This window comes from Urtica dioica, chromosome 1 (genome assembly GCF_054948205.1).
Source record: "Urtica dioica subsp. dioica isolate 48M chromosome 1, U.dioica_male_clone48M_v1_H2, whole genome shotgun sequence".
NCBI lineage: Eukaryota > Viridiplantae > Streptophyta > Magnoliopsida > Rosales > Urticaceae > Urtica > Urtica dioica.
This window is the reverse complement of record NC_142756.1, coordinates 12,896,402-12,966,937: the sequence shown is the minus strand read 5'-3', so window position 1 is coordinate 12,966,937 and position 70,536 is coordinate 12,896,402. Positions and strand designations below refer to the sequence as shown.

Here is a 70,536-nt window from a genome sequence, read left to right as displayed (position 1 = left end):
AAATGTAAAAATTGACATTAATTTGCATACTTTTTCATAATGCCATGTTTTTTTTTGTGACCTTTATGCATTTTGCTCATGTTCAAATTCCATATTTATTGTTATGTCCAGTGACGGATTTACATGGGGTCCAGAGGGTCACGTGACCCCTCGATTTTTTTTTTTACATTTTTAGCTTTTTTTTTAAAAAATTACCCTAAAAATTTACAAATTAGACCCACTTAAGATTTTTTTTTCAAATTAGCCCCCTCTGATTTTGTTTTGTCAAATTTGTCCCCCTTGGTAACCTTTTCTAGATCCGTCACTGGACTTACGTCGTCATTTTCACACATCCCTAGAACAAAAACAACATGGCCAACGGATCCTCCTGCTAAAAGTCCAAGAACTTAAAACCGGAAGATCATTCCGTCGAAATACCAAGACCAAATCATCCTCCCGCCAAAGGACATAAAATCGAAAGATCCCTCTGCCAAAATATCAAGACCAAATGAACCTCTCGCTAAAAGGTCTTTTCGCCAAAATGTCAAAACCAAATGATCATCTCGCTAAAGGATCTAAAATTGGAAGAATATACTGCCAAAATGTTAAGACTAAAAGATGCTCCCGCCAAAATACCTAAAACCCGAAGATCTTTTAGGGAAAATGCCAAAGCCAAAGAATCCTCCCGCCAAAACTTGAAGAACCAGAAAGTCGTTCCATCAAAATGTCAAAACCAATGGATCATCTTGCCAAAGGTCCTAAATCCTGAAGATTCTTCCGCCAAAAGCCTCGAGACTAGGAGACTCTTTCGCCAACAATCTCAAAACCAAATGATCATCCCGCCAAAGGTCGAAGAATCAGAAGGTCCTTCCGCTAAAATCTCAAGACCAAAAGATCCCTCTAAATGTGTGAAAAAACTATTAGCGACGAGTAAATCGTCGCTAAATGTCTGGTTATGAACTGAAAAGGTAAGTTCATTTAGCTACGAAATTTGGAGGATTTAGCAACGATTTAATCGTCGGTAAATGTCTTTAAATCCCAGGTCGCGTATCAGTTTCCCCATTTGCTTCCCTGACCTAAAAATCTCATTTTCTCCAATCTCACCCAAAAACCCGATTCTCCTCCGACGAACCTCCGTCCTCCGCCGTCCCGAAGCTCCGGTAAGTCGCTCTCTCCTCATGTCTCTCTCTCCTCACATCTCTCTCTCCTCACGTCTCTCTCTCCTCAGATTTGTCTCTCCGAAGCTTGTTGCCGTCCACCGCCGTCCTCCGCCATTCCGCCGCCGACGCCGAAGTCCATCTCGTCCTCCCCGGTCCGCCTCTTCCTCCGCCTGCACGGCTCTTCCTCGATCTGCACCGCCGGTAAGTTTTTATATATATATATATATATATATATATATATAAGTTATATTTTATATATTTTCATAATTTAGTATATAAGGATATAAGTATTTATGTAATTACTTATAATTATATAGGATATAAGTATTTACATAATTAGTTATATATATAATTATTTAGGATATAAGTATTTAGGATATAATTTAGTATTTAGGATTTAATTATGATATAATTTAGGATAATTTAGGATGTTTGATAATTTAAAATTGTAAATTAGGATTATAGATTAATTATGTATATAAGTATAGTAGATTAGAGATTAATAAATTAGGAAATGTAATTTTGTTAATTATGTGAAATTAATTAATTGGTTATGGATTGAAATTGAAATTCGATTTAATTTTTGTTAGAAATGAATAAAAATGTGACATTAATTAATTGGTTATTGATTTAAAAATGAATAAAAATGTTAAATTAATTAGTTGTTTATAGATTTAAAAAAGAATAAAAATGTGAAATTAATTAGTTGGTTATGGATTATGTATTTTAATAATCGAACCACTGAGGTTCGATTTGTCGTTAGTTTTATGATGTTTCTATGCAGGTTTTAAAGTTAAAGGCTTGATGCCGGGGTGTTAAGTTTATAGGGGAGGTTCTGCCGAAATTTCGGTAGGATTGTTTGATTTGAATTTCAGATGGCTACGGCTACAGGAGCTGGAGGCAGCGGAGGCGGGGATGACTACTTATCCCGTCTCCCGAATTATTGCGAGTCGGCGCCCGTACGCGATGGCGTCGAAGAAGAAGATGAAGATATTGAACCGGCCGTGCGTGGGCCGACGCTCGGGATTCGATCTGAGCGTGCACGGCGCCCCGGGGTGAATGAAGTTGTTATTTATAACGAGGAGTTTCAGTCGTTCTTGCAGCCAGAGCGAGAGATGAATCCGGATCTCGCGACGTTCGCGAACACGCTCGGGTTGGTCGTCCGAGACAAGATCTCGCCTACGGTCCCAAGGTGGACGAATGCGAACGTAGGGCCGGCGAAGGAGGCCGAGATCCGAGCAGCGATTCGAGACAAGTACGACATTCGAGTCGATGGTGACACAACAGGAAAGAAGAAGGCGATTGTCGATGCGGCAATCATTCAAGACGCGAAGACTCGTCTTCGTGATTGGAAGCATACCTTGCGGTCATGGTTTGACATCGACTGCAAGAGCAGCGTACAGGTGGCGCGGTCGATGAAACCGAGGACCGTTAAGCTCGACACCAAATGGGAGACGCTGATACAACGATATACGAGCGATGAGTTTAAGGTAATCAAATCATTTACGTTAAATAGGTTTTTACCCTTTTATTATACGATTTGTTATTTACGTGCACGTTTACTTATATTACAGGCAATACAAGCGAAGAACAAGGCGAATCGCGCGAAGAAGAAGATGAAGACTCGACAGGGTAAGTTTTATGTTTATATGATACTTCAAATCGTTAAAACTATCTAACACTTGAAATTTTGTTTACATGCAGAAGAGCGCCGAGACAAGCGCTTTCGAGAGCTTGTTTGCGAACTACAAGCGCCAACATCAGTCCGACAAGTTCGAATGGCTGACTCCTGAAGCCTCTGCACGTTACGTAAGTTTACATTTATTTTGTCTTATTTTTCGATTAATATATACTAACTAGTTAATTATATCAGGATCGACTGGTCGATAGGTTCAACACGTTGCGAGCGGAGGCTAAGCAACAAGGAGCGGACGTTGATATTTCCGTCCTAGAGAAGCAAGCGATCCGCGATATTATGGGTTCGCGGAGTGATCACTTGACCGGTGTCGGACGTTTGGTGCCACATGGAGCACGGATGGCGGCTGACATCGCCGAAGTCTACGGTAGTTCGGAGCCTGGGATGTCGCATCCAGGATATATCTCCCAGGAGGTGTTCACGTCGACCATCGCCTCGTTCGCCGAGGCAATACAGAGTCAGGTGCCCGGCCTCAACCTCAGCTCGTTTATGCCTCAATTTCCACATAGTTCGCATCAGGCTCCGTCGACCCACAGCCAGCAGACTCCGACGGCCGGTGTCCAGACTCCGACGGCCGGTGTCCAGACTCCGACGTCTGGCGTCCACACTCCGACGGGCGGCCAGCAGAGGACTCCCGATGGTAGCCAGCAGACGACGCCCGGCGGTCCGAGTCAGTCGGCTGATGAGCAAATTGTAATCCCACCGCACCAGAAGAGCGTTTCACGTCGAGGCGGGGGAAAACGAGCGGCGGGACGACGAAGCAAAGGTCGCGACTAGTGTTTTATTACATATTTTGTATATGGTAGATTTTTATTTACATATTTGACGATAATCGAAATCGTAACCGTATTTTATATATAAGTTCATTTCGATAATATAATTTGATTTTTCATTTTAGAATTTCATAAACAGAAAACAAAATAAAAAAATAAATAATTAACGACGATAAAAATTAATAATTTCAAAAATCGAAAAAAATTAATTATTAGCGACGACAAAGTCGTCCCTAATTATTAAAAAAATTAATTATTAGCGACGACTTTATCGTCGCTAATTAGCGCACGAAATTAGTCCGCGCAAATTAGCGACGATAAAGTCGTCGCTAAATAATTAAAAAAAACTCATCGTTTAAACATTTATGGACGAAAAAATCGTCGCTAATATCGTCGGTAAAGATTTAGCGACGATTATTTCGTCGCTAAATATATTTAGGCACAGACATTTAGCAACGATAAAAATCGTCGCTAAAATCGTCGCTAAATATATTTAGCGACGAATATCGGGTTATTAGCAACGAAAAAAATCGTCGGTAATAGTGAGATTTGTTGTAGTGCAACCAATACTTGAATACGTTTTCGCTTTTCTCCGAAAGAGTAAAAAAATTGAAGTACATCATTGCACTATGAATCTTGTGCAAACTCACATGAATTTTTTCATATTAATAAAAGAACATAAGTTTAGTTGATATTTATGTAGTGTATGCACTATTTGTTTTGACTAACAAATATAAATGTATATTTTGTAGTGGTGATTGTGAAGTTTTCATGTTGAAAACGTTAAAGATGCATGCTCATTCCCAAGATAGACTCAATGACACCAACATTTCAAAACTTCACAAACATTATGTCGTTCATATACTAATAATTCAGGTCCGGAATTATTCAACAAGCAGATTGACTAATTCTTAGAAATTATTGTGGAACAATATTTATATTGTGGGGATTTTATAAATTAGATAATAATATTAAACATATTTAATAAGAATCCCATATTGATCAGTAGAACTTAGGGAACAACCACACTTAAAAAGAACAATCGGAATATGCACATAGAACAACTCATAATTGTTCCATTAATTTTCATGACTTCGACATTATATGAATGAATGAATTCATTTAATTTTATCAAAGCTCAATTTGATTAATGACCGTTTATAGAGAATGATTAAACAACTAATTAAAATTTATTTCACTAGATCAATTTGAAGTAATTTACAAGTATTTACATGATTATATAATTCAAGAGTTTGTTTAAAAACGTAGCATTTTGTCAAAATAATTCTGTTTTTATTTTATTTTATTTTCAAATTGACCACTCTAATACTTTTTTTTTCTTTTCTTTTTTCTAATGTTTTTACGATAATTTGATAATCATTAAAATACACTGATGCTCCTCGTATTTTAGTCATATTTTGCCACAACCCCCAATAATATTGGTAAATTGTTATGATGGTACTATGAGTCTCCAATATTTCAACCCGTGTATGTTACCAAATTTGTTTATGAAAAATAACATGACTAAGTATATAAAGGACTTGAAAAAGTATTAGCACATAAATTGTATAATATTGTTAAAATTTGTAATAACATATCATTTGTGCGAACATTCTAATAATTTGTACAATATCAAAATCATTATGCAACGTTTCCCAATTAGACCCTCTTATAGAGATAAATAGCACATCAAATTTATAATCAACCAACTCACATGAAACATCATAATCAAAGTTTCAATTGTTGTTTTCGCTGGCGTTTCGAGTCACATGATTTATAGAAAATTGACATGTCGATGAAAGATTGCACAAAAAAATTGTTGAAAAAGAAAATTGATTTTCCGTTTTCAATGGTACATCGACATGCCGATGGAAAACCGCACAAAAAAAATATTGCATAGTAAACTTTAAACATAGTTTTAAATATAGTCCAAACTCCAATTCCAAACACAACAAATCATGCATTAAACATAGATGTTCTACACTTAAAGTCAAATTATAAAATGTCTAAAATACGGAAATGACAAGTTTAAACATTCATCAAATATTGATGTTCAATGCATAAAGTCAATAGATAATGTTTAAAATAAGGACATGCATCAATATAAATTTGAATGACGGGTCGGTTGGATAAACTCGGTTGTTGTTCTTAAAGCTCGCAGTATCGGCATCATGTCAACTACCCGAGGTATGATTGAGAATAGTCTTGGACAAGTCTGTCCTAGTTAGCTTGATCATATCTCACGGAAGCATTGATGAGGGGACATCCTGGTACACATCCTATGATGTGTTCGACACGATATCAATATACAAGAACACCAAAACTTCGATTCGTACCTCTTTGCATTTGAACAACCTGTTGTACTCCTATTGGATTATGATAATGGTAAGAAGGACAGTTATACAAATGGCGACTCGTAGTTTATGATGACATGAATGACATCAAATCAAATTGAGACATCAGATAGTCAATATTGTATTCGCTACAAGAAGATATGCACGTACTACTCATTCTTCTTTGTGCTCCACCATATATTATGACCCAGTCTCAAAGTCAAAGAAATCTTTGGACATGTGATACATTTATAAATTATTTTGCGTAATAATCATGTATGTATATGTATATATATTGCTTGAAACGATGAACATGTTATATACTAACATGTCATATCAATGACGTTGTGACTCGTGATCAGGATCTTGTATGGTTATAACTTTATTTCATAGTCCACAGATCGAAAGTGATTCTCCGTTTTCGGGTTGGCTACCGCTAATACCAGCAACAACATCACCACTACCACAAACCTGACCACCATCTTCTTCACCAATAACAACGTCGTCACTTAGTACTTACTCTATATCATTGTCTTCGCTTTGAGCATGTGATATAACTCGTAGATCGATGTTTTGATTATCATTATTAAGGTGGGCTGATTGGATCCATTGATTGAGTTTATCATCGTCTACATAAAATTTCTATCAATGTCTACGGGTGTTGGACTTGAGGAGGTGAATCCTCCGTCCATTCATCGACTGATTTTCTCTTGGTCGACTTCGATAGTTGTCGTCAGTGTTTGTATGAATTTTTCTTCGAAAGGAAGATGATTCAGTGTTATATCTCGATAATGGTTAGGCATCACCTTATTCGGTCGGTCAAATCATTTTATTTTAAGAAAAAAAAAATTATTTGACCGATCAAATCAATTTAGTCTTTTGGGACTTTAATATCCTGTAATTTGCTTATCTATTATTAGTTTGAATCAAGGTTTTAAATCCCGGGGGAATCGGACCGGTTCCCGGTCCGGTTCCCCCTTTTTTGAGCTCCCCGGCACCGGAACCACCAAAACCGGAAGTTTCAGGTGATTCCGGGGGAACCGGACCGGGATCCGGGAAGAAACCCGGTTCCCACTTCCCGGTCTGGTCCAGTTAAAAAAAACAAAACTGGGTATAAATACCCGGTTTACCTTAAAAAAAAGCAGTTGGGACGGAAAGAAGGAGACCAAAACTCGCCGCGACCCAGACCAAATTTTCCAACTTCCCGACCGGATCCCGCCGCCTCGACCAGTTCCCGACGCGCCGAAGGCCAAATCTGCCCAGATCCCGCCGGTAATCCCTTTCCCGGTCCACTTCCCGAACAAATTTTATTTTTTGATGATTTTGAGTTTAAATCTTGAAATTTCTTGATAATTTTTTGAAGATTAAGTATAAATTGATAGTTGTGAGCATTGATGTAGTGTTGGTTTAATTTTGTGTTGATGTTTGTAATTTTTTTGGATTTAATCCGAATTATTTGGTAATTTTGTGATTAGTTAGTGATGATTAAGGTTATGATGAACTTGTTTATTGATTTATGAAGAAATTTTGTGACTTGTTTTTAATTTTAGAGTTTTTGTTCATGATTCTAATTTTTTTTTTATTTAATCCGAATTATTTGGTAATTTTTTGATTAGTTAGTGATAATTAAGGTTATGATGAACTTGTTTATTGATTTATGAAGAAATTTTGTGATTTTTTTTTAATTTTAGAGTTTGTGTTGATGTTTGTAATTTTTTTGTATTTAATCCTAATTATTTAGTAATTTTGTGATTATGATTTATTGTGCTGGTGCAACGGTGTTCTTAAAGTCCGTTGATGCGTCAAAGCATACGAAAATAGGGGACTACATCTACGGAATATTGAGATCAGTGCTCAAAGAAATCGGAAAACATAATGTTGTCCAAGTTGTGACCGACAACGGTTCGAACTAAGGTTATGATGAACTTGTTTATTGATTTATGAAGAAATTTTGTGATTTTTTTTTTAATTTTAGAGTTTGTGTTGATGTTTGTAATTTTTTGTATTTAATCCGAATTATTTTAGTAATTTTGTGATTATGATTTATTGTGTTGGTGCAACGGTGTTCTTAAAGTCCGTTGATGCGTCAAAGCATACGAAAATAGGGGACTACATCTACGGAATATTGAGATCAGTGCTCAAAGAAATCGGAAAACATAATGTCGTCCAAGTTGTGACCGACAACGGTTCGAACTACAGGAGTGTCGGGTTGAAATTACAACGCAAGTACCATGTATACTGGACACCTTGCGCCGCACATTGTCTAGATCTGATGTTTGAAGATATTGGGAAGAGAGATAGTGCTGAACGAGGACGTCCAACCTCAACGCGGATCCGGAGACAGTTCGGATTCAGATGGCGGAGGTTAAAGCCGTAGATCAAGCGGAGCAGATGGAGGTGAAGGTGACGGTGGATTAAGGGGAGGTGGTGGAGGTTCATATCGGGCTGGAGGTTCCTTTACTGCTGGAGGCACTTCATTTGGTGATGTCGGCGGTGCTCAACTCGGATACGCACCATCGCAAGAAGATTTCGATTGTCTTCATCACCCTGCCTTTTTTGATTCAGGATACGGGCGCGGAATTCAGGGCGGAGGTATGAATGATGCCATGTCATTTACGTCTAGCAATGACGTTGATGACTTGTCCTACAACTTCGGATCGGTATCAATTGGTCCTCAAGGCACAGAGTCATCTTATGATGACGGATCTTCCAGTTACAACAACCAGGACTCCTATGCATCAACTTACGCTCCCGAAACGGTGCAACCAGTTCCAGGTTATCCCCTCCACTCCATGTTTGTTGCTTCATCTCAGTATGAGTACGACTATCACTTGGACAGGTACTTTCGTGCATGTGCTCATTATATGACTTGGTATGATTACTGTATGATCGCTGCATACGGTCGCTTTGAGTAGTCATTTGTATCCCTCCTATGTTGAATTTGTTGAACAATAGTATTTGGTGGATTGTGTTGAACTTTATCATTTTGGTTATTAAACTTACTTTTTGTTGTGTTTGTAATTTGGTATTGTGTTGAAACATTCTACACTATTTTTAATTTTATGAATTTTATCCTACGTACTTTGTATGTTTTTTTGTATATTTTTTTTTTCTGAATTCCCCTCGGTAAATACGGTATTTGACGGTATTCCTCTACGGTAACGGTAAGTTCAACGGTACCGGTTTCCTTTTTTTTCTCGCTTCCCCCGGTATTCCTTTACGGTACAGGGGGTTACCAGTAAATTCGAAAGCTCGGAACGGTAACGGTAACGGTATTTCGATCATTGGCTTTGAATGAATTTTTTTACATAAAAGAATAATAATAAAATTGATCTCACCCAAGACTGACTGACACGTGTGAATGCAGAATCCAAAAAAATCAGTAACAAGCTTCCTACAGGCCACTCCAAAAACTACCACAATATCCAATCCCTTATCCACGTAATAAGCTAAACGATTCCACGTGGAGAATCCCAGTTGGACAGCGAGATCATAGCCTAATCTCAAAACCAGGCCTAAGTCGAATGTCCACCACGGGTTCAAGCCCAGTCCTGGGCCCACATTCTGTGACTCTTGCCTATTCTACGTTGTTGCCACTAGCCAATGCCATTCATAACTGTGGCCTAACATTTGGTTCATCAAAAAATCAAAAGAGAATCAAGAGGGCAAGAAAAGAAAAAAAAAACAACTAGGGTGAGAAAAATGGCAACACAAGCCTTGTTGTCCTCGTCGTCTTTGACATCTTCGGTCGAGGCCGCGAGGCAAATTCTCGGGAGCCGACCGGTCAACTCCACTAGGAGATCGACTTCCTTCGTGGTCAAAGCCGCTGCCACTCCGCCAGTCAAGGTTCGATTTCCGTCGAGCCGTGTTTCGGTTCAAATTAATTTGATTTATAAATTTTTTATTTTTTGTTTGTAACTATCAAAATTTTGGATAATTTAACAGTTTACTATAAATTATAAGTAGTTTAAACTTCAATGTTATTTTATGAAGTAGTAGAACGATATTACAGATTAAACACAAACTTGAGTAGATTATATTTACACTTGTGATATTAATTTCCTTTGTTTGGTTTCAGCAAGGAGCGGACAGGCCTTTGTGGTTTGCATCCAAACAGAGTCTTTCTTACTTGGATGGCAGGTAATAATTCATCCACGCCATGCAATTTATTTATTTTTTTTTTTTTTTGGAGGAAGTATTATCAAAACAATAATATGTATTAATGTGATAATAGTAATTACTATATCTTAAATAGAGTACTTTTCAAATTTCTAAGACCTCCTGCTTTAATTAGACGACTAATTTTATTTGAACATTTTATATACGGATTCTATTTCTAAAAAAAAAGAATATTTTTTCCGTGTGTTTTTTATTTAATTTATTTTGGGAATATTTATCAGCCTCCCCGGAGACTACGGATTCGACCCGTTGGGGCTATCGGACCCCGAGGGCACGGGCGGGTTCATCGAGCCCAAGTGGCTGGCGTACGGCGAGATCATCAACGGGCGGTACGCCATGCTCGGGGCCTTCGGCGCCATCGCGCCGGAAATCTTGGGAAAGCTGGGGCTGGTCCCGCCGGAGACGGCCCTCCCGTGGTTCCAGACGGGAGTGATCCCCCCGGCCGGGACCTACGACTATTGGGCCGACTCGTACACGCTATTCGTGCTCGAAATGGCCCTAATGGGCTTCGCCGAGCACAGGAGGTTCCAAGATTGGTACAACCCCGGGTCCATGGGAAAACAGTACTTCTTGGGCTTAGAGAAATTCCTCGGCGGGTCCGGCGAGCCCGCTTACCCGGGCGGGCCTTTGTTCAACCCACTAGGGTTTGGCAAGGATGAGAAGTCTCTCAAGGAGTTGAAGCTCAAGGAGGTGAAGAATGGGAGGTTGGCCATGTTGGCCATATTGGGCTACTTTGTACAAGGCCTTGTCACCGGAGTTGGGCCTTTCCAGAACCTTTTGGACCATTTGGCCGACCCGGTCAACAACAATATTTTGACCAGCCTCAAATTCCACTAAAAAGCAGCCCAAAGAAGAAAAAAAATTAATTATCATTGTATAATATTTTAGTGGTGTGCTATTTGTCTTTGGGATTTCTTTCTTCCTCTCTCATTGTTACATTATCTGAGAACCTTTCTTGTTATTATCTCTTTTTTTTTTCTTTCTGTAACTCCATAAATGACATGTTAAAAAAAAACTCATGAATACAAACATGGTATGGTAGTGCTACTCCGAAGTCTAGATGTATATTAAATATGGATGTCTCAATTTCAAATACTACACCAGATTCAAAAGAAAATATGTATAAAATGACTCAACTTCAAAAATATGTGCACTTTACAAAAATACCATAATGATATTTTAACTTCTCTATATCATATCATTCCTCTATCCTATTTCTGAGCTTAAAAAATGATACATTAATTTAGAGAATTTCATTTTTTGGACTTAAAAACTAACAAAATATCTTGAACGGATCCCTTTTATTTAAAATATTTTAAAGTGGACTTTTGCCCTATTTTCGGACAGAAAACACCCCTCTATACAATTTTATATATATAAAAAAAATTCAACACTTTTTTGTTATCTATCCAACTATCTATTTTAACACTTTTGAAAACCTCCAATAATTTTCGATGATTTCCGATGATCTCCGATGACTTCAACAAACATGCGCAAAACTCATTTAAATTTTTTTTTTATTTCAGATTATATCATTGAAGAAAATAATGAATTTTATTGCTAACAATCGCAAATCGTCATTATCCATCACAAAACATCGTTAAACATCGCTAATAGTCGCGATATTAAAAATTTGAAAAAAAGGATAACGACTACAAAAAGAGCTGATGTACTCTTTTTCAATTTTATAAAAGAGTCGATGTTGCTCTTTTTCATTTTTTTTGGCCATAATTTGCGATAGATAGCGACGATTTGCGATGATTAGCGACGAAATTCATCATTTTCTTCAATGAAATATTTAAAAAAAAAAAAGTTTTGCACGTGTTTGTCGAAAATCACCGGAGATCGTCGAAAATCATCGGAAATAATAATCGAGATCTTTAAATGTGTTAAAATAGAGAGTTGGAGAGATAGAAAAGTGGAAAAATTGTGTAGAGGGGTATTTTTATCCAAATAATGGGTCAAAAGTCCAATTTGCGATATTTTGATCCAAGATATTTTGCTAGTTTTTAGGTCTAGAAAATTAAATTTCTCTTAATTTCTCTAATATCTTTCATCTTATTTTTTAAAACCCACAATAACTTAAATCTAGTTTTTTTTTTTCCTTTCTAAATTTATCAACTTCTTCATTATTTTTCTGGTAAATTTGATCGTGAAGATCTCTTTTGTAATTGTAATAGGTAAGTTGTATTGTTGTCGCTGTTTTTCGGACAACTATTTAGGAGCCCAAAGTGGTTAGACCCAAGGCCAGACCAAGTGGTCTCACTTCGGCTCGAGCGTGTCGGGCTTGGTATCCCAAGCCGTCCCTTAGCTGTTGGTGGTGTTGATCTCGTCCAGGCACCTGAAAAGCAAGCAGAAAGAGGTGTGAACTACAAAGGGGAAACAGGGGGGGTGCCCCTGTTTACCTCTCCGACGCTCAACATTAGTGGGATTGAGGTGGAGTATAGAGGTTTTAGGGGTGTTAGAGGCCGAGACTTGAGAGAAACGAGCGAAGTACGAGTTCGACAGCGTTTCAGTACTCAAGAATGGATTACCTGGACTAGGGGAGCGGCCCCTGTATTTATAGGCAGCCAAGGGGTGGTTTGAAGACCCCTTGGCCGAGTGAGCAAGTTTGGGTCGGCCATTGGCCGGCTGAAGGGTTGGGTCGGCCAATGGCCGAGTGAAGAGTCTTGGCCGGATGAAGGTTCACTCGGCCATTGGCCGAGTGAACTGCTGGAAGGTTCACTCGGCCATTGGCCGAGTGAAATGCAAGGCCGACTGAAGGGTTCACTCGGCCATTGGCCGAGTGAACTGCTGGAAGGTTCACTCGGCCATTGGCCGAGTGAACTGCATGGCCGGCTGAAGGGTTCACTCGGCCATTGGCCGAGTGAACTGCTGGAAGGTTCACTCGGCCATTGGCTGAGTGAACTGCATGGCCGGCTGAAGGGTTCACTCGGCCATTGGCCGAGTGAACTGCTGGAAGGTTCACTCGGCCAATGGCCGAGTGAACTGCTTGGGCGGCTGGAAGGTTCACTCGGCCATTGGCCGAGTGAACTGCCTTGGTGGCTGGAGGGTTCACTCGGCCATTGGCCGAGTGAACTGCCCAATGGCCGAGTGAGCCATTGACCCGGCAAATGGCCGAGTGAGCCATTGACTCGGCCCATGGTTGGGCAAGGCATTTGACTTGGCCATTGGTTTGGGCCGGCCCTTGGTTGAGTCAGGGTTTTGCCGCCCAAGACCTCGTACTAGCCACGTGTGTCGAAGAGATGCATTTGTTCTCGTCGGCCCTAGACAGGCCGACAACATTAGCCCCCCGAGTTTCCGGTTGAGCGTAGGTCGAGTGGAAACTCAAAATCTAGGCTTTTATGCGGATGCGGGATGAATGCTCTCGGATTTGCGTCACGAGGAACGGCCTTTGCTCGTCGCGAGGGACGGCCTTTGTGCGCCACGAGGGACGGCTTTTGAGCGTCGCGAGGGACGTCTTTGTTGCACGTGGCTTATTTTCTCGACTTACCGACGAAGGCGTAATCGATTTGCACGTCTTTGTTGTGCGCGGCTTATTTTCTCCACCTACCAGTGAAGGCGTGATCGATTAGCACGACTTGGGCCACGGGGGGCCTCGGTGTCACGTTTACGTGACCGGGTTTTCCGCGGACGCTGGCTAGACCAGATATGCCCTGGCGGACGCAAGCCATTGAAACCCATTTGTAACTCGCTGCCTTTCGGCTCACGAGCTGGGCGGCGAGCGCGATGCCACATTTGTGTGGCGAGGTTTCCCGTGGACGCTGGCTAGACCAGATACGCCCAGCGGATGCAAGCCTTGAACCCATTTGTAACTCGTTGCCTATCGGCCCACGAGCTGAGCGGCGAGCGCGATGCCACAGTTGTGTGGCAAGGTTTCCCGTGGACGCTGGCTAGACCAGGTACGCCCAGCGGACGCAAACCTTGAACCCATTTGTAACTCGTTGCATATCGGCTCACGAGCTGGGCGGCGAGCGCGATGCCACATTTGGGTGGCGAGGTTTCCCGTGGACGCTGGCTAGACCAGATACGCCCAGCGGACGCAAACCTTGAACCCATTTGTAACTCATCGCCTACCGGCTCACGAGCTGGGCGGCGAGCGCGATGCCACATTTGTGTGGCGAGGTTTCCCGTGGACGCTGGCTAGACCAGGTACGCCCAGCGGACGCAAACCTTGAACCCATTTGTAACTCGTCGCCTATCGGCTCACGAGCTGGGCGGCGAGCGCGATGCCACATTTGTGTGGCGAGGTTTCCCGTGGACGCTGGCTAGACCAGATACGCCCAGCGGACGCAAGCCTTGAACCCATTTGTAACTCGTTGCCTATCGGCCCACGAGCTGGGCGGCGAGCGCGGACTCAAGATTCAACTCGAGGACTCATGTAGAGCCTGCACGAGGAGTAGTTAGTTGACTTGTGGACTTGAGACTCAACTCGAGGGCTCTCGTAGAGCCTGCACGAGGAGTGGTTAGTTGGCTTGTGGACTCGGGACTCAACTCGAGGGCTCTCGTAGAGCCTGCACGAGGATGTTGTCAATGGTGCCCACAAGAAGAGTAGTAGTGTCTATTTATGTACATTTGATGTCATATAGTCTTACGAAGACTCTTGCTTGTAATTGCCTATTCATTCATAAATAAAGTTGAAACGTTCATTCATTCTTTCTTTGTTTGAAGCTTTATGATAAAACCTTAGTCTTTTAGTCCATAAACAAACTTAACAACTTACGAAGAGACAAATGTAGATTTGCATGAACAAACTCTTCGTAGTTTGCTTAAAACGATATATTCGCAATCTTAGGGTCAAAGGACTATTGACCTCAGTAAGATTGTTAGAAGAATCTATGATGTCTGGTTATGAGGCATTGAGAGTTGGGGACTCTATAGTTCTTCTAGGTATCTTCCGAAGGTACTGAATTGACCAGTGCACTTCTAGAGACAAGATAAGAACAAACCATTTAACCTCTTATGTCTCGAAGTCACTATGTATGAATTGCATCATGCTTACCTTAATCCTGAAATGAGACATGTCATTTCACACCTTAGTATTCTCATTTGAGAAAGTCAGAGTTCGGACTCACTATGTGATTCCGAATAGGGCCTATTGGTGAAGTACTAAGTTGTGAGTATGTCATGAGTAACTTTGTGAAGTTCTCATAGATATGGAATTCATGTACAAGATTGCTGAAATGCAATGTATGTCACCTCATGCTTTGTTCCTTGGAGTGTGAATAAATGAACTGGCCAGTGTCAAAATTGAGTCCTGACTCTTTTGGATGAAACAATGTGACTTGTTAGCTCCTCGTCATATACATTGTTTCTAACTTATTCACAAGCGACAAAGGAGTTGAGGAAATAACAGCTAGAAGGGTAAAATGGTAATTTAGTAAATCCCGACTAGCTGATGACATTCATGAAGGGTAAACATAGATAATATTCAGTGGATCTGCTCATCATAATTAGGTTGAATTCTTGAGTAGAAAATAAATTCATTTGAACCGAGAGATTTTCAGTGTCAACTCTTTAGTGGAGTCAGTTGGCATTAAGCTAAACTTGGAAAAGGTTTGTGAACTTTTGAGTCCAAGTGTTTAGCTCAAGCTTTGTTCATTTGGGTCCATGAGGTCACTGTCACGAATCACATCGATAGGAATAGTTAAACTGGAAGCTAAGTCAAAACAAGAACGAAAATTGTCAAAAGGGTATTTTTGTCTTTTGAGACATAGGATGAAATGGATGTCAATAAATTTTTTGACAAGTTCATTTGATGACCTAATGTCACTCGGCCATGACTTGATCATTTTGCCTTGTGAATTAATTTCATTTCATAAGAATTTTATTGAAAATTCTTAATGGGCCTTTCTCATGTTGTTATGAACAAATGAAGAAGCTTCTAGAAGCTCCTTCTAGAGACATGTTGGGCGCCCATAATACCCAAAGAAAGAGAGTTCCTTTTGTGCATTAATGTATGAAGATACTTGCCAAAAGAAAAAGAGGAAACAAATTTCCTATGCATGGCATAAAGGAATTTCGGTCATAAGGGTCAAGAGAGAAGCAAATAAAAGAGGAAACAAATCCAAGGACTTGCTTGGCAAGTCTTGGCCGTGTGCTTCATTAAAGAAAAAGGGAAATTGGCTCATGAATATGTGATATTCTATAGAAGAGGAAACTACCTTATTGAAGGTAAGACCTCTCCTATAAATAGGAGCCTCATTCTTCTCATTTTTCTCATTCCAAGTTTTAGAGATTGAGAGCTTCTCTCTCTAGCTTGGCCGCCCCTCTCCTCTCTCTCTCTATTCAATTTCGATTTTTGTTTTGGCACCTAGGTCCTCATTTGACCTAGAGTTTAGCTCTGCGACTTCAAGACTCGTTCTTAAGTCGTAGTGTTTAAAAGTGCCCACTCACTGATTCCTTTATTTCGAGTGATTTAGTGATAGAAACTTTCGTGGTTGCTCGAGGTGCCGAGGAAAGAAAGAGAGCCGTGCTGCGAGGGGAGACGAGCGTTGCAGACTTTCCAAAAGCTTCTTCAAGGTTCAAGCTTCAAGAAAGGTTAGTAAACATCTTAGCTTATAATAGTTTTTAATTACATGTACTTGCTCTTTTGTCTAGGTTAGTAAAAACCGTTTTTACTTATAAAAGAAATTTTTTAAAATTCCGTCGCTTACCGAAGCGTTAATTATTTTCTTAAGCCCTAGATCGATTCCAACAAATGGTATCAGAGCTATGGTCAAAGAGATGCATGTACATGTTTTTAAAATTATGAGCTTGAAAATCGTTTTCGAAAGTTTACTAATTTTGTGACAAGTTAGAATTGTAATCTTAAGTTTTTTTTTAATTTATTGCTCTTGCCTTTAAATTAAAAAGCATGTTGATTTTCTATGAGTTTGGGATGTTTTTAAAACACGTTAGAATCAGTTCTAAAAGTTTTTAATTTTTTATATTGAAAAACGTGTTTTAAAGGTTTGAGAAATTTCGAGTAAAATTTTGTGACTAGTTTTGTTATCTTGCTAGTTTCTTTTTTTTTACTTGAATCGTTTTATGCTTGTTGTTATTTCTTTTCTGCCTTGTTATTACCTTGCTAATAAAACACAAATAAAAGCTTTAACAACCTTCATAAAACGTTCCGTTACACTCGATTCTTTTTCGCACCTAAAAAGGACCAAGCTTTAATTATTTCTTTTTCTTCGAGCTGGAGTAAACCCGCATTAAAAGTGGCATAACTCTCTGCTCAGAATTCTAAATTTAATGATTCTTGAATCAAATTAAAGCTCTGTCTGTCCTCTGTCCAATGCCACCGGTTTCGGCTCAAAAGGACATCGGAGCCGCCAGATATGGCGATTTTACTCCGAGGTGCGCGGCTGTCTGAAACTCTAGTTTTTTTAGAAATCCGGATTTTCAAATCCCACTACCATGAGTTATAGAACTCTAATGAGAAAATTTTCTTGAGCAAAAATGTTTTTCATATGATTACAAACATGATGTGTAAGATTAAAATGTTTTGTTTTTTGAAAGTTTAATTGAAATTGAATTTTTACAAAACTAGTTTGAATTTTGAAAAACCGTTTTCACTTTCAAACTTGAAAATATTTTGTCATCCAAATCAAATAAGTTTTCAAAATGTTTTCAAAACTATATCTATATGACATATGTTCAAAATCTATATGCTCTTGAAAATTTGAGTGGGAGGTCTCCTTGTAGACAAGCCAAAAAATAAAAGATGTGTAATCTCAAACTTTCAAGTGTTCGAGTGAGTTGAAGTTCACACTTCCCTCATGCACTTTCCCGAAATAGAAAATAGGAAAAGATCGAGTATGTACCTTGTGCCTTTATGGACTAATACTGCTCTGAACATGTCGATCTAGGATTCCCTTCTAGTTGTCCGCTCTGTCGCTCTCTAACTAGGAAATTTGTTTCCGAACTTATAAGAGTCGATGAACCAACTCCAAAAACTAAGTGGGAGGGTTATACTTGTTGTTTGTAACCCACGATCCCCAACACTAATGAAAAGTGCAAGTGTCGCCGGACTAAGAGTCACCCTCGTGGCCCTCTCTTAAATGAGAGTACTCAAGGGCGCTTTGCTCTGATCATTGCTCAATGAGCTACGTCCGAGAGTGAGACGATGATGGCAAGGCCTCCCCTTGGGGGATTGTTTTTCAAAGTTGATCTTTTGGACTAAGTGGTTGGTTGCACACTTAGGCTCAATCCCTAGTAATCCTCCCTCGAGGCCCTGCGAAAGGATGTGAGTGATCAAACCAATTTACAAGGTGGCTAGTCAAAATAGATGTATTGACATCTTGGCTTAGCATTAATGATGTGTCATTTACTTATAAAAGGAGATTTTTTGCGGCCTTCTCTTGAGGGAGTAAATTATCGTTTGGTTTATAACACCTTTGGATTTTATATAAGTTTTAATAAAACTTAAATCCTAAACCAAAGACTAATCATAAACTTGTTTCAACTTATATAGGCAATATGTCTCTCAACCATCTCTCAATCTTTCTTTCCTCGATCAAACTCGAAAACGAAAACTACGTAGATTCGAAACGTAACCTCGACATAATACCTACCGTTAACAAGCACAAATGGGTACTCATCACCCCGTGTCCTCCTCTGACGAATGATGATTCAACTCAAGAGGACAATGACGCCTTAGCGGCCTGGCTTCGATCCGATGAGATTGTGAGGTGCTATATCTTGGCATCTATGAACAATGTTCTGAAAGAGCAACATCGTGACATCGAAACTGCGGCTGACATGCTCTACAATCTCCTTGAGATGTTTGGAGGGCAAAGGCGTCAAGCAAGGCAACAAGCAGTCCGACGGTTTATGAACTGTCACATGAGGGCTAGGACTCCTATTAGAAACTTTATGATACTGATCATTAGTTATCTGAATAAAGTGGAAATCCTAGGGTCTGAGATTGATGGGAAGAATGTCATAGATATGATCTTAGAAACTCTTCCCGCATCTCTTGATACCTCCAAGATGAACTACTCCATTAACAAGCTAGAGTACACTGTTACCAAGCTTATGGAGGAACTTCACACTGCTGTAGGTCTCACTAAGAGAAAGAGGAATCAAATAGAGGCACATGCTACTGAGCAAAAGGCCTCCGCCTCTGGAACTAAGAAGAGACTTTACAAGGCCGATAAAAAGAACTGTCCTGCCTATCTCAAAGCAAAGGAACATAATATTGTACTAGTTACTGAAGCATGCTTAGTAGCTGATAATGTATCAACGTGGATTCTTGACTCCGCTGATACTAACCATATTTGTTGTTCCTTGAATGGTTTCAAGAAAACCAAAAGCTTAGAGGAAGGCGAGTTCTGTTTCAAATGGGGTGATGGGAGCCTGGTGTCCGCGAAGGCTGTGGGATCCGTGACGCTGTCTTTTGAAGACCGCACTTTAAACTTGAATAATGTTTATTTTGTTCCTACCTTTGGGAAGAACTTAATATCCGTTGCTCGTCTTCGTGAGCAAGATTATTGTTTAAAGTTCATTAAGAATGGAATTCGTATTTCGTTTCCTGATAATTCTTTTGTCACTGATGCATGTATGAAGAATGCTCTATTTTACATCTATCCCACTCAACCTTCTCTTTTAGACACCGAAATAGATAACGATCTAATTAGGGAGCCAAATAGGATCAAAATTTCTGAATCCTCTGATCTAACAAAATCAACATACCTCTGGCACTTGAGACTTGGTCATATCAGTCTAGATAGGATTAAGAGACTTGTGAGGGACGGTCCACTCCAAAGCCTCTGCAATAGGTTCACTACCTACTTGTGAATCCTGCATAGAAGGAAAAATGACTAAGCGACCTTTCTCCGATAAGGGTCGAAGAGCCACTGAGTTGCTGGAACTAGTACATTCTGATGTATGTGGTCCACTCAACCAACAGGCACGTGGAGGATACGAATACTTCGTTACCTTCACTGATGATTACTCAAGATATGGGTTTGTCTATTTGCTCAAGCACAAATCCGAGACCTTTAACGTATTTAAGGTCTTTAGGGCTTTAGTGGAAAAGCAAACTGGCAAAGTGATCAAAACCCTTCGATCTGATCGAGGTGGTGAGTATATGTCTGGAGAGTTCGATGACTTTCTTAAAGAAGAAGGTATCGCTTTTCAGTTTACCGCACCTGGCACACCTCAACAAAACGGAGTGTCAGAGAGAAGAAACCGAACTCTTATGGAGATGGTTAGATCAATGATGAGTTACTCATCACTCCCTCTTTCCTTTTGGGGATATGCCCTCGAAACAACCGCTTATATTCTGAACCAAGTTCCGTCCAAGACGGTTCCTGGTACTCCTTATGAACGATGGACTGGCCGTAAAGTGAATCTTGGCCGCATCATAATTTGGGGTTGCCGTGCACATGTGCTAAGGCAAAACACTAGCAAGTTGGCTAGTAGATCAGAATTGTGCTTGTTTGTGGGATATCCAAAGGAAACCAAAGGTTTCATTTTCTATAGTCCCGAGGACGATAAGACTTTCGTTAGCACGAATGCTCGTTTCCTTGAGGAGGACTTTATGAAGGATGCGAAACCTAGAAGCAAAATTGTGCTTGAAGAAAAGTTGGGTGAGGAAGCTTCTACCTAATATGTAAGAACTGTTCTTACCCCAACTGAAACACAACCTAACTCATCAGAATCTCGTCAAGTAGTACTTCGACGTAGTGGGAGGGCTACTCAAAAGCCTGACAGGTACATGTCTTATGGAGACTCTCTTGTAGCCGTCTCTGACATGGATGATCATGTTTCCTATAGCCAAGCGATGGCTTGTTCTGAATCAAACCTTTGGCTTGACGCCATGAAAGTTGAAATGCACTCGATGTACGTCAACAATGTCTGGAAACTTGTAGACCTTCCTGAAGGGATTAAACTCGTAGGGTGTAAGTGGATATACAAGAAGAAAATGGGTCCTGATGGGAACGTCGAGACGTTCAAAGCACGACTTGTGGCGAAGGGTTATACCCAACAAGAAGGGATTGACTATGAAGAAACCTTCTCGCCAGTCGCGATGCTTAAATCCATTCGCATACTCCTATCCATAGCTGCAGCTCTCGACTATGAGATCTGGCAAATGGATGTCAAGACAGCCTTTCTGAATGGCAATCTTGACGAGCGCATTTACATGGCTCAACCAGACGGTTTCGTGGAAGAAGGTCAAGAGACCAAGGTTTGTGAGTTGCTTAAGTCCATTTATGGATTAAAGCAAACATCTAGGTCATGGAATATTAGATTCGATGAAACTGTAAAGAGCTTTGGCTTTGAACAGTCAATAGATGTGCCTTGTGTTTACAAGTTAATACACGAAGGCAAAGTTGTGTTTCTGGTACTATATGTCGATGATATACTACTCATGGGTAATGGCGTGGGTAAGTTATCTGAGGTTAAGGTCTGGCTCGCAAAGCAATTCGATATGAAGGATCTAGGAGAAGCCGCGTACATTCTGGGGATCCAAATCTTTCGAGATAGGAAAAACCGGACCCTGTCGCTCTCTCAAGCATCTTATATTGATAAGGTAATGGATCGCTTCTCAATGCAAGACTCCAAGTGTTGTCAATGGTGCCCACAAGAAGAGTAGTAGTGTCTATTTATGTACATTTGATGTCATATAATCTTACGAAGACTCTTGCTTGTAATTGCTTATTCATTAATAATAAAGTTGAAACGTTCATTCATTCTTTCTTTGTTTGAAGCTTTATGATAAAACCTTAGTCTTTTAGTCCATAAACAAACTTAACAACTTACGAAGAGACAAATGTAGATTTGCATGAACAAACTCTTCGTAGTTTGCTTAAAACGATATATTCGCAATCTTAGGGACAAAGGACTATTGACCTCAGTACGATTGTTAGAAGAATCTATGATGTCTGGTTATGAGGCATTGAGAGTTGGAGACTCTATAGTTCTTCTAGGTATCTTCCGTAGGTACTGAATTGACCAGTGCACTTCTAGAGACAAGATAAGAACAAACCATTTAACCTCTTATGTCTCGAAGTCACTATGTATGAATTGCATCATGCTTACCTTAATCCTGAAATGAGACATGCCATTTCACACCTTAGTATTCTCATTTGAGAGAGTCAGAGTTCGGACTCACTATGTGATTCCGAACAGGGCCTATTGGTGAAGTACTAAGTTGTGAGAATGTCATGAGTAACTTTGTGAAGTTCTCATAGATATGGAATTCATGTACAAGATTGCTGAAATGCAATGTATGTCACCTCATGCTTTGTTCCTTGGAGTGTGAATAAATGAACTGGCCAGTGTCCAAATTGAGTCCCGACTCTTTTGGATGAAACAATGTGACTTGTTAGCTCCTCGTCAATACATTGTTTCTAACTTATTCACAAGCGACAAAGGAGTTGAGGAAATAACAGCTAGAAGGGTAAAATGATAATTTAGTAAATCCCGACTAGCTGATGACATTCATGAAGGGTAGCATAGATAATATTCAGTGGATCCGCTCATTATAATTAGATGAATTCTTGAGTAGAAAATAAATTCATTTGAACCGAGAGATTTTCAGTGTCAGCTCTTTAGTGGAGTCAGTTGGCATTAAGCTGAACTTGGAAAAGGTTTGTGAACTTTTGAGTCCAAGTGTTTAGCTCAAGCTTTGTTCATTTGGGTCCATGAGGTCACTGTCACGAATCACATCGATAGGAATAGTTAAACTGGAAGCTACGTCAAAACAAGAACGAAAATTGTCAAAATGGTATTTTTGTCTTTTGAGACATAGGATGAAATGAATGTCAATAAATTTTTTGACATGGTCATTTGATGACAAGTAACACTCGGCCATAATAAGATTAATTGGGCCTTGTGGATTAATTTCATTTCATAAGAATTTTATTGAAAATTCTTAATGGGCTTTTTTCATGTTGTCATTAACAAAATGGAAAAGCTTCTAGAAGCCCCTTCTAGAAGGTGATAGGCGCCCATAATACCCATAGGAAGAGAGAATATTTTGTGCATAAATGTATCAAGATACTTGCCAAAAGAAAAAGAGGAAACAAATTTCCCCTAAGAGGAAACATGGTGGGCGCCCAAATATGGTCAAGAGAGAAGCAAACAAAAGAGGAAACAAATCCAAGGACTTACTTGTTTTGTCTTGGACGTGCACCTCTTTGAAGGAAAAGGGAAATTGGCTCATGAATATGTGATATTCTATAGAAGAGGAAACTACCTTATTGAAGGTGAGACCTCTCCTATAAATAGGAGCCTCATTCCACACTTTTCATTCATCCAAAGTATTAGAGATTGAGAGCTTCTCTCTCTAGACTTGGCCGCCCCTCTCCTCTCTCTCTCTATTCAATTCGATTTTTGTTTTGGCACCTAGGTCCTCATTTGACCTAGTGTTTAGCTCTGCGACTTCAAGACTCGTTCTTAAGTCGTAGTGTTTAAAAGTGTCCACTCACTGATTCCTTTATTTCGAGTGATTTAGTGATAGAAACTTTCGTGGTTGCTCGAGGTGCCGAGGAAAGAAAGAGAGACGTGCTGCGAGGGGAGACGAGCGTTGCAAAATTTCCAAAAGCTTCTTCAAAGTTCAAGCTTCAAGAAAGGTTAGTAAACTTCTTAGTTCATATTAGTTTTTAATTACATGTACTTGCACTTTGTCTAGGTTAGTAAAAAACTGTTTTTTACTTGTAAAAGAAAATTTTTAAAATTCCGCCGCTTCCCGAAGCGTTAATTATTTTCTTAAACCCTAGATCGATTCCAACAAATGGTATCAGAGCTATGGTCAAAGAGATGCATGTATATGTTTTTAAAATTATGAGCTTGAAAATTGTTTTCGAAAGTTTACTAATTTTGTGACAAGTTAGAATTGTAATCTTAGATTTTTTTTTAATTTATTGCTCATGCCTTTAAATTAAAAACCATGTTGTTTTTCTATGATTTTGGGATGTTTTTAAAACACATTAGAATCAGTTCTAAAAGTTTTTAATTTTTTATATTGAAAAACGTGTTTTAAAGGTTTGAGAAATTTCGAGTAAAATTTTGTGACTAGTTTTGTTATCTTGCTAGTTTCTTTTTTTTTACTTGAATCGTTTTATGCTTGTTGTTATTTCTTTTATGCCTTGTTATTACCTTGCTAATAAAACACAAATAAAAGCTTTAACAACCTTCATAAAACGTTCCGTTACACTCGATTCTTTTTCGCACCTAAAAAGGACCAAGCTTTAATTATTTCTTTTTCTTCGAGCTGGAGTAAACCCATATTTAAAGTGGCATAACTCTCTTCTCAGAAATCTAAATTTAATTATTCTTGAATCAAATTAAAGCTCTCTTTGTCCTCTGTCCAATGCCACCGGTTTCGGCTCAAAAGGACATCGGAGCCGCCAGATATGGCGATTTTACTCCGAGGTGCGCGGCTGTCTGAAACTCTAGTTTTTTTAGAAATCCGGATTTTCAAATCCCACTACCATGAGTTATAGAACTCTAATGAGAAACTTTTCTTGAGCAAAAATGTTTTTCATATGATTACAAACATGATGTGTAAGATTAAAATGTTTTGTTTTTTGAAAGTTTAATTGAAATTGAATTTTTACAAAACTAGTTTGAATTTTGAAAAACCGTTTTCACTTTCAAACTTGAAAATATTTTGTCATCCAAATCAAATAAGTTTTCAAAATGTTTTCAAAACTATATCTATATGACATATGTTCAAAATCTATATGCTCTTGAAAATTTGAGTGGGAGGTCTCCTTGTAGACAAGCCGAAAAATAAAAGATGTGTAATCTCAAACTTTCAAGTGTTCGAGTGAGTTGAAGTTCACACTTCCCTCATGCACTTTCCCGAAATAGAAAATAGGAAAAGATCGAGTATGTACCTTGTGCCTTTATGGACTAATACTACTCTGAACATGTCGATCTAGGATTCCCTTCTAGTTGTCCGCTCTGTCGCTCTCTAACTAGGAAATTTGTTTCCGAACTTATAAGAGTCGATGAACCAACTCCAAAAACTAAGTGGGAGGGTTATACTTGTTGTTTGTAACCCACGATCCCCAACACTAATGAAAAGTGCAAGTGTCGCCGGACTAAGAGTCACCCTCGTGGCCCTCTCTTAAATGAGAGTACTCAAGGGCGCTTTGCTCTGATCATTGCTCAATGAGCTACGTCCGAGAGTGAGACGATGATGGCAAGGCCTCCCCTTGGGGGATTGTTTTTCAAAGTTGATCTTTTGGACTAAGTGGTTGGTTGCACACTTAGGCTCAATCCCTAGTAATCCTCCCTCGAGGCCCTGCGAAAGGATGTGAGTGATCAAACCAATTTACAAGGTGGCTAGTCAAAATAGATGTATTGACATCTTGGCTTAGCATTAATGATGTGTCATTTACTTATAAAAGGAGATTTTTTGCGGCCTTCTCTTGAGGGAGTAAATTATCGTTTGGTTTATAACACCTTTGGATTTTATATAAGTTTTAATAAAACTTAAATCCTAAACCAAAGACTAATCATAAACTTGTTTCAACTTATATAGGCAATATGTCTCTCAACCATCTCTCAATCTTTCTTTCCTCGATCAAACTCGAAAACGAAAACTACGTAGATTCGAAACGTAACCTCGACATAATACCTACCGTTAACAAGCACAAATGGGTACTCATCACCCCGTGTCCTCCTCTGACGAATGATGATTCAACTCAAGAGGACAATGACGCCTTAGCGGCCTGGCTTCGATCCGATGAGATTGTGAGGTGCTATATCTTGGCATCTATGAACAATGTTCTGAAAGAGCAACATCGTGACATCGAAACTGCGGCTGACATGCTCTACAATCTCCTTGAGATGTTTGGAGGGCAAAGGCGTCAAGCAAGGCAACAAGCAGTCCGACAGTTTATGAACTGTCATATGAAGGCTAGGACTCCTGTTGGAGACTTTATGATATTGATCATTAGTCATCTGAGTAAAATGGAAATCCTAGGATCTGAGATTGATGGGAAGATTATCATAGATGTGATCTTAGAAACTCTCCCCGCATTTCTTGATACCTCCAAGATGAACTACTCCATTAACAAGCTAGAGTACACTGTTACCAAGCTTATGGAGGAACTTCACACTGCTGTAGGTCTCACTAAGAGAAAGAGGAATCAAGGAGAGGCACATGCTACTGAGCAAAAAGCCTCCGCCTCTGGAACTAAGAAGAGACCTCACAAGGCCGATAAAAAGAACTGTCCTGCCAATCTCAAAGCAAAGGAACATAGTATTGTACTAGTTACCGAAGCATGCTTAGTAGCTGATAATGTATCAACGTGGATTCTTGACTCCGCTGCTACTAACCATATTTGTTGTTCCTTAAATGGTTTTAAGAAAACCAAAAGCTTAGAGGAAGGCGAGTTCTGTTTCAAATGGGGTGATGGGAGCCTGGTGTCCCCGAAGGCTGTGGGATCCGTGACACTGTCTTTTGAAGACCGTACTTTAAACTTGAATAATGTTTATTTTGTTCCTACCTTGGGGAAGAACTTAATACCCGTTGCTCGTCTTCTTGAGCAAGATTATTGTTTAAAGTTCATTAAGAATGGAATTCGTATTTCGTTTCCTGATAATTCTTTTGTCACTGATGCATGTATGAAGAATGCTCTTTTTTACATCTATCCCACTCAACCTTCTCTTTTAGACACCGAAAAAGATAACGATCTAATTAGGGAGCCAAAGAGGATCAAACTTTCTGAATCCTCCGATCTAACAAAATCAACATACCTCTGGCACTTAAGACTTGGTCATAACAGTCTAGATAGGATTAAGAGACTTGTGAGGGATGGTCCACTCCAAGCCTCTGCAATAGGTTCACTACCTACTTGTGAATCCTGCATAGAAGGAAAAATGACTAAGCGACCTTTCTCCGATAAGGGTCGAAGAGCCACTGAGTTGCTGGAACTGATACATTCTGATGTATGTGGTCCGCTCAGCCAACAGGCACGTGGGGGATACGAATACTTCGTTACCTTCACCGATGATTACTCACGATATGGGTTTGTCTATTTGCTCAAACACAAATCCGAGACCTTTAACGTATTTAAGGTCTTTAGGGCTTTAGTGGAAAAGCAAACTGGCAAAGTGATCAAAACCCTTCGATCCGATCGAGGTGGTGAGTATATGTCTGGAGAGTTCGATGACTTTCTTAAAGAAGAAGGTATCGCTTCTCAGCTTACCGCACCTGGCGCACCTCAACAAAACGGAGTGTCAGAGAGAAGGAACCGAACTCTAATGGAGATGGTTAGATCAATGATGAGTTACTCATCACTCCCTCTTTCCTTTTGGGGATATGCCCTCGAAACAGCCGCTTACATTCTGAACCAAGTTCCATCCAAAACGGTTCCTGGTACTCCTTATGAAAGATGGACTGGCCGTAAAGTTAGTTTGGGCCACATCCGAATTTGGGGTTGCCCTGCACATGTGCTAAGGCAAAAGACTAGCAAGTTGGCTAGTAGGTCAGAATTGTGCCTGTTTGTGGGATATCCAAAGGAAACCAAAGGTTTCATTTTCTATAGTCCCGAGGACGATAAGACTTTCGTTAGCACGAATGCTCGTTTCCTTGAGGAGGACTTCATGAAGGATGCGAAACCTAGAAGCAAAATTGTGCTTGAAGAAAAGTTGGGTGAGGAAGCTTCTACCTCATTTGTAAGAACTGTTCTTACCCCAACTGAAACACAACCTAACTCATAAGAATCTCGTCAAGTAGTACTTAGACGTAGTGGGAGGGTTACTCAAAAGCCTGACAGGTACATGTCTTATGGAGACTCTCTTGTAGCCGTCTCCGACATGGATGAGCCTGTTTCCTATAGCCAAGCGATGGCTTGTTCTGAATCAAACCTTTGGCTTGACGCCATGAAAGTTGAAATGCACTCGATGTATGTCAACAAAGTCTGGAAACTTGTAGACCTTCCTGAAGGGATTAAACCCGTAGGGTGTAAGTGGATATACAAGAAGAAAAAGGGTCCTGATGGGAACGTCGAGACGGACGTTCAAAGCACGACTTGTGGCGAAGGGTTATACCCAACAAGAAGGGATTGACTATGAAGAAACCTTCTCGCCAGTCGCGATGCTTAAATCCATCCGCATACTCCTATCCATAGCTGCAGCTCTCGACTATGAGATCTGGCAAATGGATGTCAAGACAGCCTTTCTGAATGGCAATCTTGACGAGCGCATTTACATGGCTCAACCAGACGGTTTCGTGGAAAAAGGTCAAGATACCAAGGTTTGTGAGTTGCTTAAGTCCATTTATGGATTAAAGCAAGCATCTAGGTCATGGAATATTAGATTCGATGAAACTGTAAAGAGCTTTGGCTTTGAACAGTCAATAGATGAGCCTTGTGTTTACAAGTTAATACACGAAGGCAAAGTTGTGTTTCTGGTACTATATGTCGATGATATACTACTCATTGGTAATGACGTGGGTAAGTTATCTGAGGTTAAGGTCTGGCTGGCAAAGCAATTCGATATGAAGGATCTAGGAGAAGCCGCGTACATTCTGGGGATCCAAATCTTTCGAGATAGGAAAAACCGAACCCTGTCGCTCTCTCAAGCATCTTATATTGATAAGGTAATGGATCGCTTCTCGATGCAAGACTCCAAGAAGGGCCAAACACCCTTTAGGCATGGAGTTTCACTCTCTAAGGACCAGTCTCCCAAGACTGCACAAGAGATTGAAGACATGAGAAAAATTCCTTACGCCTCTGCCGTAGGAAGCCTCATGTATGCTATGCTTTGCACTAGACCTGACATTTGTTTCGCCGTTGGCGTAGTTAGCCGTTTCCAATCCAATCCTGGACCCGAGCACTGGATTGCTGTTAAGCATGTTCTTAATTATCTTTGAAGAACTAGGAACTTGATGCTTACATACTCAGGTACTGACCTGACTATGACGGGATATACCGACTCCGATTTTCAAACGGATAAGGATTCCAGGAAATCCACTTCGGGATCTGTGTTCATCCTTAATGGTGGACCTGTTGTGTGGAGAAGTATTAAGCAATCTTGCATTGCTGACTCCACAATGGAAGCAGAGTATGTGGCTGCTTGTGAAGCATCCAAAGAGGCTGTATGGCTTAGAAAATTCCTTAAGTATTTGGAAGTTGTTCCAAAAGTCGACGAGCCCATGACCCTTTATTGTGATAATAGTGGGGCTGTCGCTGACTAAAAGGAACCTCGAAGCCATAAGCGCTCTACACATATTGAGAGGAAATTCCATTTGATTCGAGAGATCGCGCAACGCAGAGACGTGGAGGTGAAGTAGATCTCTGGCAGATCTATTCACCAAGGCCCTAGCGAACATGGTCTTCGACCAACTTCGAGATGGATTAGGCATGTAGGACTACTCACATCTTCTTTGAGTCAAGTGGGAGTTTGTTGTCAATGGTGCCCACAAGAAGAGTAGTAGTGTCTATTTATGTACATTTGATGTCATATAGTCTTACGAAGACTCTTGCTTGTAATTGCTTATTCATTAATAATAAAGTTGAAACGTTCATTCATTCTTTCTTTGTTTGAAGCTTTATGATAAAACCTTAGTCTTTTAGTCCATAAAGAAACTTAACAACTTACGAAGAGACAAATGTAGATTTGCATGAACAAACTCTTCGTAGTTTGCTTAAAACGATATATTCACAATCTTAGGGTCAAAGGACTATTGACCTCAGTACGATTGTTAGAAGAATCTATGATGTCTGGTTATGAGGCATTGAGAGTTGGAGACTCTATAGTTCTTCTAGGTATCTTCCGAAGGTACTGAATTGACCAGTGCACTTCTAGAGACAAGATAAGAACAAACCATTTAACCTCTTATGTCTCGAAGTCACTATGTATGAATTGCATCATGCTTACCTTAATCCTGAAATGAGACATGCCATTTCACACCTTAGTATTCTCATTTGAGAAAGTCAGAGTTCGGACTCACTATGTGATTCCGAACAGGGCCTATTGGTGAAGTACTAAGTTGTGAGAATGTCATGAGTAACTTTGTGAAGTTCTCATAGATATGGAATTCATGTACAAGATTGCTGAAATGCAATGTATGTCACCTCATGCTTTGTTCCTTGGAGTGTGAATAAATGAACTGGCCAGTGTCCAAATTGAGTCCCGACTCTTTTGGATGAAACAATGTGACTTGTTAGCTCCTCGTCAATACATTGTTTCTAACTTATTCACAAGCGACAAAGGAGTTGAGGAAATAACAGCTAGAAGGGTAAAATGATAATTTAGTAAATCCCGACTAGCTGATGACATTCATGAAGGGTAGCATAGATAATATTCAGTGGATCCGCTCATTATAATTAGGTGAATTCTTGAGTAGAAAATAAATTCAGTTGAACCGAGAGATTTTCAGTGTCAGCTCTTTAGTGGAGTCAGTTGGCATTAAGCTGAACTTGGAAAAGGTTTGTGAACTTTTGAGTCCAAGTGTTTAGCTCAAGCTTTGTTCATTTGGGTCCATGAGGTCACTGTCACGAATCACATCGATAGGAATAGTTAAACTGGAAGCTAAGTCAAAACAAGAACGAAAATTGTCAAAAGGGTATTTTTGTCTTTTGAGACATAGGATGAAATGAATGTCAATAAATTTTTTGACATGGTCATTTGATGACAAGTAACACTCGGCCATAATAAGATTAATTGGGCCTTGTGGATTAATTTCATTTCATAAGAATTTTATTGAAAATTCTTAATGGGCTTTTTTCATGTTGTCATTAACAAAATGGAAAAGCTTCTAGAAGCCCCTTCTAGAAGGTGATAGGCGCCCATAATACCCATAGGAAGAGAGAATATTTTGTGCATAAATGTATCAAGATACTTGCCAAAAGAAAAAGAGGAAACAAATTTCCCCTAAGAGGAAACATGGTGGGCGCCCAAATATGGTCAAGAGAGAAGCAAACAAAAGAGGAAACAAATCCAAGGACTTACTTGTTTTGTCTTGGACGTGCACCTCTTTGAAGGAAAAGGGAAATTGGCTCATGAATATGTGATATTCTATAGAAGAGGAAACTACCTTATTGAAGGTGAGACCTCTCCTATAAATAGGAGCCTCATTCCACACTTTTCATTCATCCAAAGTATTAGAGATTGAGAGCTTCTCTCTCTAGACTTGGCCGCCCCTCTCCTCTCTCTCTCTATTCAATTCGATTTTTGTTTTGGCACCTAGGTCCTCATTTGACCTAGTGTTTAGCTCTGCGACTTCAAGACTCGTTCTTAAGTCGTAGTGTTTAAAAGTGCCCACTCACTGATTCCTTTATTTCGAGTGATTTAGTGATAGAAACTTTCGTGGTTGCTCGAGGTGCCGAGGAAAGAAAGAGAGACGTGCTGCGAGGGGAGACGAGCGTTGCAAACTTTCCAAAAGCTTCTTCAAAGTTCAAGCTTCAAGAAAGGTTAGTAAACTTCTTAGTTCATATTAGTTTTTAATTACATGTACTTGCACTTTGTCTAGGTTAGTAAAAAACTGTTTTTTACTTGTAAAAGAAAATTTTTAAAATTCCGCCGCTTCCCGAAGCGTTAATTATTTTCTTAAACCCTAGATCGATTCCAACACCAAGAAGGGTCAAACACCCTTTAGGCATGGAGTTTCACTCTCTAAGGACCAGTCTCCCAAGACTGCACAAGAGATTGAAGACATGAGGAAAATTCCTTACGCCTCTACCGTAGGAAGCCTCATGTATGCTATGCTTTGCACTAGACCTGACATCTGTTTCGCCGTTGGCGTAGTTAGCCGTTTCCAATCTAACCCTGGACCCGAGCACTGGATTGCTGTTAAGCATGTTCTTAAGTATTTTCGAAGAACTAGGAACTTGATGCTTACATACTCAGGTACTGACCTGACTATGACGGGATATACCGACTCCGATTTTCAAGCGGATAAGGATTCCATGAAATCCACTTCGGGATCTGTGTTCATCCTTAATGGTGGCGCTGTTGAGTGGAGGAGTATTAAGCAATCTTGCATTGCTGACTCCACAATGGAAGCAAAATATGTGGCTGCTTGTGAAGCATCAAAAGAGGCTGTATGGCTTAGAAAATTCCTTAAGTATTTGGAAGTTGTTCCAAACGTCGACGAGCCCATGACCCTTTATTGTGATAATAGTGGGGCTGTCGCTAACTCAAAGGAACCTAGAAGTCATAAGCGCTCTAAGCATATTGAGAGGAAATACCATTTGATTCGAGAGATCGCGCAACGCGGAGACGTGGAGGTGAAGTAGATCTCTGGCAGATCTATTCACCAAGGTCCTAGCGAACATGGTCTTCGACCAAGGTCGAGAGGGATTATGCATGTAGGACTACTCACATCTTCTTTTAGTCAAGTGGGAGTTTGTTGTCAATGGTGCCCACAAGAAGAGTAGTAGTGTCTATTTATGTACATTTGATGTCATATAGTCTTACGAAGACTCTTGCTTGTAATTGCCTATTCATTCATAAATAAAGTTGAAACGTTCATTCATTCTTTCTTTGTTTGAAGTTTTATGATAAAACCTTAGTCTTTTAGTCCATAAACAAACTTAACAACTTACGAAGAGACAAATGTAGATTTGCATGAACAAACTCTTCGTAGTTTGCTTAAAACGATATATTCGCAATCTTAGGGTCAAAGGACTATTGACCTCAGTATGATTGTTAGAAGAATCTATGATGTCTGGTTATGAGGCATTGAGAGTTGGGGACTCTATAGTTCTTCTAGGTATCTTCCGAAGGTACTGAATTGACCAGTGCACTTCTAGAGACAAGATAAGAACAAACCATTTAACCTCTTATGTCTCGAAGTCACTATGTATGAATTGCATCATGCTTACCTTAATCCTGAAATGAGACATGTCATTTCACACCTTAGTATTCTCATTTGAGAAAGTCAGAGTTCGGACTCACTATGTGATTCCGAACATGGCCTATTGGTGAAGTACTAAGTTGTGAGTATGTCATGAGTAACTTTGTGAAGTTCTCATAGATATGGAATTCATGTACAAGATTGCTGAAATGCAATGTATGTCACCTCATGCTTTGTTCCTTGGAGTGTGAATAAATGAACTGGCCAGTGTCAAAATTGAGTCCTGACTCTTTTGGATGAAACAATGTGACTTGTTAGCTCCTCGTCATATACATTGTTTCTAACTTATTCACAAGCGACAAAGGAGTTGAGGAAATAACAGCTAGAAGGGTAAAATGGTAATTTAGTAAATCCCGACTAGCTGATGACATTCATGAAGGGTAAACATAGATAATATTCAGTGGATCCGCTCATCATAATTAGGTTGAATTCTTGAGTAGAAAATAAATTCATTTGAACCGAGAGATTTTCAGTGTCAACTCTTTAGTGGAGTCAGTTGGCATTAAGCTGAACTTGGAAAAGGTTTGTGAACTTTTGAGTCCAAGTGTTTAGCTCAAGCTTTGTTCATTTGGGTTCATGAGGTCACTGTCACGAATCACATCGATAGGAATAGTTAAACTGGAAGCTAAGTCAAAACAAGAACGAAAATTATCAAAAGGGTATTTTTGTCTTTTGAGACATAGGATGAAATGGATGTCAATAAATTTTTTGACAAGTTCATTTGATGACCTAATGTCACTCGGCCATGACTTGATCATTGGGCCTTGTGAATTAATTTCATTTCATAAGAATTTTATTAAAAATTCTTAATGGGCCTTTCTCATGTTGTTATGAACAAATGAAGAAGCTTCTAGAAGCTCCTTCTAGAGACATGTTGGGCGCCCATAATACCCAAAGAAAGAGAGTTCCTTTTGTGCATTAATGTATGAAGATACCTGCCAAAAGAAAAAGAGGAAACAAATTTCCTATTCATGGCATAAAGGAATTTCGGCCATAAGGGTCAAGAGAGAAGCAAATAAAAGAGGAAACAAATCCAAGGACTTGCTTGGCAAGTCTTGGCCGTGTGCCTCATTAAAGAAAAAGCGAAATTAGCTCATGAATATGTGATATTCTATAGAAGAGGAAACTACCTTATTGAAGGTAAGACCTCTCCTATAAATAGGAGCCTCATTCTTCTCATTTTTCTCATTCCAAGTTTTAGAGATTGAGAGCTTCTCTCTCTAGCTTGGCCGCCCCTCTCCTCTCTCTCTCTATTCAATTTCAATTTTTGTTTTGGCACCTAGGTCCTCATTTGACCTAGAGTTTAGCTCTGCGACTTCAAGACTCGTTCTTAAGTCGTAGTGTTTAAAAGTGCCCACTCACTGATTCCTTTATTTCGAGTGATTTAGTGATAGAAACTTTCGTGGTTGCTCGAGGTGCCGAGGAAAGAAAGAGAGACGTGCTGCGAGGGGAGACGAGCGTTGCAGACTTTCCAAAAGCTTCTTCAAGGTTCAAGCTTCAAGAAAGGTTAGTAAACATCTTAGCTTATAATAGTTTTTAATTACATGTTCTTGCTCTTTTGTCTAGGTTAGTAAAAACCGTTTTTACTTATAAAAGAAAATTTTTAAAATTCCGCCGCTTACCGAAGCGTTAATTATTTTCTTAAACCCTAGATCGATTCCAACAGAGGAGTGGTTAGTTGGCTTGTGGGCTCGATACTCAACTCGAGGGCTCATGTAGAGCCTGCACGAGGAGTGGTTAGTTGGCTTGTGGGCTCGATACTCAACTCGAGGAATGAACTCGTCTCGGGGAGGCATGTGAAGTCGGCACGAGGAGTATCGGTCGACTCGTGGACTCGAACTTGACTCGAGGACTCACGTGGAACCTGCACGAGGAGTTTCGTGAAGAGTCGGCGTGAGGAGTATCATTCGACTCGCGGACTCGGAGCTCAACTTGAGGAATGAGCTCGTCTCGAGGAGATGTGTGAAGAGTCGGCACGAGGAGTATCAGTTGACTCGTGGACTTGAACTGGGCTCGAGGGCTTTTGTAGAGCCTGCACGAGGAGTTCCGTGAAGAGTCGGCGCGAGGAGTATCGGTCGACTCGCGTACTCGGAGCTCGACTCGAGGAATGAGCTCGTCTCGAGGAGATATGTGAAGAGTCGGCACGAGAGGTATCGGTCGACTCATGGACTTGAACTCGACTCGAGGACTCACGTATAGCCGGCACGATGAGTTTCGTGAAGAATCGGCACGAGGAGTATCGGTCGACTCGTGGATTCAAACTCGACTCGACGAATGAACTCGTCTCGAGGAGATGTGTGAAGAGTCGGCACGAGGAGTATCAGTTGACTCGTGGACTCGAACTCGGCTCGAGGGCTTATGCAAAGCCTGCACGAGGAGTTTCGTGAAGAGTCGGCGCGAGGAGTATCGGTCGACTCGCGGACTCAGAGCTCGACTCGAGGAATGAGCTCGTCTCGAGGAGATATGTGAAGAGTCGGCACGAGAGGTATCGGTCGACTCATGGACTTGAACTCGACTCGAGGACTCACGTAGAGCCGGCACGAGGAGTTTCGTGAAGAATCGGCACGAGGAGTATCGGTCGACTCGTGGATTCGAACTCGACTCGACGAATGAACTCGTCTCGAGGAGATGTGTGAAGAGTCGGCACGAGGAGTATCAGTCGACTCGTGGACTCGAACTCGGCTCGAGGGCTTATGCAAAGCCTGCACGAGGAGTTTCGTTAAGAGTCGGCGCGAGGAGTATCGGTCGACTCGCGGACTCGGAGCTCGACTCGAGGAATGAGCTCGTCTCGAGGAGATATGTGAAGAGTCGGCACGAGAGGTATCGGTCGACTCGTGGACTCTAACTCGACTCGAGGAATGTACTCATTTCGAGGAGTTCGTGGGGAGTCTCTCTTTGGGACCTCCGGCCTAACCATCGACCCCTTGAGACTTTACTATTATTATTATTTGTTTTCCGTTTCGAGAGAGTTAGCCCAACACGTTTGGGGGAACTGACGAACCGAATCCAAAGACGTTTGGATAAAGTGATGAAGTCGCGCCAGCTCGACCAGACGAAGTGGCCAGCTCGACCAGACGAAGTGGCGAGCTCGACTGGACGAAGTGGCGAGCTCGACTAGACGAAGTGACGAGCTCGACTAGACGAAGTGGCGAGCTCGACTGGACGAAGTGGCGAGCTCGACTAGACGAAGTGACGAGCTTGACCAGGCAAGGTGACGAGCTCGACTAGGCGAAGTGACTAGCTTGACCAGGTGAGGTGACGAGATCGACCAGGCGAGGTGACGAGCTGGTCCAGGCGAGGTGACGAGCTCGACCAGGCGAGGCGACGAGCTCGAAATCCGAACCATTCGTTAGAGTCGGCACGAGGAGTATCAGTCGACTCGTGGCCTCGGACTCAACTCGAGGACTCATGTAGAGCCTGCACGAGGAGCCACGTGAAGAATCGGCACGATGAGTATCAGTCGACTCGCGGGCTCGGACTCAACTCGAGGACTCATGTAGAGCTTGCACGAGGAGCCACGTGAAGAATCGGCACGATGAGTATCAGTCGACTCGCGGGCTCGGACTCAACTCGAGGACTCATGTAGAGCCTGCACGAGGAGCCACGTGAAGAATCAGCACGATGAGTATCAGTCGACTCGCGGACTCGGACTCAACTCGAGGACTCATGTAGAGCCTGCACGAGGAGCCACGTGAAGAGTCGGCGCGAGGATTATCGGTCGATTTGCGGATTCGAAACTCGACTCGAGGAATGAACTCATCTCGAGGAGTTACGTGAGAAGTCTTTCTTTGGGACCTCCGGCCTAACCATCGGCCCCTTGAGACTTTATTATTATTTTTTTTTAGTCGTTGTTGAGTTGTTTTTGATTGAGCATTGATCCCTGTTAGCCCCCCGAGTTTCTTGCGTTTGTGAGACGAAGGCCAAGAAACTCTTGTGTTGGAGGTATACAAAAAGGTTGTCATGTGTAGAATAACTTTTTATTGCAATAAAGAGGATCGTTACAGGTAGTCATGGCACTTGGCCTTCTTTTAAGAAAAAAGAAAATTACATTTTTGGAATAAAAGCAATCACGAGGTCGATCGAGTTCGGTCGTGAGTTTAAGGGTCGAAGTATCGACAATCATGGCTTGCTAGCAGATGCGACGAATTCCTTGAGATCCCCACCTCGAATCAGGGAATCAATTCGCTTCTTAAGCTGGTTGCATTCGATCGTCACGTGCCCGTGATCTTTGTGGTATTCGCAGAACCTACTTCGATCTCGCTTCGCGGGGGTGCTTTGTGAGTGGAGCGGGGCTTCCCAGCTCATCGCGGCGTAAGCTCAGGATCCGGTCGGGCGTTGTGTTGAGAGGGATGAAGGATCGCTTCGGGGTCGAAGAAGGAAGGTCATTAGGGACTCGACCTTTTCTGCGCCTCTTCCTTCGCGAGTCGGGAGCGACGGCCGATGCGGCGAGTGTGGAGGCGCGTTTCTTGTTGGGTGCGCAGTTAGTAGCATCAGGTGGTTGACGTCCCAACCGGATCTTGCTCGCGATCTCGCGTTGGGCGTTGAGCTTTTCTCTCAAGTCGCTCTCATGAGACTCATTTCGGGAGTTGAGGCGATCTCTCAAGTCTCCGGCGGCCATCCCTATCACTTTAGGCGATGGCGTGTCATTCGAGTGACGTTCTCGACAGACGACACGGCCATTGTCGCTGTCATCTCCCCGGGGGTTTTGGACGCGGATGGTGAGCTTGAAGCGTCGCTCTCGGGGCCTAGAGGTTGAGCACCCCCGTGTACCGCTCGACACTTGTCGTCTTGACGTGGTCGCCCGAGAGTGTCCCCTCGAGGGCAGGCGCGGGTGCTCATCAGAAAGTTGACGATTCGACGCGGTCGCCCGAGGGTGTCCCCTTGGAAGCGTGCGCGTGCGTCCACTTTCGTGAATAGCGTGGTCGAGGTTGGTCTCGTGGTTGATGTCGTCGACGCTGTTGGAGTCGAGGAGGCCGGCGATGAGCACGCCGGTGACGCCGGGGCGGTCTAGGAGCTCGGCGAGGCTTTGAGCCGCGTCCTCTCGGATTGCAGCCTCGAGGTCATTCGCCGGGTCTCGGGGCTGGCTCTCATTATCATGAGGTTGCCCTTCGAGACGGTGCACAGAGCTTTAGAGGTCGCGCCTCGAGCCAGTCGCTCGGGCGCCCACGGAGGTGGCGGGGATACGACTCATCTCTCGAGAGTCGTAGAAGTAGCAGGAATAAACGTGGTAGAGGGAATGTGTCGCCAAGGTCGAGAGATCCCCTCCTTCTAGCGCCAAAATGTTGTCGCTGTTTTTCGGAAAACTATTTAGGAGCCCAAAGTGGTTAGACCCAAGGCCAGACCAAGTGGTCTCACTTCGGCTCGAGCGTGTCGGGCTTGGTATCCCAAGCCGTCCCTTAGCTGTTGGTGGTGTTGATCTCATCCAGGCACCTGAAAAGCAAGCAGAAAGAGGTGTGAACTACAAAGGAGAAACAGGGGGGGTGCCCCTGTTTACCTCTCCGACGCTCAACATTAGTGGGATTGAGGTGGAGTATAGAGGTTTTAGGGGTGTTAGAGGCCGAGACTTGAGAGAAACGAGCGAAGTACGAGTTCGACATCGTTTCAGTACTCAAGAATGGATTACCTAGACTAGGGGAGCGGCCCCTGTATTTATAGGCAGCCAAGGGGTGGTTTGAAGACCCCTTGGCCGAGTGAGCAAGTTTGGGTCGGCCATTGGCCGGCTGAAGGGTTGGGTCGGCCAATGGCCGAGTGAGGAGTCTTGGCCGGATGAAGGTTCACTCGGCCATTGGCCGAGTGAACTGCTGGAAGGTTCACTCGGCCATTGGCCGAGTGAACTGCAAGGCCGACTGAAGGGTTCACTCGGCCATTGGCCGAGTGAACTGCTGGAAGGTTCACTCGGCCATTGGCCGAGTGAACTGCATGGCCGGCTGAAGGGTTCACTCGGCCATTGGTCGAGTGAACTGCTGGAAGGTTCACTCGGCCATTGGCCGAGTGAACTGCATGGCCGGCTGAAGGGTTCACTCGGCCATTGGCCGAGTGAACTGCTGGAAGGTTCACTCGGCCAATGGCCGAGTGAACTGCTTGGGCGGCTGGAAGGTTCACTCGGCCAATGGCCGAGTGAACTGCCTTGGTGGCTGGAGGGTTCACTCGGCCATTGGCCGAGTGAACTGCCCAATGGCCGAGTGAGCCATTGACCCGGCAAATGGCCGAGTGAGCCATTGACTCGGCCCATGGTTGGGCAATGCATTTGACTTGGCCATTGGTTTGGGCCGGCCCCTGGTTGAGTCAGGGTTTTGCCGCCCAAGACCTCGTACTAGCCACGTGTGTCGAAGAGATGCATTTGTTCTCGTCGGCCCTAGACGGGCCGACAACATGTATTTTTTTTTGTTACACAAAGCTTTATTACATATTTTCAAAGCATATGGTGATGAAAAAGTTAAGAATTAAGATTTTTTTTTTTTTTTATAATTTTCGTAAAAACGAACAGGGAGTAAACACCTTTAAAACGGCACGACGCCTCACAACACCGTATTATGCCGCAAAACACCACACACTGATGCACAACACAGCTCAACATTGCTTAATGTCGTCCAAAATTCAGATTATGTAACTGTTCGAACCTTATAATATATAAATTTCAAATAAAATTAAACAAGTTAATGATTTTGTGCATAAAAAATACTACAAAACAATAAATAAAAAAAAAATACAAAATTTCGTAATAATCTGAGATCTAACACAAATAATCTAGAATATTTAATTTAAAAAAGATTCTAACTTTTTTTTCTTCTCGGCATTGGGGGTGGCCAAAGGTTTTTCTCGGCGGCGGGATGCGATCTTAGACGATGGGTTGCAAACTAGTGCGACACTAAATGGTTGCATACTCAAGCTTGACTGAGTGATATGCTTTTTCGTCTTTAATAATGAATTTGAGAGAATATAGTGGATTTGAGAGTACATAGAGAAAATTTATTTTCTATATGTTCCAAGAGTATATTTATAAAAATACACAAATAGAGGAATTCTTCAACCAAGAATGCGTGGATGGAAATAGAGTCCCGATTCTCACATAGGAGTGGGTGAGATGAGTCGGAGATTAGTATAAAGTGGGTAAAAGAGTGGAGGTTGAGGCGGCACAAGTTAAAAGTTTCGGATCTCACGGTAGTGGGGGAGCGGAGGTGGGACTGACTCTGAGTAGAGGAATTCTTCCACAAAGACCGCATGGAAAACATTGCGAGACATAAGATCCGCCAAAAGCATCAAAGTAGCTTGGTCCAGGGAAATGGAGACGCCACATCAGCTCCCCTATCAAGATGGACTCTGACAGAGCCATGATGGATGAAACTTAAAACAGATGCAATGTTCAACCTCAGAAGGCAACTCTAGGAGTAGTGGCACGATATGAGTTCAATTAACTGATTTTGGTGGAATCAGGAAGTAACGTTTCTGATAGCGTAGATTAAAAGCAATCTAGATGGCTATGATACTAGCTCACCGTGTTGGCTAGCTGAAGGTGGTCATAAAAGGGGATTGCAATCCTCTCCTCCACAGTATGCAATTGCATGACGAGTGTTACTATTGAAAGTTGTCTTCTTATAATAATTATGTTTAAAACATTTGTAGCAATTTTTGAAATCGAGGCAAATAAGTTGAGTAAATGGGCTATCCACAACTCCACACCAGGGGTGTAGAAGTTTGATACTCTTCCTTTTGCAATCCGTTCATTTTTTGGTTAGTTGTTTGGAGCCGTGATAAAGTTCCGCTACTTGATGCAAAGAAAATTAACTATTTATAGCATTTAAAATATCGTTCAACATCTTGAAGATACCAACAATTTTACAAAATTTTAAACTTGTATTGTAGGTATGAGAGAATTTTTTTTTTTTTTTTTTTTTGAGAAATATTGGAATAGAGAAAAGATTGCTTATATGTATATATTTTAGGACTTGCATACAATTTAGACTTCAATATATTTGAAGGATTTCTGAACTTTTAAGATTGTAGTGATGATAATGATTTTTATGATCTTTTTAGGACTTATAAAGCAAAGGTCGAACCATCTCTCGAATCGAGCCCACCACGTAATGAATCCAATAAATCTTCACATATCCACATTGTTGGAATACATCTTCACACTTATCACTATTAGCGTATTATATTAGCTTTATTATTATTCTATTTATCGTAAGGTTATTTTAGTCATTTTTTCTCTTTGGTTGTATTAGGGTTATATACTCAAACTATTGTATTTTTCATTATCACGTTTATTCAGACTCTATATTCTCTTTCTGCAATCACTATATCTTCATGGTATCAGAGCCACCATCTTCACCTATGGATTTATTGATTGACTAAAGAAGTTCATATACCAAACACAGTTCTCGCGGACCGAACTACATTTTTCGTCCGTGCAGTTGGTATTTTCGATTCTTCTCTTTGATTTGTGAATGTTGTAATCGCTTGGGTGTTGGTCTGTTCTTCAATTTGGGGTTGTTTGGATTCGTTGTGGTCGTGATTTTGGATTTCGAATTTGGAGTGTTTTGATTGGTGTTTTTGTTATGGCAGGTTGTAAAGATGATTGTCTTCAGACGATTGGTGTTCAATTGGATGACAAAAATTATTTGTATTTGAGTTATGTTATGAGGAATTATTTTGCGTGAGAAATCTATGTGAAGTTATGTGTCAGGTGTGTGGGGTAAGCTTTATGATGAGAAGGCCACTGACTATGCAGCCTCGATTGATGCTTGGGATACTGATAATGCGAAGATTATCACGTGGATCAAAAACTCTGTTACCCACTCGATCAACGCTCAAATGGCGAAGTATGAGACTGCGAATGAGGCATGAGATCACCTCGAGAGAATCTATGCATAATCTAAGTTTTCCAAATACTATCAACTGGAGACCGATATTTGTGTACTTTGGCAGAATACTATGAGCATCTAAGAGTTCTATCATGCCATGTCCTCGTTATGGGATCAATATGCCTTGAATGAATCCGCTGAATTAAGGGCAGTTTTGGCGTACATCTCTCGGCGTGAAGAGCAGCTATTGGTTCAATTTTTATGACGCTTTGTGATAACTTCGAGGGGTTGCGTGGAGCGATTTTTCACGATAATCCTCTTCCTTATGTTGATTTTGTGGTCAATGAGCTGCTTGCCGAAGAGGTTCGTCTTAAGTCTAAGAATGACAACGAGACTCCACCACCTGCTACACCTTCTGTCTTTGTCGTTCAACATCGGTCGTCCAATGGAAATACGACCAGACGCTCTATGAAGGTCCCCTTGGACGAGTGTGCCTTTTGTAAGCAAAATGAGCATTGGAAGGCCGATCTTGTTGGGCATAGACAAGTCGCAGTAACAACAGTGACCACCTCAACAACAATGTCCACCACAACCTCAACATCGTCCGATGGCTCCGTGGGCACCACATCAACCTTAGTCCACAAACAATGTTGTTACCCTATCTGTGGATCCGTACATGTTTGAGGAGTTCCACCAGTTACTTGCCTCATAGCCTCATATGCCATGTCTACCTTATCCCCCAAAAATTTGTCTTTGTCATCAGACTCAGGTATATCATCCTCCTTGTGGATCCTTGATACGGGTGCCTCCGTATGTTTCCTCACTTTCTATCATTTGTTTCTCTACCTCATTACTCATCCCTTCCCCTTATGATCGTCGATCGTACTCCTATCTCATTGAAAGGTGTTAGTTCCATTGACACCTCTCATATTTCTCTCCATGATGTTTACTATATTCCTAGTCTTGCTATAAACCTTGTGTTAGTAAGTCAATTGTGTGAATCTAGCTTTTTAGTCACCTTTTTTCTTTTACTTGTTGTATTCAGGATCCGTGATCTCATAAGGTGATTGGGACATACCATAAGAAAGGGAGACTCTATGTCTTGGATGAACTAAGAGTATCAAATGTGGCTGCATCTAGTGTGTACTTATAATCTTTTTCGTTTGAGTCATTTGCTTTCTGATTTTTATTTGTGGCATTCTCGTTTGGGTCATGTTTCCGCGTCTCGTTTGCATTTTTTTGGTTTCTACAGGAGCTTTAGGATATTTGAACTCCCATGATATTCTTGGATGTAGTGGTTGTAATCTTGCAAAATTCTTCGTTTTACCTTTTCAAATAAGAATTTCGTCTTTGCTTGCTCATTTTGGTTTTGTGCATTATGATGTGTAGGGACCAGCCCTTGTTTCCACAAAGTGGAGTTCTAGATATTATGTTTCATTTATTGACGATTTCACTCGTTACACTTGGGTTTATCTTATGAAATGCAGATATGATTTTCTGGAAATTTATCGTGATTTTAGACCTCTTGTAACAATACAACACTCTACTGTCATTAAGTGTTTTCGTTGTGATTAGGTGAATATACTTCTAATGATTTTTCTCAATTACTTGCCTCCGATGGGATCATCCGTCAAATCTCTTGTACCGACACACATCAACAAATCAGTGTCACTGAAAGGAAACACTGTCATCTTGTTGAGACCACTCGCTCATTTTTATTGTCTATCGAGGTTTCTAGTGTCTTTTGGGGCGAAGCTATCCATGTCACTGCCCATGTCATAAACAAAATCTCAACCTCTCACAACTCATGGTTGTCCCCTTTTGAAATTGTTTGAAAATGTCTCTGATTATTCCTCCTTGCGTGTTTTTTATTCCACTTGTTTCGTTCTTCGACTTCACGTCGAGCGCGATAAATTATCTCTTAAGTATGCATTGTGTGTCTTTTTGTGGTATGGTATTGGTCAAAAAGGGATATCGTTGTTTTGATCTGATTAGTTAAAAATTATATGTCTCCCGTCATGTCGTATTTTTAGATTATATATATTTCTTCTATATTCTCGCTAGTTCTCTTCACACGACTCAGTCATATCTTACTTATATCGATCCTTCTGATATTGACACTGATGAGGTTCTAGACATCAATATTGATACTCGAGACTACGGATTATCCTCATCTGCGCCAGTCCACTCATCCTCGTAAGTCCACTAAACTTTTCGACTTTGCTTATTCTTCATACAATGCGACATTTGTTTCATTTCTTATGTCTCTTCACTCTTTGTCTGAGTCTGTGTCCAATAAAGAAGCAGTTGTTGATCCATTTTGGCAGACTGCTATGGCCGATGAACTTACTGCATTACATCAGACTCACACTTTGTTGGGTCTATAAGATTAAAACTAAATATGATGGATCCATAGAACAATACAAGACTTCCCTTGTTGCAAAAGGCTTCTCACATGAGTATGGCATGAATTATGAAAATATTTGTACGCCTGTTGCGAAGATGACGACCATTCGCACCTTGATTGTCATAGCTTTTGTTTATCGGTGGAAGATATCTCAAATGGATGTCAAAAATGCAGTCTTGTATGATGAAGAGTTTGACATGACTCATTCTCCGGGTGTTATGCACCAACCTGAACATGTGTACAAGCTTCGTAAAGCTCTTTATAGTCTCAAACAAGCTCTCCGTACTTGGTTTGAGAAGTTCTCCACCGTGATCACCCTTGGCTTTCTCCTCAGCAATCATGATTCCGCTTTGTGTGTTACACATACGAGTACATGTTGTATCCTTGCATGTTGATGATATGATTATTACTAGTACTGATTATGATGAGATTGAATCTTTGAAGTATGACTAGTTGGCCTTGTGTTTTGCTATGAAAGATTTAGGTTTTCTACGATACTTTTTGGGTATAGAAGTGGCCATTTTTCCAAAGGGCCACCTTCTTTCTCAGTCAAAGTATATAGCAGATCTTTTTTAGTGCGCTCGTCTCACTAACAACAAGACAATTGACACTCCTCTTGAAACCAATGCTCGATACTCTCTGTCTGGTGGTTCTCATCTCCTTGATCCTAGCCTATACTGCACGGTGGTAGGGAGCTTAGTATATCACAGTTACTCGTCTAGATATTGCGCATGTTGTCCATGTTATCAGTCAGTTTGTCACTGCCCCTACTACAGTTCATCGGGGTGCTATTCTTCGCATACTCTGGTATCTTGTAGCACTCAATTTCAGAGTCTCTTGTTTCTGTCCTCGTCTTCGCTAGATTTACGTGCCTACTCCGATGCCGATTGGATTGGTGATCCTACGAATCGGAAGTCCACGACTAGATTTTGTGTTTTCCTTGGAGATTCTCTCATCTCTTGGAATGGCAAGAAACATGATTCATTTCTCGCTCTTTTACCAAAGTTGAATATCGCGCTATGGCAACGACTGCATGTGAGATTGTTTGGTTACTGTTCATCATCCTACGTAGCTATACTGTGATAATCAGAGTGTCATTCAGATTGCTCGTAATTCGGTTTTTCATGAACGAATCAAACATATTGAGATTGATTGCCATGTTACCCGCCTTCTCTCACAATTTGGTACGATCGCATTGCCTTATGTTCCCTTTTCTCTTCAGATTGCTAATTTGTTCATGAAAACTAACTCAACTTCGCGCTTCCGCTTCTTAGCTGACAAACTTTCAATGATTATTGTTATACTATCGTAAGTTTGATAGAGATACCTGAATGACACCAAAAAAAAAACCCCCCAACTGGAAGACAATAAATTTTAAAATAAAGCATATGATCTTCATCAATGTGGTTGAAATGAATAACTTCCATTTGCAACTGGATTTTCGTGTATCAATAATGATTTATGATACAGGTTGTTGCGATATTTTTATAACTAGCACGCAAGCGGACGTATCGAACAAGTAATAGTGTTACGTAAGTAACGGATATCGATCCCACAGAGACTAGTTACTCTAGCGATTTTCTGAAACTTGATGCTAATTAATTCCAAGTAAGATTAAGATGATTGTTGTAACAAAAGCAATAATAAAACTAAAGCAAAGAGTTAAATACGAGTTTTGCAAGAAGAGAAGGTAGGGGTCACGATTTCACCGGAACTAACTAGGACGGGGGTTTCGGGCTCGAAAAACAAAATCTACTCCTATGGATGTTAATCTCACTCTATCAAACTTATTCACTAGCCTCTCTCGAGTGTTCTAGCAAACCTATGCAATTGACGGATTATTATCCTCTCGGCATCTAATCCTATTAAAACAATCACACGCAATGAAACAAGAGTTCAAACGATTACATAAATTGCCTAGATTTTCTAACCTAGGATCAACTATGATGACATGAACAAAAGCACGATTATTTACTCTCTCTCGAGTAGCTAAACAATCCTAGATAACAGTTCTAATGGTGATCAATCACTAGAAAGCATAACGCACAATTCACATAAAGCAATCCATAATAATGAAGCAAACAATGATTATCTAACCCTAACGAGCCCCCCAACCATTATCAATCCCGGCTACATCGCAACCCCAAAAGAAACTTAGCCTCTAATGGAATTCATAATCAACGCTAAACAAAACAGAATAATTAAAAGCACTAAAATAAAAATTGAAACCAACACAGAATTCATATTAAATAAAATTGATGTTCAACAATAATTTAGAGCAATAAAATAAATAAAAGAAAGGGAAGAAAGAAGAACGATTGAATTCGGAGAAGGAGAACTCGTCGGGTTGTCAATTCCGTTGAAGAACGCCGTTTCCTCTTTCAAAAGCTCTCAAGAACAACCAAACAATAAAAGAGAAACTAAAAACAAAACGGAGGCTTGTGTTTTCAGAGCTTAGAGTCTAATATATAGGTCAAGGGGTGATTTTCGGAGCATATTGGGCCTTTGGAATGGCTTAATTCGCTCAAAAACATAAAAAACGGAAAGTAAGTCCGTCAAAACCCGAAGAAGGGCGCGGCGCGCGGTCCTCCTTGCGCGGCGCGCTGTCCCGAATTCAGCTTATGCGCGCTGCGCGCGTAAGACTCTGTGTGATTTCATGATTGCGTTCCCAGGATGCGCGGCGTGCTATTGCCGAGGCGCGGCGCGCGGTCTCGAAGTCTGTCATCGCGCGGCGCGCGGTTGTCGCCAATTTCCTTGCTTGTGCTTTTTGACTCTATTTCGACCGTTTTGTTTCCAAATTCCGTCCTTTTTTCCACGAAATTGATTGTAGACGCTCTATTGCTCTTTTGAACCTGAAACTACTCAAAAACCTACTAAAACCATTAAAATACTTGAGGACTCGTCGGTTTTTGGTTCGGGAAATAGGAGTTTTACGCGTGATTAACGCACTTATCACAGGTCACGAATTTTAACGACCCACTCAGAAGTTGTTACGTCCCCATCCAAAAGTATTAAACATCCACGTATTAAATGCTTAGTGGATAGTTTAAAATCGTGGCTCCTACCAAATAGCATTACTCTCCGTGTATACATCATTAAAACGCTTCTAATGCTCATTATTACTCGCAGCACAAGTACAACTCAAATTTAAACTTAAAATCATTTCAGTAAACTAAATACCGTTACCCTTTTGTACTAATCGGACAGTTGATGAGCAAAATTAGCATGACACGCACTCTGGTGGAGTGAAATCTGAATTTTTTTCTTACTTTTTTCGCTACTAAATTTTACTGCACATAACGGAAATTAGTAAACTAGAATAGACATTATTATTTTTTTTTCATTTAAAATCTCTTATAAAGTACTGTTCAAAGTTCTAACAAAAGACATTTACACTATGAGAAAAAAAAAACATTTAAATCAAAACGCCGACAAATCAGTGGGTCCCATCTACGCAACGCCACCTGATCTAACCCTTCAGTCTCACCCATTTTATATTTTTATTAATTATCTGTTTGCTTCCAATAATATGGAATAAATAAAGAAAAAGCAACGAGGAAACAAAAAGTGTTCACAAATACAAATCCTGAGATCCTCTTGAGAACCATATAGACCAGGACAAGAACGAGAGAGCGTTGTTGTTGCTCATATCGAATCCCTTTTTAGCTTCATCGTTACGCCAGGGTTTGAGATCGGATCTGAGAAGATTCGACTTTCAAAGGTTAGTTTGTTGGTCGTGATTTTTTTTTTATTATTTTTTTATTTCCTGGTTTCATTTCGAAGGATTTGCAGTAGTGATTTTATTGGTAGGGGTGATTTGTTATGGTAATGGATTTTGATAGATGTGGTGTTGTTTGCTTTCTCGATTTCATTTTTTCGATTGATTTCAAAGCGGGCAAGTACGTAGTCTCTCACTTGTTCGTTTTTTGTTTTGTTTGTTTCTTATGTCGATAAGTTGATATGGTTTTTAGGGTTCATATCTGTTCGATTGAAGTCTCATTCTTTTTATATTCTTTTGGGTCTGATTTGCATGTTGGTAAAAATGGATAGATCTGTGGAGGATTGGATGTGCATTTTTATCCTTCCTTGGATTTGAGAAGGAACTTTAATTATTGTCTTTGTTAGATTCATTTTTTTTAAAACTTCATTATTTTATATGGTGATGCAATTGTATGAGGCTGACTAGAGAAAAATATGTTCATATTTGTGTAGAAAGTATTGGAGTAGCGTAGATCAAACACCGAGTTGGCGTTTCTTCATCGGTTCTCGATGGGTTCGCTGGGTCTGAGGTGGTCTTCGATGCGAAGGGCGTTTCTGTTCCTGGTCTTATTTGCGCACACTTGCAATGGATTTTATCTCCCCGGGAGTTACATGCACACATATTCCAAAGGCGATGTTATCGTCGCCAAAGTTAATTCCTTGACCTCCATTGAAACCGAGCTTCCATTCAGCTACTACAGTCTCCCGTACTGCCAGCCCTCTGGCGGTATCAAGAAGAGCGCCGAGAATCTCGGCGAGCTTCTCATGGGAGACCAGATCGACAACTCTCCTTACCAATTCCGAATGAACACGAACGAGACTGTGTACCTCTGTACCACTCCTCCGCTGAAGGAGAACGAGGTGAAGCTTTTGAAGCAGAGAACCCGGGATCTGTACCAGGTCAATATGATCCTCGACAACCTTCCCGCCATGAGATTCGCTCAGCAGAACGGCGTGAACATTCAGTGGACCGGTTTTCCGGTCGGTTACACTCCGCCGAACAGCAACGACGATTACATCATCAACCACTTGAAGTTCAAGGTCTTAATCCACGAGTACGAGGGGAGCGGGGTCGAGATCATCGGGACCGGGGAAGAGGGTCTCGGAGTCATCTCCGAAGCCGACAAATCCAAGGCGTCCGGGTTCGAGATCGTCGGGTTTCAGGTCACGCCTTGCAGCGTGAAGCACGACACCGAAGCGATGTTGAAGCTCCACAAATACGAAAGCCCCGGAGAGATAAGGTGCCCTTCGGATCTCGACCAGTCTCAGATAATCCGGGAGCAAGAGAGAGTGACGTTCACGTACGAGGTCGAGTTCGTCAAGAGCGATATCAGATGGCCGTCGAGATGGGACGCGTACCTCAAAATGGAAGGCGCTCGGGTCCACTGGTTCTCGATCCTGAACTCGCTGATGGTAATCACGTTCCTCGCCGGAATCGTGTTCGTCATATTCCTCCGGACGGTGAGACGTGACTTGACAAAGTACGAGGAGTTGGACAAGGAGTCTCAGGCCCAGATGAACGAGGAGCTCTCCGGGTGGAAGCTCGTCGTCGGAGACGTGTTCAGAGAGCCGGAGTGCTCGAAGCTCCTCTGCATCATGGTCGGGAACGGAGTTCAGATCACCGGAATGGCGATCGTGACCATCGTTTTCGCGGCCTTCGGCTTCATGTCCCCGGCTTCTCGGGGAATGCTCTTGACGGGGATGATCGTTCTCTACCTCTTCCTCGGAATCTCAGCCGGTTACGTCGGAGTCCGAATGTGGAGAACCATCAAAGGAACATCAGAGGAATGGCGGTCCGTATCGTGGTCCGTGGCTTGCTTTTTCCCCGGGATCGCCTTCGCGATCCTCACCGCTCTCAACTTCCTCCTCTGGGCAAACAACAGCACCGGAGCGATCCCGATCTCGCTGTACTTCATCCTCTTCGCCCTCTGGTTCTGCGTCTCGGTCCCGCTAACCCTAGTCGGAGGGTTCATGGGCACGCGGGCCGAGGAAATCAAGTACCCGGTCCGAACCAACCAAATCCCGAGAGAAATCCCGGCGCGGAAATACCCTTCGTGGATCCTCGTCCTCGGGGCCGGGACGCTCCCGTTCGGGACCCTCTTCATCGAGCTCTTCTTCATCCTCTCGAGCATATGGCTCGGGAGATTCTACTACGTGTTTGGGTTCCTTCTGATAGTTCTGACGCTTCTGGTCATAGTCTGCGCAGAGGTCTCGGTGGTGCTCACGTACATGCATCTCTGCGTGGAGGACTGGCGGTGGTGGTGGAAGGCCTTCTACGCCTCGGGATCGGTCTCGCTTTACGTCTTCCTTTACTCCATCAACTACCTCGTATTCGATCTCCAGAGCTTGAGCGGCCCCGTCTCCGCGGCTCTCTATCTCGGCTACTCGCTCTTGATGGCCATTGCCATCATGTTGTCCACCGGTACCATTGGCTTCCTCGTCTCCTTCTACTTTGTTCACTACCTCTTCTCGTCCGTCAAGATCGATTAGAAGAAACCGTTACATAGGGAAGACCAAGATACTTTTCGGTATTTTTTAGCTTTTTTTTTTTTGTTGCAACTTTGAAAGATTATCTTGATACTAGGAAGTTGCTCAATCGCATTGTATTAAGGCCTAGCACATGTTGTTTTTTCATTTCTTGAGAGAAGAACTTTGAAATATTTCCATCAACGCCTATTATTTCGCGTTTGTTCTAAGCTATAGTGGCGAAGATGAGACCCATTTTATATTTCACATTTGAATTGAATTGTTACAAGATTATTATTACTGGATTGACTAGCAAGTAGCTTGTGTTTGCTCTTTTTTTATTTTTTCTTTACAGTTTTAACCCTCCAATAATTTGTGAATTTAGAGAAATATAACATATCACAAGAGCATGAAAAGACACCAGACTTCCCTACTAAGAAGACCAACATATATACATAAGTAAGAGATTTGTAGTTTTATATGCTGTTCTTGTTGTATCCCATATTTTCCTGTAACCTTTGGATTATTGGTTGATGCCATTAGAGTCAAGCCTCACTCCCATTTTGGTCCAAAACCAAGTAAGTCTCTGCAGGGTCTTCCTCAGAAATCTGCTCCTCCTTTCTCTTCTCTAATTCAGGACCGTGGAAAAACTGCGATATTGATGGCTTGGACATGTCGCCAAGGTATTGAAACGCAGCCAATTTGCAAGCGGATTCGAAAGCCATGTTTAGGTATCTGCGTTCTGCGTCCCCACAAACCTGCAAACGCTTCTCGACCTGTGAATGCTCGAGCTCAGTGCGCTTATTGGCTACAAGCTCATTAAAAAATGAATAGAAGGAAAATAGACGAATGAAGACGAACTTGGACTTGAATCTGCTTCCGAGTTTGTGATTCTCGATTGTCCAGCCCGTCACACCTGTGATTCGCCGGAGCCATTAGATTACGAGATAATGAAGTATACGCAATTTTGTGAGACATTTTTTTTTAATGCTTACTCGTCGTGATGATGCAATGGAGGGAAGCTTGAAGAGCTTGGGATTTCCAATGGTTCGGACCGACCTATCATTGATGCGACTATGAATTATTAAAGGTTAAAGACTTTCAGTTTCGCTACTTCCAAAATTATAACATTCATTCAAATGGGAAAACTATTGTAAATATAATGACATTCGGTTACTTTAATATTGACCCCCCCCAAAAAAAAAAAAAACTCACCCAATTGAGAAACATGGCTCCAGTCTTTGAACGAGTATTTACCAAGCCTGTATTTCTGCAAACACAGACAAGTCAAGTGATTTTTCATATTTTTGTTAACCTACTATTAATTTTATATTTTTTTTAAAACCTGAAGATGGCTCTTCAAATGGTATAGAGTCAGTCCCTCCACACACATTATCTTCATAAGTGATTTAGGCGTTGCCTCTACATATACATTATACATTACATGAATAATAGAGAAAAAAAAATGAACATCGTCACATAATAGATTCGTTATTCATGTGAAACTCTATTAAATCCATGAGAGAGAGAGAGAGAGAGAGAGAGAGAGAGAGAGAGAGAGAGAGAGTTTGTATACTGTAAGGGCCGCCGAGGTGGTTGACGGCATCGATGAAGCGGGAATGAAGACGCGGGGTCCACCGAAGCCGAGACTTGAGCTTTCTATGGCACATTTCTCGCTCAACTTCCTCATTACAGTTTCTTGGTTGATCAGTCTCATTCTCGTTATGGCCTTCACTAAGAGCCATCTATTTTTGACCCTGTGACTAACACAGTGGTCAAGAATAGAGAAACCAAACACTGTCGGTTTTTACCCGGCAATATTGAATGGGTCAAGGTTCTTTTGTGTTTTGCTCATTCTGTACGTGACTAGGGATTTTGTTCTACTTGTACTCGCCAAGGAAAATAATATATATAATATAAGAAAGCCAGCTCTATGATACATGTCCTTTCATGTAACAAACAAAACGAGAGAGAGAGAGAGAGCGTCTAAAACAGAGCGTTTTTTTGTTTGCCTGGAGTGCAATTCAATCGAAACGCGTAGTTGTCGTTATTTCAGCGATGACTGTTTGTGTTGCTTCACCGAGGCATTGGATAAGCACGATATTTCTTCGCTCAAAAACTTTGGAGCCTAAGGGCAACCCCAACCCGATTTCTAGGTGTTAATTCAACACAACTTTTGTGTTGATTTAGCACCAAATTTTTTTTCCAACTCCAACCACAACACCAAATTTCACACTAAAAATACTATTCATCATTATTATATTATTAAAATAAAACAATCTCTTTATTAAAAAATATTTCAATAAATAATTATAATGGTGATATTTTTTAATTAAGTGATTAAAATTAGTACTTACCAATATTTAACAAATATTAAGATAAATAAAAAAAGATAAATAAAAATAACATTACTAATTAAAATATTACATTTAAATAATTCAACATAAAAACATACATTTGAAAGATAGATTACATCGTACTAATTATCTGAATTAGTATATTCATTCCACAAGTGCTCAATTAATGCATTTCGAAGTTCAATATGAGCGTCTCTGTTCTTGATTTGTCGGTGTCGAGCTAAGAATTGTTGAAATCGAGCATCTTCATCGGCTGCCATCTCAACTTCAACATTTGGAACTTCGGCTTGTTCTTCAATGGTTGGATTAACATCGCGTTCATCTTCTATTATCATATTATGTAAAATAATACAAGATGTCATGATATCATGTAACACTTTCTTACTCCAAAAGCGGGATGGTCCGGCCACAATTGCAAATCTTGACTTCAACACTCCAAATGCACGCTCCACATCCTTTCTACATGCTTCTTGCTTCATTGCAAATAACTTTTTTTTTGGACCACGTGGATCGTGAATAGTTTGAACAAGGGTCGACCATTTTGGGTATATGCCATCAGCTAGATAATAACCCATATTATATTCTTTTCCATTAATGACATAATTGGCCGGTGGAGCAGTACCCTCAGCAAGATTAGCAAAAAGATGAGATGCCTCTAGCACATTAATATCATTATTAGATCCTGGTAGACCGAAGTATGCATGTCATATCCAAAGATCATAATCAGCTACAGCTTCTAGAATAATCGTAGGAGATCCACTACGTCCAGCATATTGACCTCCCCAAGCTGTTGGGCAGTTTTTCCACTTCCAATGCATACAATCTAAACTACCCAACGTACCTGAAAATCCTCGACGCTCGTTAATGTGGAGAAGTCTTGCAACGTCATTAGCATTAGGTGCTCGAAGATAATGGCCTCCAAACACCTCGACAATAGCACGGCAAAATCTCTTCAAGCATTCCAAAGTTGTGGACTCGCCTATTTTGATATACTCATCGGTGGAGTCTGCCGGTGATCCATATGCCAACATTCGAAAAGCGGCTGTTAGTTTTTGCAAACTAGATAACCCGAGTTTACCGAGTCCATCTCTTCGTTGGACAAAGTAATTGTCATGCCTTTGCACAACATCATGAATTTGAAGAAATAAAGCTCGGCTCATTCGATATCTTCGTCGGAACATTGTCTCTGGGAATCGAGGATTCTCTGCAAAATAGTCGTTGAAGAGATTGCGAGCGGCTTGTTCCCGATCACGGTTGATAACGATATGACTAGGAATAGATCCACGATGAGAGCCTTCGGTATTTAGCATACGATTTAGCATGAAATTGTTGTTTTCAGTAATTTGAGATATGACTTTGTTTTCTAGATCTTCATAATATTCATTATCTGAAGAAGAAGAGGAAGACGAAGAAGAGGAAGAAGATGGTATGTAAGATGAACTACCATATTGAAAATTCATCGTTTTTTATGAGGAGAAGTATACGGTAAAGAAGGAGGTGATATTTTTCCAAGTATGAAACTCATCATTTATAGAAAGAAATAAATAGATCCGGAAACAAACAAATAGATCCCGACCGTTCAATTTTAGATCTAAAATCTAGCCGTTCAATATCTGTCACATCTTGTCTCTGAGCATTATCAGAAACAAACAAATAGATCCGGACCGTTGAATTTTAGATCTAAAATCTAGCCGTTCAATATCTGTCACATCTTGTCTCTAAGCATTATCAGAAACAAACAAATAGATCCGGACCGTTGAATTTTAGATCTAAAATCTAGCCGTTCAATATCTGTCACATCTTGTCTCTGAGCATTATCAGAAACAAACAAATAGATCCGGACCATTGAATTTTAGATCTAAAATCTAGCCGTTAAATCTAGCCATTCAATTTCTATAAATAAGACTTACTCCTAGACCCATTTCCTCACAAATTCATTCTTCACCTCATTTCTTCAAACATGACTTCAAGTCGCAGTTCTTCATACTCTGTTCAAGAAGATATACTCTTGTGTCAAACCTATATTGATATTTCTCAAAACCCAATCATAGGGATTTCCCAAAAAAAAGATCAATTTTGGGCAAGAATTGAAACAGAGTATCACTCAAATGGAATCCAAAAGGTTAGACCAAGAAGATCTTTAGAAACTAGAATGGCAACCATTCTTTCTGCTGTTTCGAAACTAAGGGGATGTATTAACCAGATTGAAAATAAGAATCCCAGCGGTGCTTCGGAACATGACATTGTAAGTATTTATTTTGTCGATAAATGTATACATTATATTTATTTTTTATTTGTACTAACTAACTTTTTATCATCATTCTTTTATCAATATGTAATAGTTAACTCAAGCGAAGATGTTATTGGTAGAGGATGCCAAATACAAGAGGGGCTTCAAATTCGACCATGTGTGGCCTATTCTTAAGGGAATTGAGAAATTTGCTGGTAACAACTCAAATACCGAGTCCCCGGGTCTTAACCATCCGTCATCGTCATCATTTTCTACCGAGTCACCTGTAACCCCCGGTATGAATTCATTTGATCTTAACATGAACGATCAAGAAGACACTTGCAATTTATCTGGAAGACCAATGGGTGTAAAAAAAGCAAAGAAACAACAAAAAGATGCTGAAGAATTTAAAAAAATGATGGACAAAAATGAGAGTCTTGTCCGAACTATTAAAGATTCTAATATTGATAGAATTGAAGTTCAGAGACAAAAAAATGAACTTCGAAAGAAAAAGATTGAGCTAGCTCAAATGAAAGAAGAGAATAAAATTTTATTCATGAATTTGGATACTATATCTGACCCAAATATGCGTGAATTTCTAGTAAAAGAAAAAGAAAAAATTATGCAAAAAAGAGCACAGACGAACCAATATGAAGAACAATGAGAAGGTTCTGAATATTATGGATCTCAATATCGAGCATCTAATTATCAACAAAATCGAGCTCAGGAAGATCAAGCTCAGGGAGATCAAACTCAGGGAGATCAAACTCAAGGAGATCAAAATCAAGATTACACTCAGTATTATAATTATCTTGACGGAACTGGAAATAATTTTCCCCGTTATTAAATTGTGTTTTAAGTTTTTACTATGTCTTTTAAAATTATGTTATTGTTTTTAGTTTTTATTTTATTTTGTGTGTTTAATTTAAACTTTGTAACCTATATTTAAATTTGTATGTTTTAATTGAACTTTGTTTTGATATTTTTGTAGTCAATTTATGAGTTTTTGTGTTTTATAAACATTTATAAGGTTAATATATGTATATATGAAAAAAAAAACCTTTGAATTTAATATGTTAAATTTAAAAAAAAAAAAAAACAACAATGCCGTGTTGTACAGTGGCACGGCATATATGCCGTGCCACTGTTTAAATAATCAAATTTGGTGTTGGGTATCCCGTGTGATTGGAGCTGTTTTCACACCAAATTTGGCGTTTTGCCGTTGCGTAGGAGATGCTCTAACACAAGTCTAATACCGTCTTATTTACATTAATATCTGAATAAAACTTAATTGAAGGGTAAAATGTTGGATATCCTTAATTCAGTTTGGACGTATATGTTAAATAATGATATATTGTGTACTGCTAATAAGCATTGCTCTTAAAAGTGATCTATTCAGGAATTAAGCTTAAATTACTCCAATCAAAGTAAATTTCCTAATTAGTACACAATGTAAGCAATATCTGGCCAAGAACCATTTTGAGCATTTGACTTTCTTACTTGGCTGTGAAAGACCGAGTTAATTATTATTAGAGAAATTTTATTTTTTGGGCCTCAAAAGTGAAGTAATATCAAGCGTAAACCTCATAGTTACAAAGTATTTAAAATTAGACCTTTGACTAAAAATCAGACAAAAATACCCTTTCAGCCCATTTTTCCCTCTCCCCTCAAAATGATTTTTTTCTTTTTTTCAAATTTATGATTCTGACGCTCAAAAGAGTGACAAAAAGTAAAATTTTTGTTTTTATTTTGTGTTTGAATTGTTGTAGGATAGTCTTAATAATGATTAGAGTGATAATTAGTTGATTTGGTTCGGTTTTGAAAATAGGATTTTGAATTCGAAATTTTTTTCCGATGAAATTCGATGAAATTCATAGCTATTTACGATGTAATTCGAAGATTTAAGATGATTTTAACTTTTTTTTTCCGATGAATTTGGATAGATTTCGATGAACTCGGATAGATTTGGATGAAGATTTAAGATGATTTAAAATGAACTCGGATGAATTCGGATGGATTCGGATGAAATACGATGAATTCAGATGAAATTTAATGATTTAAAATGGAAAAATGGACTGAAAGGGTATTTTTGTTCGAATTTGGATCAAAACTTTAATTTTGGATATATTTTAACTAATGAGTCTAATCTTGATATTTCTTCATTTTTGAAGTTCCAGATAGGATCATTTTTGAAGTTGAATCTCCAATCCTTTGCTTGCTGTGCAGGTTACCAGTCAGAAGAGAGAACGAACGAACATGGGGACATAGTGCTTTTGTACCATCTTTAGGGAATAAAAAAATCAATAATATTTGATGACAAAACAACCCTTAAAATCTTATATTAAAAATATTTTTAAAATAATATTAAAAAAATAAAATTTCTCTATTAATACTAGTTGCATTAAGTATTAGCTCGTGAATAGGAAGTATAGAAAAAAAAAGTGAATACAACGTTTTCAATAACATTAAGCAAATAACTGAATAAGTACAATATGATTTCCAATAATAATGATAAAAGAATAAGTGCATATATTATATTTTTCAATTTATCAGTGTCAAATATGCCATGACATTAATGTGAATTTGAGATGCTGTAGGGTTGTAGCTTTGGAAAGACTAAAAAAAAAAAAAAAAAAACAACAACAAACAATAATCACTACAAAAAGCCGTTTGAGGCTCTATGTCCACGTCATTACATAAACTAATTAAATAAATAAACAAAGAACCCTTCCTTGTAAAATTGCTTTTTTAGGATTTCAAACCAAGAACAGACGAAGACAAAGTGACAAACACACCTGGAGAGTCAAAACTAGCCGTTACTAATCATATCACGCTCTCATCATCTCTCTGCTAAGGAAAATAAGTAATTGTGCCTGGACTTCAAGCCTACGCTTTTCTCATTTCTTCTTCTTCTTCTCATAGGCCCGAAATTCTTAAAGCAATCTCTGTGTAAACCAGAACAAACTCGAAGTCTTCACATCCGTGTATCAAAATGTTCACCGAAGGTCTCGACGAGACCGCAATCAATTGGATAAAAAAGGTAAAGAAGACGAAAACAAAAACAGAGATCGTGGTGTATTTAGCTACTTAGCGAGCTGGTTTTTAGGTAAAATTATCTGACTGCATGTTTATTACTTTTTTTTATTAGGGCACTGAATTGGAATCGGGGAACCAGAAACCGACCGTTAGATCGCCTCTCGCCGAGAGAACAGCTCCGAGGTCGCCTCTGCGCTTCAATGGCGTCGGCAACGGAAGCTTCTCTCCGGCTTCCAATTCCCTGCCTCCGCTCAAATTTCACTCCGGCTTGCTCTCCGTCCCTCGGAGCTTGGTCGGAGATAAAGAGAACGACGAGGACGACGATGATGATATGAGCGTCGTCGATTCAGTCTCTGACAGTACAGATTCGTACGGAGAGGAAGAGCCATTTGGATCGTCGATTGAATCGGGCTTGAGGCCGGTCGAGAGTTGTTTCGACGTAGATGAAGAGCCGTTCGGATGTGAAGACCCTATGTTGGGAATGATGACGAGAGGCAACGTTTCGTCGTTGAATCGAGGGTTTTTGAGTGAGAGTTTGAGGATCCAAGTGCCAGAGAGCAACTTCAGGCGATTTACTGATACTGAATTGGGGTTGAAGAAGAGTGGTAATGTACACAAGAGTTTGACTCCGGGTTGTGGCAATCAGCTTCAGAAGCAAATTCACCTGCGAAATTTTCAGGTAAGAATTGCCTAGACTGTGACTTAGGAATGTTTAGGGTTTATGTGATTTGGAATTAGGAATCAAATGAGCTAATCTAGTGATTATTTTGGGTTTATGTGATGTTTAAGGGTTCAATGAGTAAGGAAAGTGGCGTGCTTAGAGATTCAGCAGACTTGGGAACTCCGAGTGCGCCTCCTATGTTTGAAGGCCCGAGCGAAGAAGGTCAAGACGATGCTGAATTCCAAGAGACAAGCGAAATTCCCGAAGTTTTTGCGGAGGCCGAGCAATTTGAGAATGGAACGTGCCCTTCAATGGAACAGGCCGGTTTAGGGAACTGGAAATCTGATTTGTTGAGAACAGTTGAGCTCGGAGACAGGTTCGGGAAGCTGTTTTATTTTACCGGAGAATTAATTATGTAAAATCCTTTTCTTAAACTTTACGTGCATTGTTTTTGCAGAGTAAACACGAGTGTAAATGCAAGCAAGGAGACACAGATGGGGAATTTGCAAGCAAACCAATCAGACTATTCGTCATGTTATAGCACTAGGTGAGAGACTTGATCAGTTTGAATGCCTTGTCGATTATTTTGCGAGTTATGTTTATGGCGGCATGCCGACACAAACACACCTTAACTATGACTTTCGTTCTGCCAAACTTACGAGATCATGTGTTTCCCCTCATGCTACTCGAAGGCATTTCATTTTCTGTCCCAAATAATCCAATGGGGACTTCAAACTTATCATTTCATTTGTTCCTTTTTTTTTTTCTTTTTTTTTTTGCTCTGCTGTGCATATGTAGCTTTAAGGCGTGATCCTAGTAACTTAACATACATTGTAAAAAAATAATGATATAAGTGTCTCTGGTGAAAAATTACTAAAAGCATACATAGCATATACCAAAGTAGAGACAAATGTCTCTGGTGAGGGCTACCAAAACCTTTTCTCATTTTCGGTTCTGATTTTTATGATTTTTATTTTGAAATTAATATTATTATTTTGATACTTGTTATAGATATTAGTTTGATCCGTGTTTATGGCTTGTTATACGATAAGTTCTTTTTTTCCCACGGTGCATCATGAAAACCTATAGCTGGAGAAAAACCAAGTCTTTCCGTTTCTGGATTCTAGTACATCGTTTATCTTTCAATCTTTGAGATAACTTATTAAATCAGTGTTTAGGAAACAACTTACTTCTCGCTCTCATTTCTTTTAATTGGCTTCGTATCTAAATGGTTTCAGTGGACAATATGCGTGGCAAACTATGATTGCGTACGATGCTTGTATAAGGCTATGCCTCCAGGCATGGGAGAGTGGCTCTGTTGAGGCATCTAAATTTCTACATGGTCAATGCATGATTCTTAGGAATGCATTTGGGTATGAAGTTCTTGATGATTTATTTTTTCATTGACTTAAAGAACCCTTATTTAGTGTTTTCCTTCTTGTATTTGAGTGAACATTTTTCATGTTTGTTTGATTGTATATAGACTCCAGAACTATTTGTTGCAACCTCGAGCACTACAACAAGCAGAGGATAGACCGAGCATGAGTACAGAACAAAAGTGTTCATTAAATGCTAAGAAAGTTGTTGGAAAGATAAGAGTAGAAGGTAAAGTCTTGAGGTTATAACTCAACTCGACTACCTTTTTCTCTCTTTTACTGGTGTTTATTTTTTTCCTTTTAAATTCATGCATAAAACGAGTTGAGCACTCGTATCATCTATCTGTAAGTCTTTTCTCAATTTTCTCTTACAACTCTAATACACTTATGCTTTTTCTTGGTTTAATGGCAGTGAAAAAACTCCGTGTAATATCACGGCGTAAACTTAAGAGCACATATTCGCAGCGGGGGGCAATCTACATGCAGGTAGGAGCAGAGTACGTGAAACATGTTGTAAAAACTAGCATGCACAGCTTGAAAGCCGGTTCGCTAGCGATTCCTGTAGAAGGTCTGTAGCTCATTTTGCCGAATTCAAGATCATGTGCGATGTGTGACTGTAACATTTAAGGTGTAACTAATAATATTCGCATCATATCTATTTAATGTACTTGCAGAGCCTCAAACATGCTTATTCCAACTAAACAGCGCAACAGAAAATAATCAAATTGAACCAGCTTCTGCTATTTGCTTGCGCCCCGGCAGTGCTGATTACCATGTGTTGTAAGCTTCCATTTTAATTCAACCATTAAAGTGTTTGCTCTTGCATGATGTTTTGTTAATTTTTGTATACAAGAATAAGAGTTCGGTAGACTATTACATATGTAGTGGATTCGATTACTAGGGATAAATATGGTACTGAAAAAAATAAGAGAACAATGGAATAACATTTAAATAAAGAGTTATTTAGTTTTTTTCCCATTTATAATTCACTTTGAATAGAGGAAATTTGTAAAATTTTCGTTTTCAGTTTCCCAGAGAGTCAAGGAGATTCGCTTTTGGTGGAGGCTCAAGACTCAAAAAGATCAGTACTAGGCCGTGCAACAATTCCAATTTCATCCTTGACTGATAACCCTGTATGTGAAAGTTTTCTACTTGTCTACACGTGCAAATTTGTTGAGCTATTTTTCCATAGAACTTCATGTGCAAATTTGACTTCCATTGTTTCCTTGTTTATTCAGAATGACAGACTTCGTTGGTGGCCCTTATACCATGATGATCAAGAATGTACAGGAAAGATTCAGCTCTATATTGGCAGCACTATCACTAATGACGAGACTAGTCACGTGAAGGTATACATATCCCCAACTCTAGCTACCTAAGCAAGTATCCTATAACCCGAGTAATTTGTTTCTCACCCACTTAAAGTATTTGTTCAGGTGAGTAGACTAGTCTTATGGCTAAACTGAGAACAGCCGTCGCTACTGTGAATTTAAAAATTGTTCTTGTTGACGTATTGACTGTTAATTCATACTTTTGAAAACATGACTGATAATTTGCTTAAATATGTAATAGAGTGGACAGGTTGCGGAAACTCTTGCCTACGATTTATTGCTGGAGGCTGCTATGCGAGCACAGAATTTTCATTCACGAAACTTGTGGTTACAAGGACAGTGGAAATGGTTGTTGAGTGAATTTTCAGAGTATTATGCGGTTTCTATATCATATACAAAGCTGAGGTAACCTAACAGACAACATTTCTTGCAATGTATTGATTTGCATATGTTTCGCTTACAAAGTGAATTTATTGATTGATTTCCGTATTCTTGTAGATATCTTTCACACGTCATGCATGTAGCCACACCAACAAAAGACTGCTTAGAGCTTGTGTATGAATTACTTGTACCGATAACAGAAGCCAGAAGTCAGAAATGTTTGACAAGGCAGGAGGTTAGTCATGTCAAAAAATTAAACTGTCCTTGCTCATATATATAATCAGTAGTTACAGCTTTTTTATTTCGTTCGATGCTACAGTTTATATGGTTTTTGATGGGCTTATATCTCATTAATGTCACATTTTCAAGCTGAATACGTAGACTTGATACAGTAGTTTCTTGTGTAGATTTCTTGAAACATTATTTATTTAAACTTGAGATAGAAGTTCCAACGAAAATTCTTCGCTGGTCTACGGCGACTTTGATAAGCCTGAGAAGTTCGCTATTTTAAGCCAACTATTTTTTATTTGTAATTATGAGTCTTGTTGCAGAAAAGCGTACTTCTAGATTGTGAGACCCAGATTGAGAGACTACTTGCCAATACTTTTGAGAACTATAAGTCATTAGATGAAGAGTCTCCGTCGGGAATAAGAGACATTTTTGGTCCCATACAAGAAGTTGCAGCGCCAGCTCTTGGTCCTGCTGTAAAAGTCTACTGCCTCCTTCATGATATACTGAGTCCCGATGGACAGATTATGCTACGAAGCTATTTGAAGGTTTGTCCTTTCTTTTCTCTTAATTGATATGCTCTTATTCTGTTAGATTTGGAACCAACATATACACTTGTGTGTGCGTTTGGAGTTCCACAGAGTTGAAACGGTGGATAAATTTACTATCTTCTTAAGAAAGAAATTAGCATTAATTAAGAATAAAAATTACAAATAGCATAGTTATCTTCTCGAATATATTGCTTGTATATGCTTTGAATTTCCACTGAGAAATGTGTGATAAAGCATCACCTTCTTGGTAAAAGGAGCTAGAGAATTAAAAGAAGAAAAAAAGTTGTAGAATTCTCGGGAACCTCGGAGTTAAAATGTGACTTATTTTGTTCATTATAATCATCTTTATCAGTTTATCAGAAGCAATATACTAAATGGAATTTTTTGCAGACAGCAGCAAGAAAGAGGTGTCGAACACACATGGTGGAAACTGAAGAGTTCATGTCAAGCAACTCTGAAGGTTTGAATATGGATTCAATAACCATCTCAACAGCATATCTCAAGATGAAGAATCTCTGTACAAACATTGGCAATGAAATTCAGGCCGACATCAAGATTCATGACCTGGACATCCTTCCCAGGTATGTAAAAACTTTTAGCGTTAGATAGATTATGAAAGTTCAGGAACGCAAAAATAATGTGCAGTGCAAAGAATGAAGTCTCGTCATTCTAAACCTGAGGAATCGGTTCATATTTGTATCTACTGACATTGTTGTGTGCTGTTCAATTATACAGCTCAATTGACCTGTCAAACATCACAGCTTCTGTCTACAGCACCGAGCTGTCAAACCGACTCCGAGCCTTTCTTGCCACATGGCCTCCTTCAAGCCCACAACCACATGTGAATGAACTTCTAGTAGCCGCTGCTGATTTCGAAAGGAATCTTGAATCATGGCACATCAGGTGTGTGTTACAGAATTCCATGGATGGTGCACCGTGTTAGTAATAAGTAGAAATTGATCTTCTCATCGTAATTTTTTAACTTGTGATGAATTCAGCCCAGTGCAAGGAGGTGTAGACTCAAGAAATCTTTTCCACGATTATATTATGGTGTGGGTACAAGATATGCAACTTGGCTTCCTTGATCATTGCAAATCAGAAAAGGTACTCTTACCAATCTGTTGACACTTTTCACCTTTGATATTATGGTGACGAAACTAGGGTTTACACGACTAGTTTATAATTTAAGCTTTATTTAATATTTATAGGTACCTTGGTCTGGGGTATCAACAAATCATTCCACTTCACCTTTTGCGGAGGATATGTATGAGAAGATGAGAGAAAGCCTTGTTCAGTACGAAATAGTGATCAATCGATGGCCTCAGTACTCGTTGGTTCTTGAAAATGTAAGATTGGTTTTATGATCACGCTTTGGTATAGAAAAGCTTAAATCTTGACTTGCTCTCTCAAATTCGAACAGGCGGTCGCAGATGTGGAAAGAACAATCATAAAGGCGCTGGAGAGACAGTACAGCGACATTTTGACTCCACTGAAAGACAGCATTCCAAAGAGGCTGAATATGCAAGTTCAGAAACTGACAAGAAGACAGTCTATGGCAATATATTATGTTCCAAGTCAAGTGGGTGATCCACATTTGCAAATTTTTATTAATTTTTCTTTTTGTGTGAATAACTTTGCAAATTGTTATTTGTTACAATATTTACTACTCTGACCAGATTATTGTATTATTCTTCAGTTGGGAACTTTCTTGAACACCATGAAGAGAATTCTCGATGTCCTACACTGCAGAGTCGAGGACATTCTAAAGACTTGGGCCTCCGTTTTGCCTGTCACGGGAGACAAAAAGTTATTGTTCGGAGAGCAAATGAATGCAGTCACAGTTCTTCTGAGAACAAAATACAAAAACTATCTGCAAGCAGTAGTTTCCAAACTAGTAACCAACGTAAGCTTTCTTTTTCTACACCAAGCAATGTAGGTTTGCTCTTTCTTTCTTTCTTTAGAGCTTACAAAATGGTCATCTCAGTTGCAAGCTAATCGGAACACGGTACTCAAGAGGATTCTGGAGGAAACAAAGGAAAAAGATGGTGAATCCGAGGTTCGTGAAAGAATGCACATGCTGAGTTCACAGCTTGTCGACTCTATATCCAACTTGCACGAGGTTTTCACGAGTCAGATATTCATCGCTACTTGCCGCGGATTCTGGGATAGAACAGGACAGGTAAAAGAAAAATAAACTTGAAAAAAGAAGTTCTTGTATGGTAAAAGAAGTTCTGGATTGACATTTCGATTGTTGCTTTTGAACAGATCGTCTTAAAGTTTCTTGAAGGCAGAAAGGAGAACCGAGTATGGTATAATGGATCTTATTACGCTCTTGGGGTAAGTCGTCAGCGGTTATGACTGTTATGTGATCAGATTGAATGTTTATGATCATAGTTATTAATAATTTTTTCTGCAGATATTGGATGATACATTTGCCTCGCAAATGCAAAGGTTGCAAGGCAATTCTCTGAAAGACAGAGATCTGGAGCTTCCTCGTTCAGTTGTAGAAGCTCGGTCCATCCTCTCCAGGGACACATCATATGCTACAGAAACATATGTTTAAGTCTCTTCTGTTTCATATTTGTAATTTTATTATACTGCAACATCCGTTTGTATACACACACATATATATATAATAGAAATGTAGTCGAGTCTGATCTATTCTTTGGAAGTGACATGCAATTCAATGATTCAACTGTAACTATGTTTTTTTACACATCAATAAAGTTTTCTTTATTTTTTTATTTTTTTCTATTGTAACCCCCCTTTTCGACGTGACCGCCCAATTTGATGTTATGTATGGTAATAATCATGCAGTTCACATTAACAGATCGTGGAAAAGAGAAATATGTCCAATCATTCAGATCTTTCTTTAACAGATCGTGTAAATAATAAAGAATGAATATTAATAGAAATAAATAAAAAAAACAATGATGATATCCTCTCTTAGTCTTTGCTGATCGATGTGATGATTGAGTTGTTTTTCAAGTTGCAGAAGTTGGAGAATTTTCTTGTGCATTAATGGGTTCATCAACATCTTCTGTCTCTTCGGTTTGTAGTTGATGATTATTTGGCAAGAGTATCCCAAATACAGATTCCACTTTGTCCTCCACCTGCAGAATTAACCGCATAAATTTAACAAAAAATTGGCTACGTAAGTCACCTAAACTATAGAAATTGTAAATTAGCAAATTTTTGGTAAATAGTACGTAGTTTCAATCAGAAAATCTAATAAATGGTGTTAGCACGTACGTGAATTACAGCTTAAAGAAAAAAAAAACGCCCAACAACATGCATGTTTGAATATCTATTTTTTTCATCAGATTTAACACATTTTGACTATTCAAAATAATCTAGCAGACATATAACCAACCGCGCATTTTTTATTTTTAATAAAAAAAACCAACTTGCCCAATGGGATAGAAAATCTTATTTAACTAAGTTTTCCTTCCGTTTTCTATGTAAAATTTTTAACATGCCCCTCAAGATAGTGGTTTTTTTTTGTACTCATCAAATTCGAAATCTGATTGGGCTTTGTTTGACTCTAATACCATGTGAAATAATACCACGAGGTTCCATACAATGAAATGAGTATTACCGTTACCTTATAAATTTGTGTTAGTTCTCTTTTTTCTGCGTGTGGGATTCCTAACAATAATAATTTAACGAGGCTTAACACACAACTAGCTGATCGCTCTACGAAAAAAAAAAGAATTATAAATAATATGTAAAATGAAACTGATTTTTAACGATGACATATGATAAGGATAAAAGAAGCTAGCTCAAAGCTGATCAACCGCGATCTATGATTGAGGAGATGTGTTCGTGCCACAACGAAAACGATAAATTATGTTAAAAAAAAAAACTATAGCGTATGTTAAAAATAAAAAATAAAAACCTTTTCGATGAATTGGTCAACAAAGTGGGCGTCTTTGGCGGTTTCCCCGGCGACATTCTCGATGAGATCGAAGACACCTTTGAGTTTTCCACCGCCGGAAAGACTATTTCCGATCTCGTCGGCCGTTTCCTCAACTCTTTCCGCTACATCTTCAACCACTTCCGCCACCTTCTCAACCATATCACCAATATCTAAATCATTTACAATAACAACTTTTTTTGTTATCACAAAATCAACTAAAAAAATGCATGATATGAGAGCTTACAACGTTTTAATTACAAATAACCTCAAACAAAATACATAATATGAGAGCTATATGTAATTTACGTACGAACTCACTTTTAAGTGCTAGAAAAGGACCCCATTTGTTCTTCCAGAATGGAAAGATCAGGGTTACCACGACCCCCAAAACCCACCCTTGCCTGTGATATTTGTACAAAAGAAAAAAGAAAGACATAAATTATTGGAAAATGCATGCCAATAAATATATGTATATATAGGTAATTAAAAATTACCAAGAGTTAAAAGGTCCTCCTCCTCCTCTAGGCTCAACACTATTTTTCAATACAATATTACTATTTCTGTTCATATTTCTGCGACGAAAATGGAAAGAAAAGAAAAAAAAAAAAGAAAAAAAAAGATAGAGATATAGATTTGCTTGTAAGAGAAGAATATGTTAATTTATATAATCAACAAAGGCTATAGCTAGCTGTCTAGCTGGGAGAATTGACTTCATTAGCTTATTTTCGATATGAATGGGACAATTAATAGACAAGACTCTTCTTCTCTTCTGATTCTCCGACGAAATTTCCAGAACTTTGATTAGTAGTACTGCGATGAGAGGTAGTTATAGTGTTACATTTAACAAATAAATTGTACACCAAGCAATTATTTGAATGACCAAGTCTTTTTTATTGGATTCAGTACGTCAAAGCTGACAGACGACAGAGAAGGAAGCTACTTTGATTAGAGACTTATTTGGTCAACTTAAGTGTAATATATCAACAAAACGTGGTTGATTGAGCAATAATTAGGTTTCCCATGAAATTTCTGAGAGAACTAAAGAGTGGAGAAAAATTTAGTTACCTAATCTAATGTACTAAATGTGAAAACAAGACGCAGTAATGTTCTACTTGCAAAAATATAAATAATTTTATTTTTTGGACTAAAATATCCATTAATTTCAATTCTAAATGTCCTTTTTTTTCATTTTCAATTTCTTATTCATTATTCTCAATAATTTAATTTATCTCTTTTTGTAGTTCTTTTAATCTTCATTTAGTGATTTTTATTTCTTATTTTTGACGTGTGCCGAAGATTGTTAAACACATTAAATTTCATTCGATATCCATCGTAAAGAACAAATCCTTCACTGGAATCCGTCATAAAACAATCTCATGAATATGACTAAATGCGATATGTGTTAGGATTTGACCTCGTCACTTCGTCCAGTCGAGCTGGATTAGCTTTGTCACTTCGTCCAGTCGAGCTGGATTCAGTTCGCCAGTTCGCCCAAACCGCTGTTGGGTTCACTTCGTCAAACCTCTCGCTCTCTCTCTCACAGAACAGAAAAACGAAAAATAAAGAAGGAACACAAGATTTATAGTGGTTCACTTTCTTTGAGAAAGCTACGTCCATTTTGCCGCTGCAATACTATAAACCCAATTGGGAAAGGTTACAAGTACAAGTGTTTCTATTTTTGGGTACAAAGGAATACAACACATAACATCATTTATATATACTAAGGAAATGTACAAAGTTACTATCCCTAACCGATGTGGGACTTTTTCCAATTCCTTAGATTAGGCTCCATCACTTGACATCCACCATCAACAATCTCCCACTTGGAGACTAATCTCATCACGCGTCTCCATCTTGCAGCGGCGACTCAACTCATCAGACGAGGAGTCCAACTGAGGTCGAGCACAACCTCAGTTTGTCATACGGCACAGACTTCGTAAACATGTCGGCGGGATTCTGACTCCCTGCGATCTTCTCAAGCACCAATACACCATCTTCCAATGCCGACCTGATGGAGTGGTATCTCAGCTGTATATGCTTAGTCCTCACATGATACACTGGGTTCTTCGCCAACTGAATGACGCTTTGGCTGTCACTGTACAACACACTCCCTTCATGGTCTTGATCCAGCTCGCCCAGAAACGTCTGCAGCCATATCATCTACTTCGTGGCCTCGGTGATGGCCACGTACTCCGCTTCACAGCTCGACAAGGCAACGATCTTCTGCAACCTCGACACCCAACTGATAGCCGTCCCTCCGAACGTGTAGACGTAACCGGACGTACTCTTCCTGCTATCGACGTCGCCCCCATTGTCAGCATCGACGTAACCTAGGAGTCCCAGTTCGGACTTCCTGAAACCAATGCCGAGGTCGAGCTGCCTCTCAGGTATCGGAGGATCCACTTCACAGCCTCCCAGTGCTCTCTCCCCGGATTACTCATAAACCCGCTCGCAACTCCCACTGCGTGAGCAATGTCCGGCCTCGTACACACCATTGCGTACATCAAACTTCCAATGGCCGAAGCATAGGGAATCTTGTCCATGTATGCCAGCTCGTCCTCTGTCACTGGCGACTGTTGCTTGGACAATTTGAAGTGGTTGGCCAGCGGCGAGCTGACCGACCTCGCGTCATCCATGTTGAAGCGTTGGAGCACCTTCTTCACGTACTCCTCCCGTGAGAGCTTGATGCTCTCTCTCGTCCTCTTGATCCTCATCCCGAGAATCTGCTTCGCGGCTCCTAGATCCTTCATTGCGAACTCTTCGGACAATCTCTTCTTCAGCTCGTCGATCTCATGTAGGTTGGCACCTGCGATCAGCATGTCGTCGACGTAGAGCAGAAGAATCACATAGGAGACTTCAAGTCTCTTGTTAGGATTTGACCTCGTCACTTCGTCCAGTCGAGCTGGATTAGCTTCGTCACTTCGTCCAGTCGAGCTGGATTCAGTTCATCAGTTCGCCCAAACCGCTGTTGGGTTCACTTCGTCAAACCTCTCGCTCTCTCTCTCTCACAGAACAGAAAAACGAAAAATAAAGAAGGAACACAAGATTTATAGTGGTTCACTTTCAAAGAGAAAGCTACGTCCACTTTGCCGCTGCAATACTATAAACCCAATTGGGAAAGGTTACAAGTACAAGTGTTTCTATTTTTGGGTACAAAGGAATACAACACATAGCATCCTTTATATATACTAAGGAAATGTACAAAGTTACTATCCCTAACCGATGTTGGACTTTTTCCAATTCCTTAGATTAGGCTCCATCACTTGACACCACCATCAACAATATGCTCTTACATAATGTTCAACACGCATAAAAATCACCATAAAAAAATAAAAAATAAATAAATAAATAAATAAGCAATTTTTAGCTTTGACTTAGAATGTGAATATTAGACTTGTGCAAGTGAAAATAGAGAAAAGTGACTTTGGGTCAACCAAGACAAGCCACGTGACCAAGTCTGCGCCCGCTACGTACCCTTGAATCTTAATGGAAAAAACACATTAATATTTTGGCGCTAGAAGGAGGAGATCTCGAGAACAACCACGAGCTCTCCACCGGCAAACTCACTTTCTCCGTGGAAGATCACAAGATTCACCAACAACAAATGGCTAGCCACTTAGCCATCTTCGAGAGCGGCACACCTCCGCCGGGAAGCGTCGCTTTCAAGACTTGGGCCCGAGCCCGCAAAGCCCAAGAGAACGATGGTCGAACCAAGGCCGTGTCACATAGCTCTCGTCGCTCCTTCTCCGAGGCTAGAACAGATCGGTCACGTCCGTCCGCCTTCGATCTCCAAGGCTACATAGATGACATGGTGACACTCGAAGGTCCGCGCCACCGAGACCCGTCCACAATCCGAGACCCGCGTCCCGCCATGATGAGGATCGAAAACAATAGCTCAACGCCCGATGGAAGATTCCACGGAATCGACCCCCTCTAGAACCAGCAAACCACCGAGCGGGATTGAGACCAATCTCGGCCGACCCGACTCCATCACACATTGTGTCTATGGACCAAGCGTATAATGAAAGAGGACCCACGACAAGACTTGCCCCCGCGGTAACCCCTATTGACAACACAGATGCGGTGACCCTTTTTCTAAT

General features: G+C 40.3%; 5 protein-coding genes and 2 pseudogenes across 5 annotated transcripts; 4 read left to right on the top strand and 3 right to left on the bottom strand.

The window, feature by feature from the left end:
* The first annotated feature begins 9,528 nt into the window (after nt 1–9,528).
* LHCA3 (PSI type III chlorophyll a/b-binding protein) lies at nt 9,529–11,167 on the top strand. Its single transcript, XM_089612763.1, has 3 exons — nt 9,529–9,787; nt 10,020–10,081; nt 10,342–11,167. The coding sequence occupies exons 1-3, from the start codon at nt 9,644–9,646 to the stop codon at nt 10,955–10,957; spliced, it is 822 nt and encodes a 273-aa protein (XP_089468889.1). The 5' UTR covers nt 9,529–9,643; the 3' UTR covers nt 10,958–11,167.
* Nucleotides 11,168–47,644: 36,477 nt separating this feature from the next.
* Nucleotides 47,645–50,685, top strand: LOC149407308 (Endomembrane protein 70 protein family). Its single transcript, XM_089612725.1, has 2 exons — nt 47,645–47,862; nt 48,354–50,685. The coding sequence occupies exon 2, from the start codon at nt 48,411–48,413 to the stop codon at nt 50,388–50,390; it is 1,980 nt and encodes a 659-aa protein (XP_089468851.1). The 5' UTR covers nt 47,645–47,862; nt 48,354–48,410; the 3' UTR covers nt 50,391–50,685.
* Nucleotides 50,686–50,778: 93 nt separating this feature from the next.
* On the bottom strand, nt 50,779–52,324 carry LOC149407307 (myb family transcription factor PHL12-like). Its single transcript, XM_089612740.1, has 6 exons — nt 51,943–52,324; nt 51,712–51,788; nt 51,582–51,636; nt 51,362–51,425; nt 51,228–51,282; nt 50,779–51,142 (listed from the first exon to the last, which is right to left on the bottom strand). Exons 1-6 carry the CDS (start codon nt 52,109–52,111, stop codon nt 50,912–50,914), a joined length of 651 nt encoding a protein of 216 aa, XP_089468866.1. The 5' UTR covers nt 52,112–52,324; the 3' UTR covers nt 50,779–50,911.
* Nucleotides 52,325–52,886: 562 nt separating this feature from the next.
* On the bottom strand, nt 52,887–54,183 carry LOC149407306 (protein ANTAGONIST OF LIKE HETEROCHROMATIN PROTEIN 1-like; annotated as a pseudogene).
* A 671-nt stretch (nt 54,184–54,854) lies between these two features.
* On the top strand, nt 54,855–56,052 carry LOC149407305 (uncharacterized; annotated as a pseudogene).
* Nucleotides 56,053–57,767: 1,715 nt separating this feature from the next.
* LOC149407304 (portal protein) lies at nt 57,768–65,229 on the top strand. The gene is made up of 22 exons (XM_089612713.1): nt 57,768–57,993; nt 58,102–58,668; nt 58,779–59,026; nt 59,108–59,197; nt 59,889–60,023; nt 60,134–60,255; nt 60,439–60,594; nt 60,701–60,806; nt 61,054–61,159; nt 61,265–61,375; nt 61,599–61,762; nt 61,856–61,973; nt 62,290–62,514; nt 62,908–63,098; nt 63,253–63,420; nt 63,516–63,621; nt 63,726–63,863; nt 63,938–64,096; nt 64,214–64,420; nt 64,502–64,696; nt 64,783–64,854; nt 64,934–65,229. Exons 1-22 carry the CDS (start codon nt 57,946–57,948, stop codon nt 65,078–65,080), a joined length of 3,579 nt encoding a protein of 1,192 aa, XP_089468839.1. The 5' UTR covers nt 57,768–57,945; the 3' UTR covers nt 65,081–65,229.
* Nucleotides 65,230–65,310: 81 nt separating this feature from the next.
* LOC149407303 (uncharacterized) lies at nt 65,311–68,596 on the bottom strand. The gene is made up of 5 exons (XM_089619816.1): nt 68,346–68,596; nt 66,931–67,008; nt 66,755–66,837; nt 66,416–66,606; nt 65,311–65,630 (listed from the first exon to the last, which is right to left on the bottom strand). Exons 1-5 carry the CDS (start codon nt 68,594–68,596, stop codon nt 65,502–65,504), a joined length of 732 nt encoding a protein of 243 aa, XP_089475942.1. The 3' UTR covers nt 65,311–65,501.
* Nucleotides 68,597–70,536: the final 1,940 nt, after the last annotated feature.

Excerpts from the sequence above, each read along its gene's own strand:
- LHCA3 (XM_089612763.1), top strand. The coding sequence starts at position 9,644 with ATGGCAACACAAGCCTTGTTGTCCTCGTCGTCTTTGACATCTTCGGTC. Across the intron at positions 9,788-10,019 it reads CTGCCACTCCGCCAGTCAAG|CAAGGAGCGGACAGGCCTTT; the intron begins GTTCGATTTCCG and ends GTTTGGTTTCAG. Across the intron at positions 10,082-10,341 it reads CTTTCTTACTTGGATGGCAG|CCTCCCCGGAGACTACGGAT; the intron begins GTAATAATTCAT and ends AATATTTATCAG.
- LOC149407308 (XM_089612725.1), top strand. The coding sequence starts at position 48,411 with ATGGGTTCGCTGGGTCTGAGGTGGTCTTCGATGCGAAGGGCGTTTCTG.
- LOC149407307 (XM_089612740.1), bottom strand. The coding sequence starts at position 52,111 with ATGGCTCTTAGTGAAGGCCATAACGAGAATGAGACTGATCAACCAAGA. Across the intron at positions 51,789-51,942 it reads CCACCTCGGCGGCCCTTACA|AGGCAACGCCTAAATCACTT; the intron begins GTATACAAACTC and ends ATGTATATGTAG. Across the intron at positions 51,283-51,361 it reads CCATTGCATCATCACGACGA|GTGTGACGGGCTGGACAATC; the intron begins GTAAGCATTAAA and ends GGCGAATCACAG.
- LOC149407304 (XM_089612713.1), top strand. The coding sequence starts at position 57,946 with ATGTTCACCGAAGGTCTCGACGAGACCGCAATCAATTGGATAAAAAAG. Across the intron at positions 60,024-60,133 it reads ATTCTTAGGAATGCATTTGG|ACTCCAGAACTATTTGTTGC; the intron begins GTATGAAGTTCT and ends GATTGTATATAG. Across the intron at positions 61,763-61,855 it reads ATATCATATACAAAGCTGAG|ATATCTTTCACACGTCATGC; the intron begins GTAACCTAACAG and ends GTATTCTTGTAG.
- LOC149407303 (XM_089619816.1), bottom strand. The coding sequence starts at position 68,596 with ATGATATGGCTGCAGACGTTTCTGGGCGAGCTGGATCAAGACCATGAA. Across the intron at positions 66,607-66,754 it reads TCCTTTTCTAGCACTTAAAA|ATATTGGTGATATGGTTGAG; the intron begins GTGAGTTCGTAC and ends TAAATGATTTAG. Across the intron at positions 65,631-66,415 it reads TTGACCAATTCATCGAAAAG|GTGGAGGACAAAGTGGAATC; the intron begins GTTTTTATTTTT and ends TTAATTCTGCAG.